Source organism: Microcaecilia unicolor, chromosome 8, assembly GCF_901765095.1.
Source record: "Microcaecilia unicolor chromosome 8, aMicUni1.1, whole genome shotgun sequence".
NCBI classification, from domain to species: domain Eukaryota; kingdom Metazoa; phylum Chordata; class Amphibia; order Gymnophiona; family Siphonopidae; genus Microcaecilia; species Microcaecilia unicolor.
Window position 1 is genome coordinate 173343057 of NC_044038.1, and position 50781 is coordinate 173393837.

Sequence of the window (50781 nt, forward strand, 5' to 3'; positions counted from 1 at the left end):
CACTTCCCCAGCTGCAAAGGACTAAAATACAGACTAACACATGCGTCCAGCTTTTCTTACATGAGCACACAACTGTGGAATGCATTACCACTTAGCTTAAAAACAAACTATGAATCAATTAATTTCCGCAAATCTCTGAAGACCTACCTGTTCAATAAAGCATACCACAACGAGCAATAACTTAATGATCACACAATACCACTTCAACTACACTCTTAACACTCTCACTATACCTGTATGCTTAATTCTATATTGTTATCCATGTACTCCATGCAACTCTAATTATTTATTTATGGTTCATTTCTACCCCACATTTTCCCACAAATGCAGGCACAATATGGCTTCCATGAATTACAAAAGTGAAAAGACACAACACATGAAGTGTACAGTAGAAAAGGATAATACGCTAGCAGCAATTAGGAAGGCTAAACAGCAGAGTTACTAATAGGATAAACTTTTTCAAAAAGATACGTTTTCAGCAGCTAATTTGATATTGTCATCCATGTATTTCATGTAACACCAATTGTTTCTTTTACTCTGGAATGGCGAATGCCATAACGGAATATTGTAAGCCACATTGAGCCTGCAAATAGGTGGGAAAATGTGGGATACAAATACAACAAATAAGCAAATAAATAAATAAATATAATATTATTTAGTGCATGCCAATCATTCCAGCTCCCTTATATTTTAAACTTGAGGCTGTGTCTACCTTTCCTGCTTTGCACATTTGAGATTGAGTAAAGTAATCTCTATGCACGATCTGAAAATAGCATTCTCTTAATTCCGCACTATGAACGGGGTGTGGAATTCCTTTTAGACTGGACCCTACGTTCCAGATCCCAGCATATGAGTATATGACCCAGATCCATCTCCTACTGATCTCTTAAAGCAGCAGCATCTTTCAACCCCCTCAGGTTTGTGCAAGTCTGAAATGGACACTCTATCCAGTGAAATATTCTCAAAAAAGCTCATATTTTGTCCCCTAGTTAAGTTTGGGGGCAGCATGTGTTTGGAGCATGGGCGGGATCATGATTTACACGCATTGTTTATTAAATAGGCATGTACAGGCATATCTATGAGCAAACATTTCTGCTGCTGAGCAGGCCATAAATGTCCCCAGCTTCAATCTAGGAGCAATTTATGCCACTTTGCCTCTGGTATTTTATAAAGACACATAGGTATCAAAATAACCTAACTTATTTTGGTTTTAGTCTGTAAACCGCTCAGATCTGCACATTAGCTTGGGTGATATAGCAAGTTTTAATAAACTATAAACTACATATCCATACTTGATCTTGATTTGTCCTTTGCCATTTTGGAGGCACAGACCGTATGGCACTGGCCTTGTTCTCTAACTACTGAAGTTGTCATGAAAACCCGACTCCAGCCCATCCAAATCTGTCCAGCCACGATCAGGGCACAGACCATAGAAGTCTGCCTGGCACTAGTCTTGCTTCCCAATTACTGAAATTGCCATCTAAGTACCGCTAAGTTTGTTTGATTCCATTCTTTCCATTCAGGATTCCTTTGTGTTTATCCCACCCATTCTTAATTTCCATTACAGTTTTCATCCCCACCACTTCCAGCAGGAGGGCATTCTAGGTATCTACCACTCTCTTCATGAAAAAGTACTTCCTGACTTTATTCCTGAGTCAGGCCCCCTGCATCCTAAATTCATGTCCTCTAGTTCTACCACCTTCCCTTCTCTGGAAAATGTTTGCTTGTATTTTAATTCCTTTCAAATATTTGAATGTAGTTGTGACAAAGTGTAAATCTAGCACTGGGTTTGCTTTTTGGTGGAAGTAAATATTCAAAAGGGATTAGGCTCAGATTTCTAAATTCTTAAGACTATAGAAAGGATTTAAAATGTCAAAGTATAAGCAAAGAAATTCAGGCAAAATCATAAATATATTTTAATGAAATTAAATCATAATTACATAATAAATATATTGAAATAAGAGTCAATAAATACATTGTAGGCAATAGTAAATATGAAAATAACAACAGCTCATATACATAATGAATTAAATAATCTGATCTACTGGTTCTTGAAGACAGTGTTCAATGCCAAAGTTTGGCATTACAATATCTCAAACACAGTTTGAAAATACATCTCATTGTATAGATACAATTTAGACATGTAACCATGTCAAAAATGAAAAACAAAGTTCATCTTAAATTGAGACAAACTCGTATAAATAATAATCCACTGCAGTGCAGAAAATTTATTTCATAGAAATATTTTCCATTTCTAATTTCCAGAATTAGAAAACACACTTTACAAATAATGGTCTTGATACACCAGTGGTTAAAGTCCTTTTCATGTAAGGTGGAAGTGATTCCCATTTAAACTTCTGTGACTGAAGCTTGGGGAACTTTCTGAAGCTTTCTTAAAAGTTTAGAAAGTGTTTGATAGAGCAGGTGGTTCCCAAATATGTCCTCAGGGAGATCTAACTGATTGGGTTTGGAGGACATCAACAATGAATGTACCTGAAACATGCTTATATATAATGAAGGTACTGTTCACAACTATCCAAATCCAGATGTTCCCCTCCCATCAGATTTGACTCCTGGTGACCGCACAGTGATGACCCCCCCCCCCCCCTCCTTCATGGTTTTCTTGGCATGATACGAGTGGTTTCCCATTGCCTTCTGCTCACAAATATATCTCATGTACATTCACTTTGGTGAGGGTCATTGTTAAGGGGTGATTGAAGCCATTGGTCTGTTCTCCATAATTTTGAAGGCGCCTTTCCCCAGCCCCACTCTTCAACATCTGGGAGAGACCACCCTATGCTACTCTTCAATCTCAGCTGAGTGGCCACTCTGGGAGATTCATTTCAGATCATACTGACCAACTGGAAGTCCTGGGAGACAGGGTTGAGAACCACTCCCTTTTGTAGTGAGAATTACTAGTTCAGTCCACGCCATCTGGGCAGACTGATTCAATCTTGATTTTGACTGCTCTCCGCCGGCGTAAAACCCAGATGTTCAATGCCAGGCCATTTCCGGCGACCGGTATTGAATATCTGGTGGGTTTTATGGCCGCTAAACACTTACCCAGTGGCTGACCAGTTAAGTTATAGCAGTTATCTAGTCTAGAGCTGAAAATCCGCACCTAACCGGATAAGTCACACGATATAGCTGATTTAGTGGCAGGTACTGAATAATCACAGTTTGCCATAAAAATGCTATTTAACCAGTCAGTGGCCGTTTATGACCGGTTAAATAGGGCTGAATATCGGGGGGGGGGGGGGTATCATTTTAAGCGACATCCCATATTTTGATAAAATATTCCCTGTCCAAGTACTTTCATTATGGAGACTGTTAACTATATATTCAGTCACAATTCTGGCACCCTCAACACAAATTAGCACAAACAATTCAGTCATTGCTTTTAAAGAAATAAATGGCTTTTTTATGTTTTAACTTCTACTCTTCAGTAAATGCTTCAGCACTGGGCCAGCCTACACATCATTGTTTCCCTGTGATCATGCACAACCCTGTAAACTTCCGCTGACAATATATAGCTTTATAAGGCACCGCCACAATTCATCAGAGCTGTAATTACTAAATAAAACCATGATTGTGTCAATAAATACAATAAATAATTACATAAATAAATAGCTTGTTGAAATCTCCTTTAATCTTCTACTGTATCTGCTGATTCTCCATTGCAAAGCAGCTTTGTTCACGTAGATTTTGAAAGAACTTTCGAAACATCTGTAAAGCGCTGTGTGGGTCGAGCCATCTTACACGGCAGCCATGAAGTGAATTGCCCTGAAATATTGAAAATGTGTTAATAGTACCAAGAACTTCAAATTCTGTTTGAAAGCAACACATACACAGATAAACTTGGTCCACCCATTCTGTTTAATTGCACTCCGCTCCACCCCTACAATCCCTACCACCTACTGGGTCTCACAGTGCTTTTTTTTTGGGGGGGGGGGGGATCTTGCAGCCTTAGAAGCACACTCTTTGGCTGTTTACAGATTTGAGCATCCTAGTTATTTTTTTTTTAAACATCTATGTGGTTGGCGTCATCACCAACCACGTGGCTGCTTTTGAATTCCAACTAGCTGACCGCAGTGGTCATTAGTGTCATGGAAGACAAAACCATTGTTCATGATCATAGCACGAATCAGTAACAGAAGTACATAAGTACATAAGTATTGCCATACTGGAACAGACCAAGCCCAGCATCCTGTTTCCAACAGTGGCCAATCCAGGTCACAAATGCCTGGCAAGATCCCAAAAAAGTACAAAACATTTTATGCTGCTTATCCCAGAAATAAGCAGTGGATTTTCCCCAAGTCCATTTTAATAATGGTCTATGGACTTTTCCTTTAGGAAGCCATCCAAACTTTTTAAAACCCCGCTAAGCTAACTGCCTTTACCACATTCTCTGGCAACGAATTCTAGAGTTTAATTACACGTTGAGTGAAGAAATTTTTCTCCAATTCATTTTAAATTTACTACTTTGTAAATGTAAAAATTCATCCTTCAGAAAATATCTACGATGATTATTTTGTATTTTCACCATTTTCTGCCAACCTTCCCCTCCCCCTTTAATGTTAAGGACTATTCCAAAGAGTTTCAAGAATATGCAAATTTTGCAGATTATTGGTGGAACTATTCCTAAAGTACAATTGCTTCTTTTTGCACATCTTAAATGCTCACTATTAACCCATTACTGCCCACTGTTCCCATATGGGAACAAATCAATTTGTTCCCATATGGCTTCTTATGGGAACATTGGGCACTAATGGGTTAAGGTGATTCATCTTCCTGGAGATACGAAGGGATATAAAGTGTACAGATCTGCAGTCCCCACCCCCCAGGTGAGATACTACAGAATTAAACTAAACTGGGAACCTCGATGCCCATCCCTCCAGAATGGTAGAAGAAGGGAAGATAAGAGACATGTTTATGATCTCCTACAGGTGGATATAGCTGGAATCTATCTTTAGCCAGAACAGAATAGATAGGAACAACTGGGCACAATGAATAGGTCAACTGCTCCTTATCTTCCATCATCTGCTATTTAAAAACTCATGCGGGAATGCACGAGGAATGAGGTTCGATCTCCTAAAGTACAGTATCATACACCAGCCTGTGATTCACCCTGATACTGTACTAGTGCATTTTCAACTGCATGATGTATAATGCAGACAGTTGCTTTTATGACTTCTATAATCAAGAAATTGAGTGGTGAAGTAGCATGAATCATGTACCACGAAGCAGTTTCAGTCTGACATAAGGGAGTACGTTTCAAGCTCCGATAATACTCAGAACTGTGGGGCTCTTTCAGATTCTGCTTTGCCTTTTTTGTTTTGTTAGATTTATTATTTACATTTTCCAAATATAAGTTCAAGGTGAGTTACATGCAGGTACACAAATTATTTCCCTGCCCAAGATAGTGACCTGTTCAGGAGTAGCTCCTACCCGGGCTTTCCAAAGCAAATAGATCATTTTCAGTGACATTTCTAGATAAAGCTTCTGAAAATGATCACTGACTGGCCCAGTGCTAGCTAGATGGTGCCAGGGTGGTCTGAGAAAGGAGATAAGGCAGAGCTGGGATTACCTGGTTAATGACAATATTCAGTCTGCTAACCGGGTAACTGTCCGGATAAAAAGGCCATCCTAACTTTATCTGGGTAACGGTCTGAATATCATCTGTGTCGGCTGCCACTCTGTACTCAGACATTCAACACCAGTTTCCGAGTATAGTATAAAAAATCCACAGCGGGCTGAATTTTACCCCTAGGTTTTGTATCTGGGGCGATGAAGGGTTAAGTGACTGGCCCAAGGTCATGTGGAGGCACATTTTCAAAGCACTTACACTTACAAAGTTACATGGAGGGGCATTTTTGATAGTGTGTCTAAGTCTGTGCTAAACGTACCAAATCCGAATAGGAAATATACCCATTTTCAAAATAGAAAAACATCTTTTTTTCTTTTTGAAAATACCATTTCGAACAAGGTTTTGTTCTTTGTGCGTTTACCTTTTTAGGTCATTTTTGAAAAAAAATGCTCAAGTTAAAAACGCACAAAGTCAAGCCAATAGAAGGGGCCAATATTTTTATTAGACTGGTCACCCAGACATCACAGGAGAGCAATGGGAGACCCTAGGCACCACTGCTGTAGACTTCATATAAATGCTCCCAGTCATACATCTCAATGTTAACCCCTTATCTTGTCTTCTGAGCTATCCTAAACCCCCAGCTATATACCCTTATGGATGAAGGGAGCACCTATATGTAGGTACAGGAGGGTTTAGGTGAGTTTTTTTTTTTTTTTTTGGGGGGGGGGCTCACACTTTTCACCACAAGTGTAACAGGTAGGGGGGTCTGGGTCTGGGTCCACCTGTCTACAGTGCACTGCACCCACCACTACACTACTCCGGGGACCTGCATGCTGCTGTAATGGACCAGGCTATAACATCTGGGGCTGTCATAGAGGCTGGTAAGTACTATTTTTATTCACATTTTTGGGGGTGGGTGGGAGGGGGGTCAGTGACCACTAGGGAAATAAGGGGGTCATCCCTGAATCCCTCCAGTGGTCATCTGGTCATTTAGGGCACCATTTTATGTCTTATTTGTTAGTTGATGCTTTTGCCCTAGATGTTTTGGTTTTGTTCTGTTATGGATGTAAAATGTCCAAGTATTAGACACACCTTAATCCCACCTTGAAATGCTTCCAACATGCCCCCTTGTGATTTGGATACATTGCAGACAAAATGCATAGATAGATGTCTGCAAGACAAGTTTTGAAAATACCGATTTGGACGTTTTGAAAAGAAATCTGTCCAATTGGTGCTTTATGACACTTTGTAGACGTTTTTCTCTTTCAAAAATGAGCCCCATAGTAACCTATGGAACTTTGTAAGTCTAAGTGCTTTGAAAATTAGCCCCTTGTGCATTAGTGGGATTTGAGCTCTAGCTTCCTTTATTCCCCATGAAGTTTGTATTAATCATCCAACCTTGTAGTCCATTGAATTTTCTTTACCTCACCCCTTCCTGGATGGCACTCCTGCCTAATGCATATACTTTCACTGGTTTTGCAGGTTGAAAGCTTGGAAAAGAGACGGATGAGGGGAGATATGATTGAGGTCTACAAAATCCTGAGTGGTGTAGAACGAGTAGAAGTAAATTAAATTTTTTACTCATTCCAATAGTGCAAAGACTAGGGGACATTCAAGGAAGTTACATGGAAATACTTTTAAAACAAATAGAAGGAAATATTTTTTCACTCAATGAATAGTTAAGCTCTGAAACTCTTTGCCGGAAGATATAGTAACAGCAGTTAGTGTATCTGGGTTTAAAAAAGGTTTGCAGAAGTTCCTGGAGGAAAAGTCCATAGTCTGCTAATGAGACAGAAATGGGAAGCAAGTGCTTGCCCTGGGATTTGTAGTATGGAATGTTGCTACTCTTAAGATTCTGTATGGAATCTTGTCACTCTAGAAATTCCAGAATCTTGCTATTCTTTGGGGTTCTACATGGAATGTTGCTACTATTTGACATTCTGCATGGGATCTTGTTACTCTTTAGGATTCCAGAATCTTGCTATTCTTTGGGGTTCTACATGAAATGTTTTTACTCTTTGAGATTCTGCATGGAATCTTGTCACTCTTTAGGATTTCAGAATCTTGCTATTCTTTGGAGTTCTACATGGAATGTTGCCACAATTTGGGTTTCTGCCAGGTACTTGTGACCTGGCTTGGCCACTGTTTGGAAAACAGGATACTGGGCTAGATGGACCATTGGTCTGACCCAGTATGGTTACTCTTATGTTATATTCTTTAGAGACAACGCTCAGCACTGATATTGGTCAGCTAGAGTCCCTACAATGGTGACAGCCACCTGCCCTTCCAGGACAGAACATATCACCTCCAGAACATGCCCAAGCCTGGCCTCATTTCCAGATAGGAAAGGCTTTAAAAAAAGGGTACAACGAAGGAGGCAGCTCTGATCCCGGGATAGGGTTTCCATAAAGGATCATTTTCTGAAACATTGGGAGTATGGCAAAACGTTTTGCTTTATAAATGAGACCATGTGGCTTTCCTGATGATAATAAAAGACCGTTTAGAACTGTAGTGACCCAATCTCTCCATGAAAATGTTACTGTAGAACTCATTCTAAAGTCACCCACTTTAAGTATTTATTTACTAGTTTTTGTCATACCTTCATTTGAAAAAAAATCTTTAAAAACATGAAAGTTTGCAATACAGAAACCACATTACTATAATAATAAAACACTCAGCCTTTTCATATAAAAAGAAAGATAAAAATGTCTCCAGTGTACTTTTTTCTCCCAACAATGGTGTCAAATTGAATTACAGTTATCTAGACTACTCCTTTTAGAGACTTCTAAACCCCACACATTCGCCAATTATTTGTGCATCAAGCCTGCTGTGATAGGATGCTTGATCTCAGTTCATGGAGGGTAAGCAAATGGTCAAACTTGGTTTTACTTGGCTACCTCTTTCTAAGAGTAATTAACGCAGCTTAGTGAAAGGACCCCATAGAGGCTTAGGAAGAAGTCATTTCTGGGGGGCAAGGCTGGAGAGGGGCTAGCAGATTGTTACATAATTTTATTTTTGCTCTGAGAAACCACCCCCACAAATTAGCAGGTGTAAATGCACAAGAATAGTTTTTCCTGATGTACAGGTAATTTTCAAGGTCCATGTGCACACATAAAAATGAGGCAACACCCACAGGTGAAAAGCACTCATGGACTGTGCACTAATGCAGGCAGCTGGGTAATTACCCTGATCATTTTCCTGATGCAAGGACAAAAATTCTTATGCCTCTGTACCCCAGTGTAAAACATAACAGTTCAGGAGTTTTGTAGTTAAATGGGTCCTTTTACTAAAGAAGCAGCAGAAGAGAGAGTCCAAAAGTACACAAATGCAAAAGAAATGAAACAAAGCACAACAGGGTCCTGAAGGTTGGAGCAATGGTACAAACTTTAACAGAAGGGACCCGACACGGGTCGTGTTTCAGCGCCACCAGTGCCCGCCTCAGGGGTCTTACAAAACACATAAGGGTCCTCTTACTAAGGTGCGCTGAAAAATGGCTTGCGGTAGTGTAGGCGCGGGTTTTGGGCATGCGCAGAATCATTTTTCAGCGCACCTTTTAAAAAGGCCTCTTTTTTGCCGAAAATGGATGTGCGGCAAAATCCGCGTCCATTTTGGGTCTCAGACCTTACCACCAGCCATAGACCTAGCGGTAAAGAATTTGTGCGGTAATGACCTATGCATGTCAGATGCCACTTGGCACGCGTCCTCTACACATGCCAGAAAATAAAAAATATTTTTCAGATACGCATATCAGACGTGCGCCAAAGATGAAATTACTGCAAGAGGCATGTGGTAGTCGGGTGGTACGTCCATTTTGGCACATGTTGGGCGCACGTAGACGCTTACGCAGCTTAGTAAAAGGGGCCCACAGTATATAAAATTATAAGTACAAATAAATATCCATACAATATAAAAAACTGATAGTAAAAAATATATCTGAAAAACAGATTAGAACAGCTTAAAAGGGAGTTCTGACCATGCATATCAAAACACACATAACATATATAGCAATCCTTGCTAGTTATCTATTTTTACTAAGCGGGATCATTACGTTTAGCAAGATTATTAAGCAGGAGTGTTTTCTAATTAGTTATGACTCTTACATTATCAGTGCAGAGCTTTGCTGATGGGTATTAATATAGAAAATATTGCATGAAATATTTGAACCAGTTGTGATAGTTTTACCTTAGCAGCTCACTATGACGGCATATAAAATTTATTCCCGCCGTGGGGTATCAGGCATACACAATATAGTCCTGCTATGTGGCAATCCAAATTCTGGAAGAAGCGATCTGGTTTTTTTTAAGTACTATTTGTTTCTTTTAATCAGTGGGATCACTATAATAAGTTATATTAAACTACAAGGACAAGAGTTTTAAGTGTAGCTATATCAACAATCCAATAGCATCTGACTTATTATTATTATTATTAAGAAAGCAGGAATTTGCTTCATAGATAGACATAAGACCATTTTTTAACATCTCATGATGCGCTGACATATATGAACGGAAAATAGATTTGTTTCATACTAATATTTTTCAGTCTTCAAAGAACGTGTTTGAGATATTTGTTTTGTATCCAGGATGTTAGAATTTGGTAAGACATGCAGATTTCAACACTGTGTGGTTTTCAGGTTATTTTCTGGCCCCGGGTCACTTTGTTCACAGATATGCAGATTAAGTATCACAAACTACTTATTAGAAAGGTGATGAAAGCAGAGACTCTTACAGTTTAGCATGCTTTTGACCTATGTATGATAATCAGGCAATCTATATGTTTTATGTTTTGTAGTTTTTAAGTGCATGGATACATATTTTAAGATTGTTATAATTTATGATTGTATATGTATGTCTTAGTCTGTTTCAGTTTTTAAATTTGTATTATTTATGCATAGAGAGATTTATGTATATATTTTTGCTGTCCTAGTCTGTTTTTCAGCTATGGCTTTTTTACTATCAGTTTCTTATGTTGTATGGATATTTATTTTTACTTATAATTTTATATACTTTGTGTTTTGTCAGACCCCTGAGGCAGGCGCTTGTGGTGCCGAAACACAACCGGTGTCAAGTCCCTTCTCTTAAAGTTTGTACCATTGTTCCAACCTTGAAAGCCCCTTTTGTGCTTTGTTTCGTTCCTTTTACTAAAGGGCATTAGAATCTGGGCTTAGCACATCCTTATGGCCAAACTTTTCCATACACTAAGCCCAGATTCAGGGGTTGTTTTACAAAGGTGCACTAGTGTTTTTAGCGTGTGTTAATGATTAGTGCACACTAAACACTAGAGATGCCCATAGGAGTACACGTGTGGTAAACCAACTATCAAAAAAGGGTTCCCAGATTACCTCTGGTAAAAATCTCAATAGTTAATTATACAAACCAGGGTATAGTATAATGGAGACAATACCAGTGAGAGGATTGACCCAAGAGTATTCCGAAATATAGTGCTATATATAAATGTAAATATATTAAGGAAGTTCTCAGAGTATAAACTCACCCAAGCGAGCTACACCAAAGTGATTTACGTCTCTAAGGGTGGATAAGCTTCTCGATCATAGAACTTCACTTAGAATCTTTTTCTATTTTATACATGCAAATGCACACCCATGCTATTATTTAATTTCAAATAATAAAATGAATATACACCATGTATAAAATAGAAAAAGATTCTAAGTGAAGTTCTATGATCGAGAAGCTTGTCGACCCTTAGAGACGTAAATCCAGTGCAGTAGCAAAGGCGGCTGCCACCCGGGGCGGTTCGCCACTGCGCACCCCCCCCAGGTGCAGCACAACCCCCCCTTGGCGCATTGACACCCCCCCTCGGCACATATTCTTACCTAGTGGCGTAGGAAGGGGGGACAGGAGGGCCAGTCTGCCCCGAGTGCACGCCGCTGGGATCTGCGTCGGCTCCGCTGGATCTCTGCTCTCTCTGCCCCGGAACAGGAAGTAACCTGTTCCGAAGCAGAGGGAGCAGGGAACCAGCGGAGCCGACGCCCCCCCCCCTTCCTATGCCACTGCGTAAATCACTTTGGTGTAGCCTCACTTGGGTGAGTTTATACTCTGAGAACTTCCTTAATATATTTACATTTATATATAGCACTATATTTCGGAATACTCTTGGGTCAATCCTCTCACTGGTATTGTCTCCATTATACTATACCATGGTTTGTATAATTAACATAGGAGTATATGGGCATCTCTAGCATTTAGTGCACGCTTATTTTTAGCGCACATTAAAAGCGCCAGTGCACCTTTGTAAAAGGACCCTTCAATGCAGCAGCAGTTAGGACACTTTTTTTCAGGTTTTTTTGCAGGTCTCGCGTTAATTTTTCCTTTAGCTCACAGGACTTGCAAAAAATGATTGCTGGAGCACTTACCTCCTCCTATTTAGGAAGCAGTCAATGCTCCCACTTTAACTCAGTGTTAGCCAGTTAGTGCGCAGTACTGCAATCACGCTAGCTGGTTATCACTTCCACACTCATTCTCCACCCCTGAGACACCCTCTCTCAAAAATATATTTTACAAAATAGTCACATGTGATCAGCAAGCACTAGCAGAAAAAATACTGCTAAATGCTTTGACATTTTTTGCAGTAGGCCTGTTTTTCACTTGCTAAAAGCATGTGTTAGGGCAGCGGTTCCCAAACCTGGTCCTGGAGGCGCCCCAGCCAGTCAGGTTTTCAGGATATCCACAGTAAATATTCATGAGAGATATTTGCATGCGCTGCCTCTCAGTTGCGTTCCTAGCTTGTTTGTCGTCTGAGGCAGGTCGCCGCTGCACGCCTCCAGCACATCACCTCCTCCCAAGGCGCATCACACCCCTCCCCAAAGCACATCTCTTGACCGTTTCTCCCAATAAGGGGACACGCAAAGCAGATGCGCAGCTGTCGGCTCTGCCGTTCCCTTGCCCTGGAACAGGAAATAACGTTAGAGGGGGCAAGGGACCGGCAGAGCCGAACGCCTGCTCTATGCACCCTCTTGCTGTCTGCACCCGGGGTGGACTGTCCCCATCGCCCCGCCCTTGGTACGCTACTGCTGCCTCCTTGGTATGCAAGTCTTCTCATTAGCATTCATCATGGATATCCTGAAAACCTCCAGGACCAGGAACCACTGCGTTAGGACTTAACATCCTTTAGGAAAAGGGCTCCAAAGTTAATTAGTTTTATTGATAATCAAGAATCTTGTTCAACTTCCTTCCTTTAGCTGTGCTCCTGTCTTTATCTCAAAAGCAAATTAAGGGGCCATTTTATTAAGCTGCATTAGATGCTAACATGTGCCTAATGCAACTTAAAATGGTGCCATGCACTGTCAGAGACCAGCAAATAACATACTCTTTTCTGTACACACACTTTCTCCATCTGGTTCTTGTTCAGTAATGCCAAACTATTTTTGGGCCTGGCTGGTCTCTGACAGTACAGTTATCATGGGATGTACTCAGGTAACTGCCAAATGTGTACACACTAACCATGGACTAAAATGTTTTTCTGACGGGGGGGTGTCAGGGACGGGGCATGAGTGTTCTGGTGCTAACCAGTTAGCACAGCTACATTACCATGTGTCAACTGGTTAGCACAGTGGTTCCCAAACCTGGTCCTGGAGGCACCCCAGCCAGTCAGGTTTTCAGGAAGCCCACAATGAATATTCATTAGATAGATTTGCATGCAGTAGAGGCAGTGCATGCAGATCTCTCATGCATATTCATTGTGGGCATAGGCGCTGACTCCGTGGGTGCTGTGGGTGCTCGAGCACCCCCAATATGTTAACCCGCCGGAAGTTCCCAGCCAGCCCGACCTGCCCGACCTCGGCCTCAACAGTCCTCCATCCATTCCTCGCTTTCCTGCCGCCCAGAATTTAAAACTCATCTTTCTTACCTCAGGACCCAGCGGCAGCAGTGAAAGGTGAGCAGGCTCGGCGCTTCAGCCTTCCCTTCTCTCTCAGCTCTGGTCTTGCCCTCATTTCCTGTTTCCGCAAGGGCGGGACTAGAGCTGAGAGAGAAGGGAAGGCTGAAGCGCAGAGCCTGCTCGCCTTTCTGCTGCCGCCGGGACCCGAGGTAAGAAAGATGAGTTTTAAATTCTGGGCGGCAGAAAGGCAAGTAGTGGACAGAGAACTGTTGTGGGAGAAGAGGTCGGGCTGGGGTTGGGCCTGGCACTCAAGAGAGGGAGGGAGGGAGGGAGGGAGGGGGGAGGAGAGGTGGGAATGCACCACCTGTAAAAAAAAAAATTTCAGCACCCCCAATCATTTTGAAAAGTTGGCTCCTATAATTGTGGGAATCCTGAAAACCTGACTGACTGGGGTGCCTCCAGGACCAGGGTTGGGAACCACTGGGTTAGCTCATAGATTGCCTTCTCAATGGGTGGTGCTAAGTGCACATGCTGTAACTTGACAAAATGGCCGCTTGCTAATGACAACATTAGCACATAGCCATTAATACACAAAATAGGAAAAAGATATTTTTGAGGCTGCAGTAAAAATGGCCTTAATGGGTGGGAAAAACTTGCATAAGGGCATGCTAAGGCCACTGTTTACTGCAGCTTAGTAAAAGGACCCATGATTTAATATAAAAATTCCTCAATAATTGCCTTTTTCAGTAAGAACATGAAATCAATCACAAACCTTCTTTACACGTTGCATCAAACTCTCCAGACTGGCTTGCATTGAAATCAGTATTTCAGACTCCTTTGAAGTTGGGAGAAATTCCGTTTTCACCATTTCCAGTTGGTGCACAGTGTTGTTAAAATGATAATATGCACATTTGCACTTAAAAGAAAACCATACAAAAAGGTTATTGGCTACGGTGTGGTCAGCTTTGGTCTTCACATATGTATAAAACAGTACGTGTGTTGCATCTCTATGCTAATATTTTGGATAACTTGTGAGAGATTAACAAAGATATTTCCTTTTTCAAGTGACCCAAATTTGTCTGTAGTAAATTTTTCTGGTGTCACAGGTTCCACTAGCTCACTTTTTACTCAGATAAAGTACAGGGTGGGGGACAATTTTCAAATCCCACAGGTAGATAGCTCATTTTCAAAGGGAAACTCCCCAGGGAGTTTCCAATTGAAAATTCTAGGCTGGCAGTGAGGTAACCGCAAGTACAGAAGTATACATGAGGATTTCAAACTGAAAATTCCCACCTCTACTTTGCCTCCTTCCCCCCACCCACCCACCCACTCCCTGACCTTTAGCCCATGGCTAAACAACACACTTATTTTTTTTAACCATTAACCATTGAGGGGGTGAGCAGGTAACAGCTTGGTCAGTCATTCAAATGCTTTTGAAAATGACCCATCTGATTATTAGGTTGTTGGAAAGAAGAAAGTAGTGTTTGATTTTCCTGCATGCTTCAGTATTCCACATTACCATAATTTGGATTAAATTTCCTAAAAGGTTTTAACTATGGACCAAAGACTGTTTTAAAAGGAAGCAGTACAAAGACCCAAACAATGCTCTATGCTGTATACTATGCTGTGAAAATACAAAAAGGTGGGATCTACTGAGTTCTCCATGTACGTGGATTCTCTTTAGTATACTATGCTGTGCCATAAGTTATTAATATTATTAATTCACGTTGAATAAGTCATTGTACTATACATCGAAATGTGGAATATACATTTTAAATGAAATATGGAGTGTTATCACTTTGCTAAGTACATAGTATGATTAGTTTTTGTGTCTATTTTATGAGAAAATTCTTTGTTAAATGATGGCATGGGCCAATCTTAAATTAGAAAATGTTTTACAAATGTTTTTATAGAATTAAAAGGCAACATAAAGCAGCAGTTTAACAAAAGGACATCAACTTTCTCCGGAGTTTCACGCATTATGAGACATATGTCCCTTGGAGCTGTCAAATTTTACCATCTCTATCACCTCTGTCAACCACCACCCCTTCCCCCAACCATTTACAGATTTGTAATGGCACCTTGTAGGAAGGGGCAAACAAGATGGGCAATTGCTTGATGCACCAGACCAAGGGGGTATTAATACACTCGGTGAGGTGCCTGCACTCCCTCACACCGCCAGCACTAAGGCAGCTGAAGGAGCAAGAGCAGACGCTCTTCTGAGGCTCCGGAATCCTTGAAAGGGGTCCCAAGCTGGCAGGTTCCATCATGTGATGCTATTTATTGTGTTATCTACTCTGCTGTATGTGGAAGGCCTGATAAATCAAGTCCCTCATGTCTGTACCATTTAAAGCCAGTGTAAGCTCAATCCTCCAGATTCTGTACGTGACGCCCAAATTTGGGCACCCAAGTTTGGGTGCAGATCTAGGATCTGTGCGCAAATTAATTAGTTAACAAGCCATTAACAATCAATTATTGATGTGAATTGGCACTAATTAGGATTTATTTACAATCCTCTGTACTAAATCAGTGACAGAGTAATTATAAATCATACCAAGGATTGTATTGTATTCATTAAAAATTGACTCAGTGGTATTATTGAGTATATTCTTCCAGACTGAATTTATTTGAACTAATTAAGATTTGCCTGAAGATCGGCCTGCACACTATTCATTAACATAGCACGCATAAATTGCCTTGCATAGCACTGAAAAGGGGGGTCAGGGGAATTCCCAAAATTTAGATAGTGTTGTAGAATAGGATCATTGCAAGTCCAACTGCCATCAGTTGTGCAGGCATAAGTCCACATATCCAAAAATGGGCTCTGGGATCAGCATTAAGTACTTTGCACAGATCGCCATTTAGAGAATACGAGTTTAGTGTGGATCTTTCTGGCACCGAAGATGGTGAAGGGACACGGATGGCGGAAGAGAGCAAGATGGACGCCAGCCACGGACAGGAACCGAGAAGAGGGAGGATGCGCGACACACGGCACCATCAGGGGAGCAAACGTGGAGGAGGACGCAGCCTTCAGAGCCAGGGGAACGGTGAAGGGACGTGGACGGGGCTCCACAGCAAGACGGACACCACGGACAGGAGAAGAGAGGGGGAGGGTGCACAACACACGGAAGCATCCGGGGAGCCGACGCGGAGGAGGCCACAGCCTCCACAGACGGGGAGATGCCGTCCGACAGTGTAAACCCCAAGGAAAACGCACTCTATGACCCAGGCAGGGTCGTGTTTCCCTACTCCTGCCCCTGCCTACGAATCGCTACAGACTCGCAGCAAACATCCCCAAACACCCGCACAACGCAGCAACACCCCCCCCCCAAAAAAAAAAAACCCCAGCGCTGCCATCAAACCCCATCTTCATACTGCCCTGGGACAAAGCAGAACACAACAGAAAGACGAGAAGTACTTCACAAAACAACAACAAAAAAAAACCTTTAATTCTCTCTCCACAAAATACAAAGTGTGGGAGAGAATAAAGCAGCAATCGGGAGCCTAAATACAGCCATCATTAGCTGCTGCTAGCTGTACTGAATGGAAAAAAAAAACCAGGGAATTTGCATGTCTTCTTCCTCACCCCCCCCCCCCCCCTTTCTTTTTAAAAGAAAAATACAAGGCTTACTATAAAGGAGGACAGGCTGAGTTCCAATACCAGACACCACAGCAAAAGCAGACAAGTTACCCAGCTGCACCACACTCCATCCCTCCCTCACGCCAAAAGAAATAAACAACATCTAATATGCAAAATCTGCAACAAGCACTCACACCCATACAAAAAAACAAACTCACAACCCCCCACACCAACATACAAACACTGCCATGCGCACACAGCATCTCTCTTTCACACTCACAGACACACACTCCCTCCCCCAACCCCCTCAATACAGAAAGTGTAACATCTCTCTCTCACACACCCACACACACCTACAGACTCCATGAGACTCAACCCCCCCCCCAAAAAAGGCGCAACCTTCCTCACAAACGGCATCATACCCAAAACTGTCAAATGCAAAATCAACATCTCTCACACACACACACACACACACACACACACACTGTACCATGCACAGACAGCAACTCTCTCACTCGCACACACACCTATGTACCTCAATCACCCCCACATACCCTATGACCCCCCAACTCCTCCACTCACACAGTCACTCTCACACACACTCTCTCAAACATACACACTCCAAGGAAAACCTTGCTAGCGACCATTTCATCTCTGTAAGAAATGGGCCTTATTTACTAGTGCTTTAATATTTCTAAACTGTTTGCTATTCGATTTCTCTATCTTGGAATATTGTGATAAAGTCACATCCAGGATAGTTGGGTTAAGGCAGTGTCAGTTTGAAATACAAGTCCCAGAAGGCACTGCAGGCAAGGAGCCAGGGGGTGAGATGAAGAACCCGGACTGGATTTCTAGCTGCAATAGGGGAAGATATGGGTGTAAGCTGGCAGGATGTGTAGATTGGCTGCCACTAGGGGGAAAGAGAGTTAGAAAACCCTGTGTGCAGGAGCTCATCATTAGTCTAATGCTCAACTCAGCTGGTATGGGTGTGGGGGAAGCTAATGGAAGGAGAAGACTTTACCACTAGGTCAATGGCTGGCGGTAAGGTCTCAGACCCAAAATGGATGTGTGGCAATTTTGATTTTGCCGCACGTCCATTTTTGGCAAAAAAATTTTAAAAGGCATTTTTTGTAAGTGCGCTGAAAAATAATTCTGCACGTGCCCAAAACACATGTCTATACTACCACAGGCCATTTTTCAGCGCACCTTAGTAAAAGGACCCCTCTATATGTAAGACTTCAGTGTTAAAAACATTACATAAGCTATTTCCTTGCCTGCAGAAAAAACCAAAGTTGGATTTGCATACATTACTTTAAATATTCCATCATCCCTTCATACGCACATTCATGACAGCTTAAGTTGGTCATATTTGCAATGTGTACTTACCTTCCGGGAATATCATAAATAAACAACGTATTATAATTGCATAATTACATATAATTATACCTTCTTGGGATTTATTTTTCTGAGTATGATGAAACAAGCAAGGAAAGAATTGCAGAATTATTATTCTTACTAGTAAAACAGGCCCGTATCTGACACAAATGAAACGGGCGCTAGCAAGGTTTTCCTCGGAGTGTGTATGTTTGAGAGAGAGAAAGTGTGTGTGAGAGAGAAAGTGTGTGTGTGTGTGAGTGAAAGAGAGAATGAGTGAGAGAGAGACAGACAGACAGAGTGTGTATGTGTTTGTGTCAGAGAGAGAGAGTGTATGAGAGACAGAGTGTATGTGTGTGTGAGAGTGAGTGTGTGTGAGAGAGAGAGAGACTGTGTGTGTGAGAGAGAGAGATAGAGTGTGTGTGAGAGAGTGTATCTGAGAGACAGAGTGAGTGTGTGTGTGAGAGAGACTGTGTGTGTGAGAGAGAGAGAGAGAGAAACTGTGTGTGTGAGAGAGAGAGATAGAGTGTGTGTGAGAGAGTGTATCTGAAAGACAGAGTGAGTGTGTATGTGTGGGGCTCCAAGTTCCATGACCCCCTCCTTCCTTCCCTCCTTCCCTCTCCGCCCCTCCGAGTTCCAGCCCCCCCATCCATCTGAGGTGCAGGCCCCCCTCCCTCCCTCCCTCTCCTCTCCCTCTCTTTCCTCTCCACCCTCCCTCTCTCTCCTCCCCTCCAAGTTCTTGGCCCCCCCTTCCCTCCAAGTTCCATGCCCCCCTCCCTCTCCTCCCCAGAGTGTTCCATGCCCCCCTTTCCTTGGAGTGTGTATGTTTGAGAGAGAGTGTGTGGGTGAGAGATGGAGTGTGTATGTGAGAGAGAGTGAGTGAGTGAGAGAGAGAGATAGAGTGTGTGTGTGTGTGTGTGTGTGTGTGTGTGTGTGTTTGTGTCAGAGAGAGAGAGAGAGTGTGTGAGAGACAGAGTGTATGAGTGTGTGAGTGAGAGTGTGTGTAAGACACAGAGAGAGAGAGACTGTGTGTGTGAGTCTGTGTGTGAGAGAGAGAGTGTGTGTGAGAGTGTATGTGAGAGACAGAGAGTGAGTGTGTGTGTGGGGGGGGGGGGCTCCGAGTTATCATGACGTCTCATTGTTCTTTCTCCAACCTCCTTGGCCACTACAACTCCGTGATTTGCCACTGTGACCTCGGAAACTGAACTTACCCCGCCCTAGGCTGCTTGGATTGTTCGATCTCTTACGTGCCTGTAAGTGGTTAACGCGCATATGCCATGATGGGATGCGAGCTTCTCGCTGGTGGAGCTTTTGCTTGTGCGTTGTGACATGCAAGATAGCGAGAGTTGGGCTGTCGCCCGGGTGGTTTGGTGCAGAGCAGGAGCTACAGCAAAGGCAGTGCCGTGAGCTGTTTGTGGATGGGAGGGTCTCGGGCCCTTTACCATGGTGGTCCACAGGATTACGATGAAGGATGGAGGCGTAGTAAGTGGCTGCAGCGTATCAGGGAACTTTGCTTCTTTGCGTGCAGTGCAGGGGAGGACGTGCCGGGCTGGAAGCTTTTGGCGCGGCGGTAGTGCTCGCAGCTGAGTTAGAGAGAGTCGAAACGGAGCTTAAACTCTTTTTTGGGGGGGGCGATATATCTTGCGGTGCTGAAGCAGGAAATTACTCTCTTTCCTGTGGGCGGTGCTGAAGCAGGAAATTATTGTCTTTCCTGTGGTTGGTCCCTTCTTCTGACGTTGCGTTACCATGGGCGGAGCGATTATGAAGCCTACGAACACTACAGGGCTTCACGGCTTCACTGCCACGGAGTCAGCTTCAGAACGTTGGAGGTGTGAATTATTATATTAGATAAGGCTTTCTAGGAACTTATCCACCTATACAGACCTGTAGTCCTGAAGGTAACCATGAGGTGTTAATAGCCTGGTGGTTAGAGCACAGAACTGACAACCAGGAAAGCCTGGTTTAAATCCCATTGCTGGTTCTTGACATCTTGATCCATCCGTTGCCTCAGGTACAAACGTAGGACTTCTTTTACAAAGCCAATCTAACAATTCCCGCGTGGCAAATGAGACGAAGCCCATAGGAATTGAATGAGTTTTCTCTCATTTGGCGCACTGAGAATCATTAGCGCAGCTTTGTAAGAGGCCCTCAGGAACTTCTTTACTAAACCGCATTAAGTGTTACCGTGCGCTTAACATAGGAAAAAAGGCCTACCACGAAACCTGTCAAAAGACTATTGGTACAATCATTAACATTATCCCAATTTGATTACTGTAATGCCATATATGCTGGCTGTAAGGAGTACCTGTTGAAAAAACTCCACAGCTCAAAACACTGCAGCCAGATTCATATATAAAATTTCTCGTTTTGAAAGTACCTCCCCTTTATTAATCAAACTAGTAAAAAAGGCCCGTTTCTGACACAAATGAAATGGGTGCTAGCAAGGTTTTCCTCGGCTCCCCTGCAGCTACCCGTGTCCAGCGACACTCCTCTCCCCCTGCCCCCCTCCAGCCACCCATGTCCAGCGACCCTCCTCTCTCCCCTGCCCCCCCTCCAGCCACCCATGTCCAGCAACCCTCCTCTGGACACGGATCAGCTGTGAGGCATGTTTCCCCCCCCCCCCCCCCCAGGTTCTGAAGTTGACATCATAATGGATACGGTGATGTCAGCCTGATCTACGGAGCCGTCCTGACCAACTCGGAATGAGCTACGGTCCCAGGCAGCAAGTCAGAACGTTGGAGGTGAGAATTATTATATAGGACTACACTGGCTTCCCATCAAAGCAAGAATCGCCTTCAAATTATGTATCTTTATCTTTCACATACTAAATGGCATAGCTCCAGACTATATGGTACCATTTATAAACTTACCTCAAAGAAACACTAAATATGAGGCAAAAAACTATCTCAGACTGCACCTCCCAAATTGCAAAAAAGTGATCTACAAAACTATGTACTCTGCAGAATTCACTTATCCAGGAACCAAATGGTGGAACTCCTTACCACCGAAAATAAGAAATATACAGGAATATACTAGATTCTGCAAAATCCTCAAATCGTTCCTATTCAAACAAGCCTTCACAAAGAATGACCACATCTCAAATAATTAATTATTACCTGAATTGGTTATTACTCTATTTACCATTAACCTTTTCTTTGCTTCATGTACAATTTCTCATTCATAATAGATTTTCTAAATGTTAAACATCCATAGTTATCCCAATATATTTATGATATTGTATTGTAAAATTGGATTCTTACAACAAATTACTTTCGTATGCATTATTCTTTGTTATGTATCCTATACTGTTTATTTTAAGCCACATTGAACTCAAACTTGTTTGGGATAATGTGGGATATAAATGTCACAAAATAAATAAATAAAAGCATTTTGCAGTAGTGTGCCTCTTGTGCATTCTATATTTTTTAAAATATTTTTTGGGAGAGGACATGGCATGGGCGAGGAATAGGCGTGGAAGTGTTATCCAACTAGTGAGTTTGCATTAGCACACACTAACTGGATATCATGGACTTAATGCAGGAGCTCTTAGCATTGGCTAGAAAGTGCTCCTATGTTAAATTTTTTTCAGGTAATGTACGCTAATGCAAACAGCGCATGGCCTGGAAAAAAAAGTAAAAAATGGGCTTACTACATGGAAAGTCTTGTGTTAAGATGCTCTAAGCCCATTTCCTAGTATGGTTTAGTAAAGAGGCCATTTAGATTGTAAGTCCTCCAGGGACCAGGAACATAAGAACACATGTATAGCCACACTGGGGCAGGCCAATGGTATCCTGCTTTCAGCAGTGGCTAATCCAGGCCATAAAAGTACTGTACCTGAAAGCTACTGAAAAAGATGCAGGCTAAATCCAAATAAATAAATATTAGACTAATAGAATACTGCCACCTTTAGCCAGTCCTTGATACTACAGCTGCGAAAGTGCTTTTCCTGGTTTTCAATTATAGCCATAAATATTCCAATCACCCTAGTTTCTAGCTTTTCTCTGCATCTAGTATTGAAAGCGGAAATAATTGTAAGCTCATGCTGCCTATATAATCCTTCCTTCCCCATTGAGAAAAAAAGACCACTGAATCTCTTTTTCCAACCTTTAAGGTACGGGAAATTGTGCTCAGATTTATCCTGCTTTAATGAAAACCAGGTGAGTAAGTCATTTTTATTTTATTTATTTATTTATTAGGATTTATTTACCACCTTTTTGAAGGAATTCATTCAAGGTGGTGTACAGTAAGAATAGATCCGACATGAGCAATATTTTGTATACACTTTTCATTTATATTAAATTTAACATAACCTCTCCTATCCTACTAAGGGGGAAAGTTATCAACCTGGGCTACTGTTAAGTCAAGTTATTTTACCACAGGGTCTTATTGCATAAAATGGAGTCCTGTGTTAAAATAGCACAATTTGTGGTAAAATAATAGTAGCCCATGTTGATAACTTCCCCTCTAAACCTTTTCATGCCTTCAACCCTTGTTTTCATGAAACAGAGCCAAGATGCCCCTTTAACGAACAAGGTATCAACTGTTTGGCATCTTAACTTGCTTTCAGATGCTCAATAAACGTTATCACACTTTCGTGAACACGTCACTTCATGGCTAATTCCCTTAACATCCCTGCTCTTTTGATCCCTCCCTAATTTAAACACTCAACATATTTGTTTTTTTTAAAGATCAAAGCGTACAAAATAATTCCTTACTGCATTCTTTGCCATCGGAGCCATCATATGGATATCCTGGAAGACAAAAATTTTGTAAAGGTTTTAGACCTAATGAGCAACCAGACATGGGTACTGATAGTATAAGAAGTTACAGATAGAGTAGATTACAGTAACTTACTGTTAGCTTTGAAAACTTTTCAAAGTTTGTTTCAAATTCTTTGATCTCATTGATGGTGGTGGCCATGCAAACCAACAGACAGCAGCTCCACAGAAACAAGCAGACTGATTGCATTTTAGCTGTCACTTCAGAAAACCCTTGACTCCTTCTTCTCTAATGGAAGTGCTTGGAATATATATACACATGTATATCTTGAATCTTGTAGGCGGGGAAAAGACCCAGCTTAATCACACAGGAAACTGTTTCATGAACAATTATTTTAGACACTTGCATGGAAGATTTGGTTTGTGTTTTTTTTCTTTTGTTGTTGTTGTGGGTTTTTTTTTTTTTTTAATTCTGTGATATCTGGAGGGGAGAGAAGGGTGTGAGGGGAAGAAATCTTTAACCATATGTAGAATATTTTCAATGCTGTGGTTAAACACCATGGTGAGTGTTGATAAGGAATTCCCCACTCAGTGAAGTGGTACCTTACTGCAGTAGCCCTTTCTGCAGACCTGGCTTCTAATCGCATCACTCAGATCCTTGTCTGATCGGTTAGGAAACTCAGGAATATTGCTCATCTTACTTTTGACACCTTTGCATGAATCTCTTTGTGTGAATCTCTTCATAAATGCAGTTAATAAATCCCAATAAATAAATACTTTACAGGAATAGTCTGAGATGGTTGATATACTGCTAATTTAAAAAGTGATTTTTTTTTTTGCATAATATAGTCGTCATATAAGTAGTATAAAACTAGTTGTTAGATCAATCTTTTTTTTCTAATTTTTTGTATTTATGATCATAATAACCAGAATAGTAACAATGCAGTAGATCAAAAATACTTCAAATAATGAACATTATAAATTGTACAAGCACTTCCAAAAAGGCTGCAAAATATAATCAATAACCAATTCCATATATATAGGAACCAATAGTAACAGAAACAGCAGATAGAAGAAATATACTCCAAGAAGGTCAGGAAGGGAAGTATAATCCACAAAACAGTACAGGTGTTTGTTTTAAAACATATAACATGTAGTAAAAGAAACATTTAAATGTAAATACTATCAGTTGATGCCATCAATGGGCTAAATTAAGGGAGTGTAGGAGCCCGAAAGGGGCCCAAAGAAAAGAAGAGAGGATCTCCAGGGTTTACATTTCTGTAGCCAGACTAGTCTTTCCAATCCGGCAATTCTCCAAACTTTATCTAACCAGAAACATTTGGAGGGCAGTACTGGAATAGTCTGAGATGGTTGATACATTGCTAATTTTAAAAGTGATTTTTTTGGAATGATATAGTCGCAATATAAGTAGTATAAAATTAGTAGTTAGATCATTCTTAACAGCAATGCGTTGCGGATCACATTGATGGACTTTTAATGATGATTTTGGATATATTTATTCTATACCATTTGAATAATTTGGACTATATTTGTTCTGTTGTAAAAATCCATTTTTAAGTGGGTAACCCCATAGAATGGTATTTAGTTCTGTGATTGAATGTAATGACACATACACAGTTAGTTATTTATTTGTTACATTTGTATCCCACATTTTCCCACCTATTTGCAGGCTCAATGTGGCTTACATAATACCGTAGGCATACGCCAAGCCGGTAAAGAACAAATACAAAGTGGTATTATGGTGGAATAAGATACATGTGTTACAGACATATTTGGGAATCGTAGCGAGGAGGAGTTGCGTTGAGTCCAGTTCTAGCTTTAATTAGTTGTGTTGCAGGGTTCAGGCTTTTCGGTTATGTCAGTAAGGTATGCTTTTTGGAATAGGTAGGTTTTTAGTGATTTCCTGAAGTTCAGATGGTTGTATGTTGTTTTCACGGCTTTTGGTAATACATTCCACAGTTGTGTGCTTATGTAGGAAAAGCTGCTTCCATAAGTTGATTTGTATTTGAGTCCTTTGCAGCTTGGATGTTAAATAATGCAATTTACATTTGTTTTTAATTGTAAGGGGTCATTTTTAGATGGAACTTGAACTTGTAATTATTCAGCTGGCAGCAATGTTTTTTGGCCACTGCCGACACTGTTCCTGGATACTTAACGCCAGACCATGTCTGGACACCAGCATTAAATATCCAGGTTTCTGCAGGCAGTTATCCCTTATCTGGTTAACTGTGATATTCACCACTTAACTACCCGAGGGGCCCTTTTACTAAGGCGTGCTGAAAAATGGCCTGTGCTGGTATAAGCGCATATTTTGGACCCGCGCAGGTCCATTCTCCAGCGTGCCTGCAAAAAAGGCATCTTTTTTTGCGGCCAAAAATGGACGTGCGGCAAAATTTAAACCAGTGCGCATCTATTTTCGGCATGAGACCTTACCACCACCCATTGACTTAGTGTTAAGGTCTCATGCATTAATTGGGCGGTAATTGTCAGTGCGCTTACACTGCTGATTACATGAAACCAGCCACCAAGAACTGAAAATGAGATTGAAAGGTTCTTGTTTATTGATTCACAGAACCTTATCCATATTCCACAAGGCTGTTAGGTAGAAGCACAGTTTATGTATTTATTGGGATTTATTAACCGCTGGGACAGACCAAAGGTCCATCAAGCCCAGTATCCTGTTTCCAACAATGGCCAGCCCAGGACACAAGTACCTGGTAAGATCCCAAAGAGTAAAACAGATTTTATGCTGCTTATCCTAGAAATAAGCAGTGGATTTTCACCTTTATAAAGGAATCTAAACAAAACACAGACAGGAGCACAAGATTTCCAAGAGGCAGGTGCAGAGGATAGAGAACACAGGTACAACAGTGCAGCATCTGTTTACTCTTTCCAAAAATACTAGGACTAGGGGGCATTCAATTAAGCTACAAAGTAGTACATTTAAATGGATTGAAGAAACTTTTTCGTCACTCAATGTGTAATTAAACTCTGGAATTCATTGCCAGAGAATGTGGTAAAGGCAGTTAGCTTAGCGGGGTTTTAAAGGAAAAGTTCTTAGGCCATTATTAAAATGGACTTGGGGAAAATCCACTGCTTATTTCTGGGATAAGCAGCATAAAATGTTTTGTACTTTTGGGGGATCTTGCCAGGTATTTGTGACCTGGATTGGCCACTGTTGGATACAGGATGCTGGGCTTGATGGACCTTTGGTCTGTCCCAATATGGCAATACTTATGTACTTAACTAGGAATACAGCCAGAGACAGGAAAGAAATACCCCAGCCAATCTAGGCTGGATCCTACCAATCAGATGCCAGGCTCCTTAAATGATCCTTTTTTATGGAATTCTTCTCTTAAGGAAGTAAAGATAACTAGAGGTATTATTTGAAGGGATGTGCATTTATTTGAAAAATTTCCCATGTCATTTCATGTTGTTTATGGCCTGAAATGACAAGAAAAACAACTCAATTTGGGTGGGTGGGTGGGGGGGGGTTCCTATGCCAAATATAGTGCACATTGTTTGGAAAGACTACTTACTCTTTGCAAAAGAGTGACTACTGTTTCCTTCAGTACCTCTAAAATAAAAACAAAGAAAAAATTAAAATTCCTATAAACTAAACAAAATTAATTCTTTTGAGCCTGCACACCTCTAATTATTTAAGCTTTAGAAAAATCTGCAAGGCACGGTTAGTTCAGTCAGCATTTTTTTTATATTTTATTGTTTGCATCGATTAAAATTGTATTATTCTATTTTATTTACTGTCCTTATTTTAGTATTTCTTATGTTTCTTTAATAGATCACCTTGAGTTCTTTGAAGACAGGGCAATTAATAAAACTGTGTAAACAAATAAACCAGAGAAATACAGACAGAAGAAAATACAAGTACATTAAGAAACAGCAAGTTTAGTTGGAAAGCGATTCTCTTACAAGCCAGATAGGTCTTCCGGAGAGAAAAAGCCATGAAGCCCACAGGGCTCTGGTTCAAGGTTGGCAAATGCTGAACAACATTTGCTCTGAGGATTTTAGTGCTTAATATAACTGAGAAATCTCCAGCTGAGACCCAGAGACTTCTCTGGAAAATTTTGGAGTGTTGGAGTGAGGCTTGGGGATAGAGGGGAGCTGGGCCGGTCTTAGGCTGGGGCGACAGGGACAGTTGCACAGGGCCCCACACTCCTAGGGGCCCCGCATCTCTGGCATGTCTGTCCTCCTGTCTCAGAACACCTCCCTGCTCCTTGCCTTAATGTACATCCACATTTCAGTAGAGAGCGTCAGGCAGCGGCAGCGATTTTCATATCCCGTCAGCAGCCGAGCCCAGAGCCTCCTCGCTGCTGCATCCCGCCCCCTTTTGATGTCACTTCCTTTTTTTTCTTTTTTTAATTTCTTTATTGCAACATGAAGACATATACAAACATCTGCTGCCACCTGCAGCTCAACGTCACTCTGTACATTACAACAAAAACATTGCAGATTATGCACCCACAAACTTGTATGCTTTGGTCCTCATGTGTTTTTCCCCCCCTTATTAACCCCTTATAAATGAAACTCCCCCCTCCCTCTATCCCCCTACCCCGCTTACCCTCCCTCCTCCTCCCCTATCTGGCTATCCATTACTTTGCAAATCAGGGTCTGGTGCCAAGAGCAGGTCTCGCGCTGTCCCCCATATATCTTTATACTGGCGATTGCTGAGCACTGTTGTAAATTTTAGTGTCATATGCACCCATTGGGCCATTTCCTTCATATAAGCCTTCCACCGATCCAAAGATGGGGGCGAAGTATCAACCCAAGCTTGTAAAATGCATTTCTTCACTAATAATGCAGCCAACAGAACAAACTTACATTGAGCTGCACCCAGTCCTTGCTGTCTAAGAGAATCCCCACAGCCCATCAAAATAGCTGAATACTTCCACTCCATTTCGCGCTGCAACGTCTTTTCAATTACTTCCAGCGCACCAACCCATAGCTTATGCAGGCTCGGGCACTCCATAAATGAGTGCAAAAAGGCTCCCACACTCTTCCCACATTTATTGCAAGCATCATCCTCCCACATCCCCATGATCTTGCCTCTCTCTTTAGTGATGTGTACCCTATATAAGATCCTATATTGTATGTCCTGTAGAGCTGCATTTGGGGTAATCTTGCCTAATCCCCCAAAGACTGCGCCCAGTCATTTCACGGATATCTCCTCGCCTGTGTCCCTACTCCAAATCTCTGCTAACTGCGGGATATGTTGCGCATCCTGGGATTCCCGGATTAATTGGCACCATTGCGACAGTCTATTGAGTTTTGGCGGAATTTGCAAAAACGTTTTGTCTAACTGCGTGAAATACACCCATTCCCGACTCCTGCGTTCCACACTCAGCACATAATCTCTTGATGTCACTTCCTGCTTCCGCAAGGGCGGGACGCAGCGGTGAGAAGCCTCTGGGCTCGGCAGTTGATGGGATATGAAAATCGCTGCCGCTGTCTGCCGCTCTCTACTGAAACGTGGTGGATGCTCATCAAGGTACGGGGTGAGCTGGGGTTCCGAGAGCTCTAAACCTCCTTTTAAACGCTGATAAATTATGGCTTATGGTGGAAGGAGTAGGCGGGGGGGGGGTGCGGGTGTGGGCAGGAGGTCACAGGCATGGGCCCTACTGAACTAGTCTGCATAGGTCCCCGCAATTGCTAAGACAGACCCTGCCTTGAGGGGAGAGTGCTGGGATAAACCCTGGAGGAGGGGGGGAGAGTTGAGAGAGTGAGTGTTGAGGGAAAGTAGGAGAAAGAAAGTTGAAGCGCATCCTCTATGTTCTGGTTCATCTATGCCAAATCCCAGTTTAACTGGAACTCACTGCCTTGGGTGAATATCTTCATAAAGGTGGTCAAGAAATCCCAATAAATAATAAAACTCATAAGTTCCCATTCATAGTGGTTAGAGTGTTGGACCATGTTACAAGAGAAGTCCTGGGTTATGAGTTCTAAATTGACTTCCACTAATCACACAGCCTGTAATCTTGGATAAGTCGTTTGACCTGTGCATCTGGGTCCTCAGTAAAAAATGAGCATTTGCCTTAATGTACATTTTTCCATCAACAAATTAAACAATTATTATGTAATGAAAGATTAATGCAAGCATTCTAAAATAGACTGGTGTTTTGTTTCAACTTGTATATTAACTTTGGAACAAGAATGTCAATGACATCTTATGCAAGATCGCTGTGTGGGTTGAGATATGATTTGAATTTTGGAGCAAGTTTCAATTGTTTCTGAGTTTTCTCCCACATTTTCCAAGAGTTGCTTAAGACAGAATGTTCCCTACTCTTAGGACTCTGTAATTGTCCAAGGATTTCCTCTGTTGTGAAAGGGGAAAATACTTGACTTTCAGCATTGCACCCAGCTTGGAGCTACTTTTTAGCAGGGGTGGGGGAGATCCATGAGGGGTCAGTCCCCAATTTCCCTATAAGAAGTGCTTCAAATATATCTTGATATATTGGTTTTTACATCCGTTGGTAATATTACATACCAATGGAACAGAAGTGATCTAGAATGTCACACTTTCTCCTGTTTCCAGTAACTGTGATATATTAAAATACCAATTAATAGAAAACAAGTTTGGATCATTTTCATTGGTTATTGTTGAAAATTAGATATAACATTAAATGGTTGCTTTATTACAGTATGTTATTGGTGAAGGTATTATGTTACATTATATTTGTATAAGTAAAAGGAGGGCTTTTAGACCGATGATGATGGTGCTAATGTCTTTCCCTCAAAGTAGTAATATTCAAATTATCTTTATTTGTGAATCATTTTTACAGTAATTATACTATCAGTTACCTTGTCACATACACAGGATTCAATATTGTGGCTGGATCATTTTAATCCATCTTTTTTGATGAAATGTGTTGCCTATTTTGAGATTAAATGTTCTTAAAGAGAATAATTATGAGAAGTTTGCAATATCACACTTTACCAATCAATCTATGACCATCTGTGGGGGTTCAGGGGTGCAACTGGTAAAACTGCCTTGGACCATGCATACTGGGGGAGGGGGGGCTTCATGCTTTGATCCTTTCTTCCATGCTGCAGCAAGAGGAGAACAGTGTTTTTTAAAATGCCTCTTCCAACTCTTCTGATGGCTTCAGTTTGAAGTTTGAATTTACAGGGCCGGCACTTAGGGCAAATTGAGGTGACTACCCTGGACCCCCATGTCTCCGTGTGCCATGAGTTCATAACCGAGTTCTTCTTTCTCTCTGATTTGGCACATGATCCTGTTTCCCCTAGTGAAGAACTAAGGGGCCCTTTTACTAAGCTACATAGGTGCCTACGCACGTCAATTTTGAGCTACCGCGTGGCCCGGGCAGTAATTTCATTTTTTACACGCATCCACTAAGCGCACCAGAAATGTTCTGGTGCGCATGTGCTAACTGGGTGATAATCGGCCTTGTACGCGCATAGACCATTACCGCCCGGTCAATGGGTGGCAGTAAGGTCTCAGGCCCAAAATGGATGCGTGCCAATTTTAATTTTGCCGCATGTCCATTTTCGGCCAAAAAAAGGCCTTTTTTTGCAGGTGCGCTAAAAAATGAAACTGCGCGCAGCTAATACACACATTTACACCAGCATAGGCCATGTTTCAGCACACCTAAGTAAAAGGACCCCTAACTCATTACTTTCAGGCTCTCTATGGTACAACCAGCATAATGTACAGGACTGTAGCACATCCTGACTTAATTACTAGTTTTGAACAGGTCTTAAATTGGCTATTCTAACTCTGAGGAAATTAAAAGAAAAAAAACCTAGGGATATGCATTTGTGAATGTGAATGCAATTTGTTAGCCCACTTTGAGCAATTTAGCACACATATACCTTCCTTTAGAAGGTCTATTCATTTTTTAGATGTCTGAAAACCAGCGTTTAAACATCCATGTTGCATGGACATCCAAATCCCACTTATATAAACCCAGGGTATAGATGTCTAAAGCTGTAGTATGTGCTTATGGCAAGAGAGCATGGTCTGAGTATATTTTGGTTGGGACTAGAGAAGAGCTAAAATATGGATATCCATCTCCAATTTCAGAAGGGGAAGAGATGTCCATGTCCAAAAAGATGAACACCTGGTACTTGGCACATCCAGATTACACAAAGGTGCTCTGATTGAGCAGCTGCTCACCGGAGGGCTTAAAGCAAATCACCTCCTTAATCCTCCAGTGGTCGCTGTCCCCCTCCCTCCCTCCCTCAAATGTGAAACTAGCAAGGGATGCTAGACTATATGTTAGCTTCAGGAACTACGGATGTTCATGATACTTAAATCTTTTTTTTAATTAACTTCTTAATAGACTTCCATGCAGAACTGAGGAGCGGCCATAGGATCCAGGTTCAAATCCCATTTCAACTCTTTGTGATTTTTTTTTAAATTGTGAATCCTCCAGGGACAGTAAAATACCTACTGTATCTGAATATATAAGAAACCTGCAAGCCTGAAGGTATTGAAGCAGTTTACATTCAGGTACAGAGGTATTTTTCTGCACCTGGAGGGCTCACAATTTAAAAGAAAAAAAAAATCACAAATAGCTGAAGTAAAAATATGAATCCAGGTACCTTGATTCACAGCCCACTGATCTAACTATTAGGCTACTCCAATATAATGGTCACATATCGCATCCCTTCATCTTAGCTAGTGGGGTCCCACAGGGACCATACTGGCCCCAACACTGTAACATTTTTCTGGTTCCACTTTTAACTCTTCTCCAATCTTTAGACTTTACAGCTTTCATCTATGTAGACAACATACAGGTTTTATGTACTTTAGATCCATCAGATCCCCTTCAAATCCTAGACATAAACAAAAGTTTGTCATAGATAACAGGCTGGCTCAAGATCAAAAATCAAAGACCCTCCTTTTTACCAACTCTTCAGATAAAACATTTACATCACCCATCCTCCTCTGCTCCATCCCGATTTCGTTGGTTAGTGCCATGAGAATCTTAGGAGTTATTATTGATAGTCTTCTAAACTTCATCACCCAGAACTCCTCAGTTATAAAACATTATTTTTTCAAGCTCTAAATGATTTGTTCCATACGATCTTTACTGCATCCATCTGCACTTAATATCCTTATTCACTCACTAGTCATTAGCCAACTTGATTATTGCAACGCACTGTATAAAGGAATTATGGCTAAAGATCTTATACGTCTCCAACTGATACAAAACACTGCTATGAAACTAATTACAGACCATAAAAAATATGATCATGTAAATCCACTTCTAAAAACAGCCCACTGGCTGCCAGTCTCACATCAAGTAACTTATAAGATCCTACAACTCATCTACAAGATCCACATCTCTGGAGAACCTTTATTATCGTGACTTCTGACCCCTTATTGCCCAACCAGATCATTTTGTTCATCCTAACAAATTGTTTAATTGTTTCCTCCTTCCATTAAATTGCTTATGACTCCATCAAATGTTCGATTTTTCGTACAGGGTCCCGAATTATGGAATGTGCTACCTCAACATCTCAGATCTGCATTATTTGGAATGACCTACCGAGGTAGGTGGAAAATAAATCTGTGGTGGAATTCAAAAAGGCATGGAATGATCTCTAATTAGAACATGAATGATATAAAAAAACAAAACGTAGAGGGTTGCATATGTGTTTGCATGTCAAGAGATACTTAGATGGCAACTCTGGCTGCATCAACTAAAGTTGTTGCTGGGCTGGCTTATACAGTCTGAGTCCCGCATATAGTAATCCGGTTTAGGATGGGCTGGAGAGAGCTTCAACAGAAACTCCAGTAATTCGGAATGTGAGGACAGTGCCGAGCAGACTTTTATAGTCTTTGTACTGCAAATGACAAGACGGATTTGGATAGGCTGGAGTGGGCTTTGACGGCAACTACAGTAGTTGGAACATACGGACAGAGCCAGATGGACTTCTATGGTCTATGTGCCTGAAACACCAAAGAAAGACCATGATCAAGAATATAATATCACATTCATTGTTGATTTAAATCTTGAATTGATAATGAATGTGACTGTTGGGCAGACTGGATGGACCATTCAGGTCTTTATCTGCCGTCACTTACTATGTTACTATCTCTGCTTCAGTTCAAGAAGGATTTGAAAACTTTCCGTTACACTGACATTTACACTTGATTGATTTTACTACCACAGTGCTTGCCAAATGCTATTTGAAAGGTTTTAATCTAAAAACAAACCTTTTCTAGAGACGGGAAAGTGGTAGAACTAGAAGACATGAATTGAGATTACAGGGGGGCTGAGTCAGGAATAATGTCAGTAAGTACTTTTTCAAGGAGAGGGTGGTAGATACCTGCAATGCCCTCCTGTGGGAGGAGGTGGAGATGAAAACAGTAACGAAATTCAAAAATCTTGGGATAAACACAAAGGAATCCTGTGTAAAAGACATGGAATCAAACAAGCTTAGCAGTGATTAGATGGCAACGCCAGTAACTGGGAAGCAAAGCCAAGGTCTGTACCCTGAACGTGGCTAGACAGATTCAGCTTCAGCAGCTGGAGAACAAGACCAGTGTTGGTCACACTTCTAAGGTCTCTGCCCTGGAAATGGCAAGGTCAAATCAAGATCAAGTATGCATATGTATCATATCACTTTCAAAATCTGCACAACTGTTCACAAAATTATTTACGGCGAGGCACCTGGATACATGACAGACCTCATCAACCTGCCAACCAGAAACACCACAAAATCTGCACGATCATACCTAAACCTCCACTACCCAAGCAGCAAAGGACTCAAATACAAATCCACCTATGCAACCAGCATTTCCTACGTAAGCGCACAACTATGGAACGCATTGCCAAAAACAGTAAAAACTACGCTCGACCACCTACATTTTCAGAAAGCACTAAAGACAGACCTGTTCAGAAGAGCATACCCCATCGACCTAACATTAAAATACCTGTTCACTTGTGACACAATGCAACCACAGACCGTAGCGAACATTACCTGACTCTTCTTCCCCCTTTTCCTCTCTAAGTTCCCCCCAACTGTACCTACCATACATGTACCTCATTCTACCACAATATCACTTTGTATTCATTCATACCATGTATTTGTTCAGACCGTAATCAGCTAACACCATTAATGGTTATATGTAAGCCACATTGAGCCTGCAAAAGGTGGGAAAATGTGGGATACAAATGTAACAAATAATAATAAAATAATATGTAGTATCACATCATACCGTATGCTATGAGTTTATCTTGTTGGGCAGACTGCTTAGACCGAACAGGTCTTTATCTGCCATCATCTACTATGTTACTACACGTAGACTGACAAACACAGCCCATCTTTATGTTCCGCCTCCCCCTCAGCTTTCCTATCAGAATTGTAATTCTACCCTCCTTCCCTTTATCTATTCTCTCGTCTCTTGCTTCCTCTTCTTTCCTTCACTGTCTATAATAGATTCTACGCTGCTCAGACAATATTTTTGATGGGCAGGATATAAAATCTTTAAACACACTTGGAAATAAAATACTCTTCTGCTCTGCACGGAAGTCTATGTGACCATTTTATAATATGGATGTTCCTATGATAACCCAAAGAAGTCCATGTCCCTTGTTTTGCCCTGTTCAAAATTTGAATGTTTCAGTTAGTAAAATGGATGCTCATGCTGGATGTCACCAGCACAGGCATGTCCATTTCTCATGTACTTTTGAACAGGCTATATGTGTCCTGTTCTAAAATAGATGAGAAATGGATGTCCAAATGTGACATACAGACTTGGATGTCTATTTTGAGTTGGACGACTTTTCTAACATGCCACTCCACATATCAGTTTAATGTACTTAAATCTACAAATAACACATACAATTTGTGCTCATTACATTCTACTGTGAGTTTAAAAATTGTACATAAGTACATAAGTAATGCCACACTGGGAAAAGACCAAGGGTCCATCGAGCCCAGCATCCTGTCCACGACAGCGGCACCTGGCAAGCTTCCCAAACGTACAAACATTCTATACATGTTATTCCTGGAATTGTGCATTTTTCCCAAGTCCATTTAGTAGTGGTTTATGGACTTGTCCTTTAGGAAACGGTCTAACCCCTTTTTAAACTCTGCTAAGCTAACCGCCTACATCACGTTCTCCGGCAACGAATTCCAGAGTTTAATTATGCATTGGGTGAAGAAACATTTTCTCCGATTTGTTTTAAATTTACTACACTGTAATTTCATCGCAGGCCCCCTAGTCCTAGTATTTTTGGAAAGCGTGAACAGACGCCTCACATCCACCTGTTCCACTCCACTCATTATTTTATATACCTCTATCATGTCTCCCCTCAGCCGTCTCTTCTCCAAGCTGAAAAGCCCTAGCCTCCTTAGTCTTTCTTCATAGGGAAGTCGTCCCATCCCCGCTATCATTTTAGTCGCCTTTCGCTGCACCTTTTCCAATTCCACTATATCTTTCTTGAGATGCGGTGACCAGAATTGAACACAATACTCAAGGTGCAGTCGCACCATGGAGCAATGTAATGGCATTATAACATCATCACACCTGTTTTCCATACCTTTCCTAATAATACCCAACATTCTATTTGCTTTCCGAGCCGCAGCAGCACACTGAACAGAAGGTTTCAGTGTATTATCGACGACTACACCCAGATCCCTTTCTTGGTCCGTAACTCCTAACGTGGAACCTTGCATGACGTAGCTATAATTCGGGTTCTTTTTTCCCACATGCATCACCTTGCACTTGCTCACATTAAACGTCATCTGCCATCTAGCCGCCCAGTCTCCCAGTCTCGTAAGGTCCTTCTGTAATTTTTCACAATCCTCTCGCGAGTTAACGACTTTGAATAACTTTGTGTCATCAGCAAATTTAATTACCTCGCTAGTTACTCCCATCTCTAAATCATTTATAAATATATTAAAAAGCAGCGGTCCTAGCACAGGCCCCTGAGGAACCCCACTAACTACCCTTCTCCATTGTGAATACTGCCAATTTAACCCCACTCTCTGTTTCCTATCCTTCAACCAATAAACTGAAAAAAGTCTGAAAATTAAGAAAAAGGCCATACAAAGTGAAAACGTTTTCCCTGTGCACATCCCTAAAGATAACCCATGAATAACACCAAACAAGAAGCAATACAGCTAAAAACCATGCAAAGCTCATAAGAAAGCATCTAGTTTGTACTGCTGCTTTATGACTAGTGATTGTGATGCACACCTAAGTAGGGTTAGCTGGTGTTTCAGGTGGATTCTTGGTGGTAAGATTTCTTGCTTATCACTCCCTCCTTCTGCTTAATAGCATGTGCAAAAGATAGTTTCTGAATTAGGTATTTTCTCAACCACTATTTCCTCCTTCTCTCTTTCCTGCCACAGCCCACTAAACTCTGTGATAGTAGCAGGTGGATGCCTTTCTCTCCCTTAGCTGAGTAATAAACAGATGACTTTCTGTCCATCTTTGCAACAGAGAGGGGTGATTTTGGTGCTGGCATTCCAAAACTTTGGGTGCCCTCACACACTTATAATCCCTGTGTACTTCCTCATCTGACCATTGATATTTCTCAATATGTTAATCACGAGGGGAGTAGGCACAGAAAAAGGTACACTTTGTGCCAGATGTATTAAAGGGATGTATTCTTTGCATCAAGAAAATATAGAAGTAAAGACCAATAAATACCTTTTTGTTGGACTAATTCAGTATATCTGTGACTAGCTTTTGAGATTTCTCTTCCCTTCATCAGATCAGAGAAGCTCTTTGTCATTGGGGGAAATGCCAAATCCAGCTGACCCAAATTTGTGTGCTGCTTACTAATTTCATTCTTGTCAAATTAGTAGTCAGAATTAGCACTATTTATTGATTGATTGATTGATTGATTGATTTATCCATCCATTCTTATATCCCACAGTTATCCATAAACATGTTTTGGTTCAATGTGGCTTACATACTATGTTGATCTCCAGGAGGGGTCTTTTCCTGGGTAGTATTCTGGTAGCACTGGAGAAACAGAAACACCATTTTCATCCTTTTACCTCAATAGTGCATAACAAGAACCAAAAAGGATTGTGAAAGACTGGAGTGGCCAGAAAATTAAAGATGCCCTGCTTTCTTCTCAATATACCCTGCTATAATGAAACTGTGGTGGCGGACGGTCTTTACACTGTTCTCCCCCTAATGTATGAGCATGCCTCTTCTATAAGGATGTATTGGGATCTCTGATTCAGTGATTGATGCTGTCCATTTAAAAGGAGATACATGTGGGAGGAGGGGGGATGAAGGAGGAACTGCCTATCAGTGATGTCATGCTCTCATTTTTGCCTTATACATGTTTCTCACATCCTTTCTCACTTCTGATAGTGTTAGAGGCTCTACAGTTTCCCTTTTAACATTTACACTGTTTGAGGTTAGTACAGTATTTGATGCAATATTTCCTTTTGTGTGACTTGCAAATCAGACGCATTAACATGTTTCATTTGGCAACAGTAATCCTGTTTCCTTGTGAGGAACAGGTTCTCCTAGTCCAGTCCAGTAAATGAAGCACTGGATAAAAACAGGCTGGTCAACCTTCAGAAGCATCTATGCAGTCAGCATAGGGTGGCGGCCACATGAGTGCTTTTTTATAAAAGAAAACCTTTCCCACTGACAAATGGATAAATTTAGCCCAAATAAGTCAATATACAGCCAAAAATTATCCAAGGCATTTCACAAGTGGGGGCCAAACTACTATCTAACCAAAACCTCAATCCATACATATACGCAGACGACGAAATGATCTACATCCCATTTAAACAAGATTTAAGGGAAATTTCCAATAACATCAACCAAAGTCTACATATCATGCATTCATGGGCGGATGCATTTCAGCTGAAACTTAATGCAGAAAAAACCCAATGCCTAATACTCACCTCTCCACATAACACGAACAAATTCACCACCATTAACACACCAAAACTGAATCTTCCAATATCGGACACCCTAAAAATTCTTGGAGTTACCATTGATAGACACCTAACACTTGAAAACCACACGAAAAACACAACCAAGAAGATGTTCCACTCAATGTGGCAACTAAAAAGAATAAAACCTTTCTTCCCAAGGACTGTCTTCCGTAACCTAGTACAGTCAATGGTACGCAGCCATCTAGACTATTGCAACGCACTCTACGCTGGCTGCAAAGAGCAGATAATCAAGAAACGTCAGATGGCCCAGAACACTGCAGCGAGACTCATATTCGGTAAAACAAAATATGAAAGTGCTAAGCCTCTACGAGAAAAGCTACACTGGCTCCCACTTAAAGAACGCATTACGTTCAAAATATGTACCCTAGTTCACAAAATTATTCATGGAGATGCCCCTGCCTACATATCAGACCTGCTAGACTTACCACCCAGGAACGCTAAAAAAAATCATCACGCACATTTCTCAACCTTCACTTCCCCAACTGTAAAGTCTAAAATACAAACTAACGCATGCATCAACCTTTTCCTACTTGAGTACACAATTCTGGAACGTGCTGCTGCGCAACTTAAAAACGATCTATGAACTAACTAATTTCCGCAAATTACTGAGGACCCATCTCTTTAACAAGGCATACCACAAAGATCAACAAACGTGAACTCCTCCATACATATCCAGTACTGTCTTATAAAACTTTCTTGTTATACTAATATCATGCTTTTTCATTATCATGCTATCCAAGTTCTTTCCATAATACTAAATGTCTATTTCATTACATATTTCCATTATTCATGATATATTGTAAGCCACATTAAGCCTGCAAAGAGGTGGGAAAATATGGGATAGAAATGCAATCCTAATTTTAAGTACATAAGTATTGCCACACTACATTACTAGGCTCCTTTGTATTTGAACAAGATCTCAATAACATCTTAAGACTTTACTTTAATCATTCTAAAGAACTGTTTGGAGGTGCGAAAATATGGATCTATCCAGATGTTACTAAAATGACTCAAGAAAGGAGAAAGATTTTCTTGGCCATGAAGCAGCAAGTGCTTGATCTTGGGGCTACATTTTTCCTTGCTTATCCATGTAAATGCTCGATACGATTGGGAGATACTAAGAGGGGCATAATCGAACGCGAACGCCCATTTGTAAAAACGTCCATCTCCGAGAACGGGTCCGTGAAGGGGCGGGCCAAACTGTATTTTCGAAAAAAATGGACGTCCATCTTTTTTTTCGAAAATACATTGGATTAGGGCGTTTTTTGAGCTGGGCGTTTTTGTTTTTTAGTGATAATCGAAACCGAAGCGTCCCAGCTCAAAAACGACCAAATCCAAGGCATTTGGTCGTGGGAGGGGCCAGTATTCGTAGTGCACTGGTCCCCCTGAGATGCCTCTATGCCAGCCTCAAATATCATACCTAGCTCCATGACAGTAGTATGCAGGTCCCCAGAGCAATTTTACTTTAGTTGGTGCTGCGGGGGACCCATGCAGAGAGGAAAAATCGGAAGAAGAAAAAAACAAGCAAGCAAGTGCAGTCAGGGACGTCCAAATTAAAAGATAGTAAAAGGGGAATTGAACCAGCAACTGTTTGATTACAAGCTTAGTGCTCTAGTCAGTGCACCACTGATTAGACGTCCTGCCCTTTCCATTAAGTCTCTCCAAGTTTCTGTCAGCCAATCACAGCTCATTTAGCTGACATCTGTGTCAGCTAAACAGCGGTGATTGGCTGACAGAAACTTGGAGGGACTTAATGGAAAGGGAAGGAGATCTAAGCATCTGAATAATGTGGTTCACTGGCTAGAGCACTGAGCTTGTAATCAGAAGGTTGCTGGTTCGATTCTCCCCTTTACTATCCTGGTAATTTAGACGTCCCTGACTGCACTTGCTTGTTTTTTTTTTTTTTCTTCCGATTTTTCCTCTCTGCATGGGTCCCGCACAGCACTAACTAAACTAAAATTACTTCGGGGACCTGCATACTGCTGTCATGGAGCTGGGGATGACATTTGAGGCTGGCTTACAAGTTGGGAAAAAAGTGTTTAACATTCATTTTTTTTTGGTGGGAGGGGGTTAGTGACCACTGGGGGAGTCAGGGGAGGTCATCCCCGGTTCCCTCCGGTGGTCATCTGGTCATTTAGGGCACTTTTTTGGGACCTGTTCGTGAAAAAAACGGGTCCAACAAAAGTGACCTAAATTCTCTCTGAAAACGCCTTTCTTTTTTCCATTATTGGCACGCACATCTCTGCTCAGCCGATAACCACGCCTCAGTCCCGCCTTCACCACGCCTCCGACACGCCCCTGTCAACTTTTTGCGTTCCCGCGATGGAGTGCAGTTGGAAACGCCCAAAATCGGCTTTCGATTATACCGATTTGGGCACCCACAAGAGAAAGACGTCCATCTCCCGATTTAGGTCGGAATTTGGGCATTTTTCTCTTTCGAAAATAAGCCTCAAAGTATATATTCTATACACCTGAACAATTAAAAGTTTTTCTAGATTTGAAAAGATTAAAGTAATGTTGGAAAAGTAAAAAATAGAGTCTCCACATGTAGCCTTAAATCCACTTATCTGTTGGTGTTCCCCAGGGATCTGTCCTTGGACCCCTTCTCTTCTCAATCTACACCTCTTCCCTGGGCTCCCTGATCTCATCTCATGGTTTCCAGTATCATTTCTATGCTGATGACACCCAACTGTATCTCTCCACACCAGACATCACCGCGGAGACCCAGGCAAAGGTATCGGCCTGCTTATCCGACATTGCTGCCTGGATGTCCAACCGCCACCTGAAACTGAACATGTCCAAGACCGAGCTTATCGTCTCTCCACCAAAACCCACTTCTCCTCTTCCTCCACTTTCTATTTCAGTTGATAACACCCTCATCCTCCCCGTCTCATCTACCCGCATCCTCGGAGTCATCTTTGACTCCTTCTCTGCGCATATCCAGCAGATAGCCAAGACCTGTCGCTTCTTCCTCTTTAACATCAGCAAAATTCGCCCTTTCCTCTCTGAACACACCACCCGAACTCTCGTCCACGCTCTCATTACCTCTCGCCTGGACTACTGCAACTTACTCCTCACCGGCCTCCCACTTAGCCATCTATCCCCCTTCAATCTGTTCAGAACTCTGCTGCACTTCTCATATTCCGCCAGAACTGATATACTCATATCACCCCTCTCCTCAGGTCACTTCACTGGCTTCTGATCAGATACCGCATTCAATTCAAGCTTCTCCTTAAAATCGAGCGTGGTACCAGAAGATTGGAGGGTGGCCAATGTAACACCGATTTTTAAAAAAGGTTACAGAGGAGATCCTGGAAATTATAGACCGGTGAGTCTGACGTTAGTGCCGGGCAAAATGGTAGAGACTATTATTAAGAACAAAATTGCACAGCATATTCAAAAGCATGGATTAATGAGACAAAGTCAACATGGATTTAGTGAAGGGAAATCTTGCCTCACCAATCTAATACATTTCTTTGAAGGGGTGAACAAACATGTGGATAAAGGGGAGCCGGTTGATATTGTGTATCTGGATTTTCAGAAGGCATTTGACAAAGTACCTCATGAAATACTCCAGAGGAAATTGGAGCGTCATGGGATAGCAGGTAGTGTTCTATTGTGGATTAAAAACTGGTTAAAAGATAGAAAACAGGGAGTAGGGTTAAATGGTCAGTATTCTCAATGGAGAAGGGTAGTTAGTGGGGTTCCCCAGGGGTCTGTGCTCGGACTGCTGCTTTTTAACATATTTATAAATGACCTAGAGATGGGAGTAACTAGTGAGGTAATTAAATTTGATGATAACACAAAGTTCGGGAGGATTGTGAAAAATTACAAAAGGACCTTACGAGACTGGGAGATTGGGCGTCTAAATGGCAGATGACATTTAATGTGAGCAAGCGCAAAGTGATGCATGTAAGAAAGAGGAGCCCGAATTATAGCTACGTCATGCAAGGTTCCACATTAGGAGTCACTGACCAAGAAAGGTGTCGTCGTTGATGATACGTTGAAACCTTCTGCTCAGTGTGCTGCTGCGGCTAAGAAAGCAAATAGAATGTTAGTTATTATTAGGAAAGGAATGGGAAACAAAAATGAGGATGTTATAATGCCTTTGTAACGACCACACCTCGAATATTGTGTTCAATTCTGGTCGCTGCATCTCAAAAAAGATATAGTGGAATTAGAAAAGGTGCAGAGAAGGGTGATGAAAATGATAAAGGGAATGGGACGACTTCCCTTTGGCAAAGACTGAGCTCCTTGTCTTTCCACCCAAACCCTCTTCTCCTCTTCCCCCACTTTCCGTCTCTGTTGACAACGCCCTCATCCTCCCCGTCGCTTCAGCCTGCAATCTCGGAGTCATCTTCAACTCCTCCCTCTCCTTCTCTGCCCATATCCAGCAGACAGATAAGACCTGTCGCTTCTTCCTCTATAATATTAGTAAAATTCGCCCATTCCTCTCTGAACAGACCACCCGAACCCTCGTCCACTCGCTCGTCACCTCTCGTCTTGACTATTGTAACCTTCTTCTCACTGGCCTCCCGCTTAACCATCTATCCCCCCTTCAATCTGTCCAAAATTCTGCCGCACGTCTTATCTACCGCGTGAACCGATAATCTCATATCACCCCTCTCCTCAAGTCACTTCACTGGCTCCCGATCCGCTACCGTATACAGTTCAAGCTTCTCCTTTTAACCTTCAAATGCACTCAATCTGCAGCCCCCCCATTACCTCTCTACCCTCCTCTCCCCATATGTTCCCACCCGTAACCTCCGCTCTCAGGACAAATCACTTCTCCACCAGACTCCGCCCCTTCTGCCTCGCATCACCATATGCCTGGAACAGCCTTCCCGAGCCCATACGTCTTGCGCCCTCCCTGCCCATCTTCAAGTCCTTACTCAAAGCCCATCTCTTCTCCCTTGCTTTTAGCACATAACCACCTTCCCCACTCATGATACCTACACTGACTACATAGTTTGTAACCTTTAGATTGTAAGCTCTTTTGAGCAGGGACAGTCCTTCCCCATGTTAAACTTGTACAGCGCTGCGTAACCCTGGCAGCGCTATAGAAATGCTAAGTAGTAGTAGTAGGAAAGGCTAAAGCAGCTAGGGCTCTTCAGCTTGGAGGAAAGGCGGCTGAGGGGAGATATGATAGAGGTCTATAAAATGAGTGGAGTTGAATGGGTAGATGTGAAGTGTCTGTTTACGCTTTCCAAAAATACTAGGACTAGGGGGCATGCAATGAAGCTACAATGTAGTAAATTTAAAACGAATCGGAGAAAATTTTTCTTCACTCAACATGTAATTAAACTCTGGAATTTGTTGCCAGAGAATGTGGTAAAGGCAGTTAGCTTAACGGAGTTTAAAAAAGGTTTGAACGGCTTCCTAAAGGATGTCCATAGACCGTTATTGAATGAACTTGGGGAAAATCCACTATTTCTGGGATAAGCAGTACAAAATGTTTTGTACTTTTTTGGGATCTTGCCAGGTATATTGTGACCTGGATTGGCCACTGTTGGAAACAGGATGCTGGGCATGATGGACCTTTGGTCTTTCCCAGTATGGCAATACTTATGTACTTTTGGAATAGGCTCCCCCTTCCCCAGAATGTTGCCCAGATCCTAACAAATCTAAAACCCTCCTCCCTGCACCATCTCATCCATGCATTGAGACTCCGGAGCTCTGCCTGTCTCTTGGGCCCTGCGCATGGAACGGGAATGGGTAGCACTTCAGAAAATGCTACCCTAGAGGTTCTGTATTTGAACTTTCTACCTAAGAGCCTAAATTTGGCTTCCAGAACCTCTCTCCCACATTTTCCTATGTCATTGGTACCCACATGTACCAAGACAGCCAGCTCCTCCCCAGCACTATCTAAAATCATATCTAAGTGACGCGTGTGGTCCGCCACCTTTGCACTTGGCAGGCAAGTGGCCAGGGAATCCTCACATCCACCAACCACCCAGCTATTTACATGCCTAATAATCGAATCACCAACTACAACAGCCATCCTAACCCTTCCCACCTGGGCAGTGGCTCCTAGAGACACATCCTCGGTGCTAGGATATTGCATTCCCTGGTGTGCTGGTCATGTCTACAGGATTACTCCCAGTCTCACCAGAGTGATGCTCTCCTTTTAGAAGGCCTCCCTCCTCCAAGACAGCACAGGGGCTGCCAGATTGGAGGTGGGACTTCTCTAAAACATCCCTGTAGGCCTCCTCTATATACTTCTTTGTCTTCCTCAGCTCCTCCACGTCTGCTACTCTAGCCTTAAGAGAACGTATTCGTTCTCTGAGAGCTAGGAGCTCTTTGCATCGAGCACACACATATGACATCTCACCAAATGGGAGATAATCATACATGTGACACTCAATGCAAGACTGGATAGCACCCCTCTCGCTGGATAACTTATTCATTTAAAAAGTGAACGAGTAATCTAATAGGATTAGCAAATCCCACTGCTGATCTTTCTGATCTTGGACAAGTCACTTAGGGCTCCTTTTACTAAAGTGCACTAATGGATTTAGGGTGAGCTAATGATTAGTGCGTGCTTAATGCTAAGAAGCCCATAGGAATAAAATGGCCTTCTTAGCAGTTAGCCCCTGCTAATGGTTAATGCATGCTAAATCCATTAGCACACCTTAGTAAAAGGAGCCCTTAACCCTCCATTGCTCTACTTATAGAATACTAGCCTTTAAGCCCGTTAAAACGGACGAGATTTCCAGCTTCCCTCCTCGCCGCCGCTCCTTCCCCCATCCGTGCCGGGCCCCCTGCACTGACCTGACAGCGCCTCTCACCTCCATGTGAAAGCGCTGCAGGCAGCAGCAGATCTCTTAAAAAAGGCTCCAGGGGAGATCCGGGAAATTATAGACCGGTGAGTCTGACGTCAGTGCCGGGGAAAATGGTAGAGGCTACTATTAAAAACAAAATTACAGAGCACATCCAAAGACATGGATTACTGAGACCGAGTCAGCACGGCTTTTGTGTGGGGAAATCTTGCCTGACCAATTTACTTCAATTCTTTGAAGGAGTAAACAAACATGTGGACAAAGGGGAACCGGTTGATATTGTGTATCTGGATTTTCAAAAGGCGTTTGACAAGGTACCTCATGAAAGGCTACAGAGGAAATTGGAGGGTCATGGGATAGGAGGAAATGTCCTATTGTGGATTAAAAACTGGTTGAAGGATAGGAAACAGAGAGTGGGGTTAAATGGGCAGTATTCACAATGGAGAAGGGTAGTTAGTGGGGTTCCTCAGGGGTCTGTGCTAGGACCGCTGCTTTTTAATATATTTATAAATGATTTAGAGATGGGAGTAACTAGCGAGGTAATTAAATGTGCTGATGACACAAACTCATTAAATTGCGGGAGGATTGTGAAAAATTACAAGACGACCTTACAAGACTGGGAGACTGGGCAGCTAAATGGCAGATGACGTTTAATGTGAGCAAGTGCAAGGTGATGCATGTGGGAAAAAAGAACCCAAATTATAGGTACGTCATGCAAGGTTCCACGTCAGGAGTTACGGACCAAGAAAGGGATTTGGGTGTCGTCATCGATAATACACTGAAACCTTCTGCTCAGTCAGGGCCGTGCCTAGGGTCTCTGGTGCCCCCCTGCAGACTATCAGTTGGCGCCCCCCCCCCCCATGTGGCACAAGATGCAAAGGAAATAGGAGCTGAAAGATGGAGTGCATCTTTGTGGGATTGCTGAACAAATAGAGGGTTTACAACCACGTAGTTTTCACAGGATAGGTCAGTGAGCTAAATAAAGGTGGTAGTGGGCTGGGAGAAAAGCATCCACCAATATAGATAACACTGAGATATTGTGGGAGCACTTAGAAGGCAGTAAGTGCTCCGCATTAATTCCTAGCAGGTACCGCATGCTGACATTAGTGCACAATCCAAACTTTTAAAAAATTTGAAAATACCCTAAAAATTGATGCATTAGATTTGCAGTTAAATCATGGGAAAATCGCATGTTAAGTCACATTAACTCCAAATCTTCAAGCATTTTAGTGAAAGGGACCCTTAGTGCTCATGCTAGCACCAAAAAAATGGATATTGTATTTCTTTATTTTCTTTAATTTTTTTTAGTGATGCCTTGTAAAAAAAAAAAAAAAACAGTCCAGAGATGATGAAATACAGGTCTGAAGACAGACCTTAAAGCTCTATGTACTTCATGAGTTCTGCCTTTTTCTTATATTGGGACCATAAAACATAGAAAAACTCAAAAATATTTGGTTAATTATCACCAATGGAAAACATTGTAACCTATGTAAGTTTCTGTTGGAATCAGAGAGAGGACTGCAAATGCTGGCTGAAGTTTAAATAAAGAACCCCCAAACATAATATCAGAAAGGGCCACCAGAAGAGAAGGCTCCATCTCAAAAAATTGGGGAGCAGCTGTATTATGAAAGAGTTGTAATAGAGTGAGGTTTCATTTTGCATACTGTAGGCATGAAACGAAATCCCAAGCAATTACTACCATCCTTCCTTAATTCTCCAAAAAAGCAGCCCTTTCTTGCCCCGAGAATGAGAACAAGAAGTTGGAAACTCTTTCTGGAATGTTTTCTGTGCTCATCTCTAGTATCTGTACCTCTGTTTCAGCTAAGAATTTTAATTCCCTCTCATGTCGATTGCTCATGCTGCACGTTGGCTGTGACACTCAGGATGGCAGCGAACATCACTTAGTCATTTCTTGCATCCTGTACGCTGCCTGTTTGCCTGTCTCAGTCTCCAAACTCCAGCAATTTTCCTATCTTGCAGAAAGTATTTGTATCCTTTCTTTTAAAAAGCACATTCGTGTTTATTGACTTTTACTTCTAAAAGTGCAACACACAAAGGTACCAGTACAAAATCTAAATAGGAAAAAGCTGATCATGCGTAAAAGAAAAGCTACACAAAATCCTCCGAAGGATTAGCAACATGCCGCAAAGGTTTCCCTGTAATGCGCAGCTGCATCTGAAGCTTATCTGAGCCTACCAGGACCCAGAATTTTGTTGAAGTGTAGCAATACTGCATCCCCTATTTTATGAAACGTTTGCCCTTAATCTATATTGGTGGATGCTTTTCTCCCAGCCCACTACCACCTTTATTTAGCTCACTGTGAAAACTAAGAATCTTCTTTCCATGTTATTGCTATGAATTCAGTGCCAATATGAGTATCATTCATAGCTTCTTTTGTGCACAAAAGGGGCTGCTATTACATAGTAACATAGTAGATGACGGCAGAAAAAGACCTGCACGGTCCACCCAGTCTGCCCAACAAGATAAACTCACATGTGCCATTTTTTGTGTATACCTTACCTTGATTTGTACCTGTCTTTTTCAGGGCACAGACCGTATAAGTCTGCCCAGCACTATCCCCGCCTCCCACCACCAGCTCTGGCAATCCTCAATTGTAACATTCAGGTTTTTATTTAAACAAATTTTTAACAAATGTATCTTTTCTTTCCAGCTGTTCCTCCTCTTTCTGCTTGGCTCAGGTCTCTTTCTTCTTGGTCTCCTTTTTGTGTCAGCTCACTCTCCCTTCATGTTTATTTACTTTATGATCTCTCTCCTCAGCAGGTCATTTCCCCTTGAAATTTGCTGGTTCTTTTTCTCAGCATCTTCAAGTGCTGCCTGAATACTTACTTGGTTTTCCAACAAGGTATTCCATTAATGATTATGAAACCACCACCTTCCCTAAAACCTATCCCAACACTGCTTCAAAAAAGATAGTTGGTGTGTCTTTCTTTTGTTCCATTCAGCCTGGAAGTTGTGCGGGGCAAGGAGCTCTTTACTTAATGCATTTGAATGACTTGAGTTTATTTATTTTCTTGTATTCTATGTGCAAGTGTACATTCAGGTACAGTACGCATTTCCCTGTTCCTGGAGGACTCACGGTCTAAGGGGTCCTTTTACTAAGGTGCACTAATGGATTTGGCACATGCTAGTGATTAGCACATGCTAAATGCTAAGAAGCCCATAGTATAAAATGGGCAACTTAACATTTATCACACACTAATCATTGGCTAAATCCATTAGTGCACCTTAGTAAAAGGACCCTTAAGTTTACACCTAAGGCAATGCAGGGTTAAAGGGTCCTTTTACCAAGCTGTGGCAGGGGCGTAGCCAGACAACAGATTTTGGGTGGGCCTAAACAAGAAGTGGGTGGGCACCAAGTGTTCTCCCCCCTCCCCCACTACGACCAGAAAAATATCTCAGCTAGTGGGAAAACGCTTCTTTCCACCTTGGCAGTCTGCAGCAGACATGCACTGAAGACTGAGCACGCGTAGGTGCCGGTATCATGGAGAGTAGCGTTTTCATTACCATCAGGGGGGAGTCTTCTGCTGGCAGAGCTTGGGATCCCTTCCAGCTACCACTAAATATGTGCTACTGTTGGGTGGGCCTGAGCCCTATGTGGGTGGGCCCTGGCCCACTTAGGCCCACCTGTGGCTACGCCACTAAGCTGCGGTAAAGAGGTCCCTGTGGTAGGCCATTTTTGCCACACTGGACCCTTTTTATTGCAGCGGGTAAAATGCCCCTAAAAAAAGACATAGCTATGCGGTAAGATTCTTACCCCGTGGATATACGGCAGGGGGGGGTGCGCTTACCGACACCCACTGAGGTGGCAGTAAGGGCTCCCACAGTAACTCGGCAGCAGTGGCGCAGCTAGGTGGGGCCACGGGGGTCTGAGCCCCCCCAAAAACATTTCTTCTGGGCCCCTGGTTTTGCTGGCAGGGGTCCCCAACCCCCACCAGCTGAATCCTTCATCCAGCACCGGTCTCCGGCGCTGCCGCATTGCCTTCCCTGCTCTCTTCCCCTCAAATCCGGCAGTGCCGGCATGCTCCTTTTAGTGAAACTGAGCATGCTCAATTACACTAACAGGAGCATGCAGGACATGAGGGGAAGAGAGAGCAGGGAAGGCAACACTCTGGCACTGGACGAAGGCTTCAGCCAAGGTATTTGCAGCAGCAAGGCAGCAGAGGGGGGAGCGGCACACCTGGCCTCCTCCCACCATAAGGTCTGGCTATGCCCCTGCCCGACAGTAACCAGCCAGCGATTACCGCCAAGTTAGCACCATGCTAGAAATTATGGAGGTATTTTTCATAGTACCAGAAATGACATGCGCTCAAGTCAGAACTGCCGGCAGCTGCATTGTGCCGGCAATAGTTCCGGGTTGCCTGCACAGTGACCCTTTAGTAAAAGGGCCCTTAAGTGACTTGTCCAAGTGGGATTTGAACAGGGTTCTCCTGGTCCTCAGCCTACTACCCTCAGCCATTAGGCTGCTCCTCCACTACTGATGTCTGCCTAGCACGATACTGAATACATTACTGATATAGATAAAAGTGTTAATAATGGCAGGGGCTGAGACACCCCATCACACCTACCACGCTGTAAACTGCTCTGAAAGTTTCAGTCTAGGTCTGTATATCCAGTTTTAATAAATATGAACCTGAATGCGTAAACATATTGTATTGGAAAGTAAGGGTAATAAAATACTCCTGAAAATCAAAATGTTCTATTACATATTGTGTTGACATTGTAAGTAAACTACCATACTTTGTATTTGAATATTTTTAGTGCTGTAATTGTCTGTTGGTCATGGTTGATTTATTTTTACTGTACACCACCTTGAGTGAATTCTTTCAAAAAGGCGGTAAATAAATTGTAACAAATAAAATAAAAATAAATAATTCATGAAAGCCTCATTTGTTTTTATTCTGGAGACTTTAATCACCTTTTCCCAAAGACTCACATTTATTATTTGTCTACAATAGATTCAGTAATGCAGATATCATCCCACCAAAACAGTATCACAAAACCAGAATTAACTGTAGTACAACACAAGATACCAAGATACATTTCTACCTAATGGAGTGGAAGAGTGGCCTAGTGGTTAGAGCACCACTCTTGCAATCCAGAAATGGCTACTTCAAATCCTACTACTGCTCCTTGTGATCTTGGGCAAGTCACTTAACCCTCCATTGCCTCAGGTACAAACTTAGATTGTGAGCCCTCCTGGGACAGAGAAATATCCAGAGTACCTGAATGTAATTCACCTTGAGCTACTACTGAAAAAGGTGTGAGCAAAATCTAAATAAATAAATAACAATGGTTTTTGTCATCATCAGAGAAACCTTCAGTGAAACCATTTGTTGCTCCATAACCACAGTTCATATATCCTGCATTGACTTATATTTCCATGATCAGATTAGACTCAAGGCTGGTTTTTTTCACTTGATATTATCTTGTTGCTTATTTGGTATGACACTTTTGCTGTGACTGACTGAACTTTAGGTGGTTCCTCAAAAGATGTCATCTCAGTATTTCTCTGTCTCAAATATTGACTGATAACTAAAAGACAAGTTTCTTTAGAGAACAACAAATCTTAAAAGTTCTCTGTATTGTGCAATAACCCTCTCAAGATCTTCTACATTAGGAAATAGTATCAGAACTGAATGAATGCTGCTTTGGTGGGGGATTTCTCTTTCTTTTCCCTCTTTTTTTTTCAAGAAGTTTTCAGTCAAAAAAAAAAAGCAAAACATACATTTATATAAAACAAGTTGTAGCCCAAAACTCAAAACACCAAACATAATCCATAAAACAAACAAAACATAAAAGAATGCCAAAACCACTAGTCAATAGGACACTTTACAGATGATTTCAACATATATCCAAGCATTATGGTCATCTAAAAAGTAAAACCAGAGTAACAATTAAAACCCAATTCTCCCTAAAATCATAAAAGTAAATTAGGGTCCT

At 41.9% G+C, this 50781-nt stretch overlaps 1 long non-coding RNA gene across 1 annotated transcript; it reads right to left on the minus strand.

Annotated features, from left to right (window-relative positions):
* Nucleotides 1-3110: 3110 nt before the first annotated feature.
* On the minus strand, nucleotides 3111-20509 carry LOC115475409. The gene is made up of 3 exons (XR_003943026.1): nucleotides 20424-20509; nucleotides 5113-5116; nucleotides 3111-3121 (listed from the first exon to the last, which is right to left on the minus strand). It is a non-coding gene; the product is annotated as an uncharacterized LOC115475409 (long non-coding RNA).
* Nucleotides 20510-50781: the final 30272 nt, after the last annotated feature.